This window comes from Erithacus rubecula (assembly GCF_903797595.1).
Source record: "Erithacus rubecula genome assembly, chromosome: 4".
NCBI lineage: Eukaryota > Metazoa > Chordata > Aves > Passeriformes > Muscicapidae > Erithacus > Erithacus rubecula.
Genome location: NC_136686.1, coordinates 40,457,589 through 40,518,536, shown reverse-complemented (window position 1 = coordinate 40,518,536; position 60,948 = coordinate 40,457,589). Strand labels below are relative to the sequence as shown.

Here is a 60,948-nt window from a genome sequence, read left to right as displayed (position 1 = left end):
TCAGTTTCTACAGTCTGCCAAAGAGAAGGCTCAGGGGAGACAAGATCACAGAATACAAATACCTTCAAAGGAAGAGGATTATTTGCATTACCAGAATATGACAAAACAAAGAACAGGAGCTTCAAACTAGAGAACACAAAGTGCAGAGGAGTAATTAAGCACTGAATGAAGCATGATGCCAGTGAAGAAAGGGCTGAGAGGGAGGAACAAGGTCAGAAGAGAAGACTTAAACTGACAGAGGCGGAGAGGATTACAGGTGTAATTAATTAGTTCAGTGTATGGAAGCTGGGGGATTAGGAGTAGGCAAAAGCTATATCCTTCCTTCCTCCACAGAAGAGCTCTGTGGCCTGCTGCATATTGGCCACCAAGGCAAGATGTCCTTGTCTTCAGTGACCTTGTTTGTGCAGGTACCACTTGCCCAGGAAAAGCCCACCTACCTAAGCAGGGTTGTCACAAACCCACACACTGCACCAACTTTGATCAAGTCTGTACCTCACCTACTCAACTTCCCAAAGGTGGAGAAAGTTCTTGGCCTGATCTGATCATCCCAGAGCTCAGGTTTTGCTATACACTTCTCTTCCATCACTTACAACATATTTTCCAGGGAAATGCAATTGAGTTTTTTCCTTCAACTGCCCAATCCTTTACAAGAGCTAAAGGTTTTTTATTAAAAGATGATAAATTAATAGTATATTCTTAGCTAACATTTATAATATCTTACAACACCTTAAGATTCCTGTGATTTATTTCCCTTTATGGAGAACTCCAAATATGCAAAAATGAATGCCCATTTTAAAGGAAGAAGGAAGCAGGTTTTGAAGCAAATAATAAAGACAGAAAAGCCATTGCTTGAAAAAACAAGAATGTCTAAATCATTGACAGTACAGTGTCAAAAACAGTTGCATCCCTGCAATGGCCACATATCCTGACTGAAGCACTGTCAAAGGTGAAGATGAGTTCATTATAATATAATCTTAAAAAAAAAAAAATTGATTATGCTTATTGGAAAACCACTATGCTCAAACAACCAAACATCTTTGGAATATCAGAACATGGGTTCACACAAGAGAATATACCTTCAGATACATACTAAAATGGCTTTTTTGTTCAGGTTTTTTTTTAGTTAAGTCATTGGTTCTAAAGCAGACATAAGTTTAAAGTATTACTATGAAGTAAAATATGCACTTGTGTTTTGGCTAAATAAATAAAATTTCAGAAGATGGCAAATTATCATAGTCAAGAACTATTTCTGGAAATGCAGTGCCTGATTACTCTATATTTTAATTAAGTAAACAGAGGACAAGCAATTCTATAAATAATATTGGGGTTTATGTGAGTAAGAATTAGCAGGATGCAATCTTTATAGACTCAGTTGTTTTCAGATTAATTGGAATACATAATGAAAGTAATTACACTCTGATATTTTGGAGCATGTCTCAGTGTACATTGGAAGGAGTCCAGTAAGTTGTCTGTCTATATCTGATTTATAGAATAATGATTTATCATTTTAAATTGCTCCTTATGAGCAATAAGCATGGAGTACTTGTATAAATAGCACATGTCTCTTGATTTTTACCTTTCTATGCCCCCAAAAAGATGTCAGGAATAAAATACCAAAAACAACCCTGAGAGATTTACTAAAAAGAAGACCCTTTTGAAGCTAAAAAGTGAAAATTGGCTCATTATTCAACAGGTCTGTGAATACTGCAGACCACTCAGGCTGCTCCCCATGACAGGCTGTGCTCCCTGTGCCCAGGGGGATGTGAGGGATGTCACTGGCAGTGTCCTGGCTCACTGCCAGTGTCACTGTCAGGCTGCACAGCTGGGCTCCAAACCTGCTTGGGCTGCATTCTGCAGCAGCTCCAACTACGGGCACCATCAGAGCAGGACATAAAGTTTAATTCTCATTGGTCAGCATGATCATTTTCTATTTTTGTTATAGTTATGTTGAACTTGGCATTTTTAACTTGATCACATTTTTTTTATCTATCCCATGTACATTTATGTAGATGATTAGTTGTACAGATAAATATATATATATTTTATATATATTTATATATATATATATTTATATCAGGTAATAGAGATGGACATACTTCCTCATGATTATTTTGTCTTAAGATTTTTATAAGCAGTATTCAGATAAAAGATGGAACTAAATTTTTAAGTACACACAAAAAGAGTCCGTTAAAATCACTTCTACAGGTAAAATAAGACCCCTTATTGCTGTTTCATAAAAATAAAGCTTTTAGACTATGTTTTGCATTTAAAACTACATTATTATGCAAAAGAAATATTAATTGTAGTTAGTGAAATAACATATTGATTCTGGTTATCATGGGCCTTACTTATAAAGGTATTTGCTGCCTAATAAAGCAGTTCATTTCCTTGTGGGAATTAAGAATTACTGCAGTAGGCCAGCTGCTTTTTCCCCATCCAAATCAGTGCCATTAAGATGCTGAGGCACTTCTGAAATGCAGCCATAAATGCAAGAATATTGTCACAAATATGTCTATATATTCTTTAGTTTTCAGATTAAATTGATGTTTTTCTTGTCCATTTGGGAGTTTGTTTATAAATTGAGAGACAGAAACTTCTTTTTCTGTTTTTTTAACTCAATCTATAAGCTTTAGATGAAATAACACAAATGAAGAAAATATTGTGTTTGCAACTTGCAACTAAAAATTCCACTGGAATTAATTCAGGAAAACTTCAACCAATAACAGCAGAAACTGAAAAAGCTCCAAAGTTTTAAAAAACCAACAAATCATGACACTTCAAATAAACCCTCTTTTCTGAAAGACTTATACAATGTGAAGATTTATTAGGCAAAATGCACTTTTGAACTCATTATTATCTGAGAACAGTAAGAGCAAAATTAGACCTTAGAACAGACTGTCATTGCCATGACTATAAATAGCATTTTAAAAGAAAATTTTGTTTATTTTAAACAGGCACCTTTCAATTTAAAGAAAAAAGGATGGCTTTTATGTTGCTAAGCATGAGCATAAACTCTTATGTTTATGGGTTGTACCACAAGACTATAAATATTTTAATCACAAGGGATAATATCTACAAATATAAGATGTACCCAGTTCCATACTGCCTGAGTAGATGATGTTGTGTAGTTATAGGTACATGTACAGTGACAACAGCACTAGTATAGGAGCACCAGCAATTATTATCTTAAGCAACACAGGACAGGACAACAGAAGCAGTGAGATAGACTTTAGTATTCAGATACACAAGCTACCCAATATCATTCATGTAATGTGTTGAGGCTGAGTGTAAGTGATAATAAAATAACGTGGACTCATTATGATGACTCAGAGAAACAATATTGTATTTTCAAGTAATATGTTTCTGCTCAGAGCAGATGTGGTCTTGCTAAGAAAAATAGGACCTTTGAAAGTTGTTCCTTTGGGCTAAAAAAGCTGCTTGAATTATTGAAGATAAAGATTACTGAAATGTCATGTGAAGACATCTGAAAGACTTAAAACTGAAGAAGGGGAAAGCAAAGTAGAGGTTTCTTTTTAATATGCAAGTGACTTTATTGTTTTTCTATTATAAAAACCTTGTTACCATCAAAGTTTGGGACAACAGGTTGGAGTGGGAGATCTGAACAATCCAAGTATGTAAAAACACAAGTACAACTTGGAACAGGTCAGACAGGAGCTTTATCAACTGTAATCACAGTGAGATAACGTGGACAGTATCACCCTCACTGCTCCTCTATGCTCTGCTAAGTGACTGCAGCCTGTAATCACTGTAATGCAGGCTGCATCAGGGAATAAAAAATAAAATAAAATAAAATACATGAGAAAAAAAGGTCATTGTGGTGTTAACAAATTACGGTATCCATGTCCAACAGGGACAGACTTCTTCAGTAGCTTGCCAGCTGCCAATGCTCCAAGAAGGACTCACACAGTAGATAAGGATGTGGAGCCTTTATTATCAGGTATACCCTGTATTGCCTTCAATTAGCAGTGGGGAGGGGAAACAGACTGCAAGCTCCTAGTTGAAAGGACTGTTCTTTTACTCAAGATGAACTTGTTAGTCAGAACTCTCAAATATCAATATGCTGAAATATCAATAATTTTACCACCACACCGGTAAAACATGACTCAGGATGTTGACTCTTACGGTATGTCAAATCAATTCTGCTCTGTCAATCACAAAAATCTGGCTTTTCTACCATCCCCTGACATCTGCAGCTGGGGGATGACTGTGCTCATAATGAAAATCTTTTTTCTGCAATGTGCTGGCATGAACTTGCTAGTCACAAGAAGGTTCACTGGCTCATGTCTTGCAAGTATAAGGAAAAACACTTCCTTGCTGCTGCTCTTCGTCACCCCCTCCCAAATACACACATCAAATATTCTAATGAATATCTCAATACATGGTAATGCCTTCCATGCTGTATTTTCCAGCTTTTATTGACAGGTTATAACTGGAATATGTCTGTGAAATAAGCAGGTACAAAATGACTGACAATTCCCAAAGATGTAAAAATAAGCCCATTCTAGCCCCATGCTGTTAAAATAGATCCTGCATGGATTGAAGCTAAAGAAACACTTCAAAGGTGAGGCCCTTTTGCTTTCTTTTTAAGCCCAGGCTACCAGAATCATAAACTTACTAAAAAAGTAACAGCATTGTTGCACTTGGTATTGGTATTTCTACGAGCAAAGTAAAAAAAAAAAAAACAAAAAAACCCAAAAAAACCCCAAAAAACATCCAAAAGCATTTGTATCATGATCATACATACTCCTTTGTATATGTTCTTTATAACTTGTTTGTCCTGACAAGTACACAGTGGTTTTTTTACTTGTGGCAGGACTCATGTTAACCTAAGTCTGCATCTTTCTCACATTAAATTCATACGACTAAAATCAAACCAAACCAAAACTGTAAACACACTGATTCTACAGCTGAAAGTTATCAACTATGCAAATAACAGATAACACTATTCTTACTCATTCCAGAAAGATTAATAAACCAAAAAACTTCATTACAGGCATCGTGTACCTTTTATATACAAATAACTTCTGCTTCTTAATTTGTACCCAAATACTTCCAATATATGCTTCTAGTAGTGAAGTCTTCATACAAATACTATATACTAGAGCTACTCAACCTCTCTATCCCCATGATCTAAGTAAAAATAATTAAAACTTCTGTGTTCCTTTCTTACCAGGGACTGTAACTCTGGCAAGAATTAGGGGTGGAGGTGATTTGCAACTCACAATTTGGGAGAAACAACTGCAGACTGAATGGTGAAGGCTCTTTGTAGTTAATGCTGCCAAACTCTTCTCATTAGAAACCCTTCATTTCAGTTGTTAAAAACTCTTCCAGAATTTAACTGTTGGGCCTGAAATGTTCCATGTCTGATTCCCAAAACAGTGTTAGCATAAATTGTCCAGTTGTTTCCAATAATAAAATCAACAGAAAAGATACTATTTGCCAATCATGCTATTTACCAGTGATTACTTCAATAGTTTTGTAAATAATTTCTGGTATGATGTCTTGAGGCAAGGAAGTGAAATTTGGCATTAAATAGTCTTCATGTGATGGATAAGTTTTTTATTGTGCATCTACATGTACGGATGGGTAAAACATATAAATATAGCCAAGTTATAAATAATAGAGAAAATATCTGATTGCAAATGCTCAGTAGCAGTTGATAAACAGCATTTCCAAGGATTCTGTCCATGATAAGCCTATTCTCTTTCTGACCCCAGGATAAAGGAGGCTAAGCCCAGACTGTCTCTACAATTGCCTTTCCCAGCTGTGCTGTGCCAGAAGCATAAACCAAACTAAGGTGGAGGTTGCATCAATGATTCCATTCCACTCCCTGCGGTTGGTAAGGGACAGGCATGGGTCTCCTTTCTAGACCTTACAGCTAGCTAACCTCACAAAGCCATTCCCCAAAGCATCCTTCCTCAGCCCCTTTAGCTGGGCAGCAGCTTGAGCAGAAGACAATGGTGGTCTTGCAAAAGTGTGGGGTTCTCACACCCACACTTGACATTGGGGATGGTTGTACTGAGAACTAATAAAGTCTGAAGACTAGTTGTCTATTATTTTCTTACTCAGTGTCCAAAATTTTTAGTTAAGGTTATTATTCATATTTGTCTGCTTCAGTTTATAATCTGAAAAATGGCACTAATAATACTCTTTTTATTGCAGCAAACAAGTATGGCAAGAAGTTCATTACTGCTTGTGAAACAGCTGAGTACACTAATGATGAACATGAAAGAAATGGTCATAAGGAAACAAATAATTCTGCATTACATGAGCCTTGCACAATGTGAAATGAATCAGCACTGGATCCTCCTTGAAGACAAGGGTAAAATCAAATATTGAGTTCATCAATGGACTATCTATATGAAACATGCTTCCATGCCAGGTGTCTGACATTAAAGTGTTCCAGTAGAAGAGGCTCATTGACAAAAAACAAAAAAAGCGTGTGTTCTTTTATTAAAGACTGATCACAGGCAATAAATACAAAGGAAGCTAGTCAAAGTTACACAGATTACTTCCAGAAAGAAAGAGAACTATGTTGTACTGCTTGATTTTCTAAACTTCCCGTCCTTTTAATATTTTTAAAAATTCATAATGTTAACACATGCAAAAAGTAACAAAATGCAGAATGACTACAGTGGAAACTATACTCTTATGATTTGAAGTGCTGAAATACTTTCCTAGGAGAACCATTTAGACCAGGTGATTTTACAATACAGAAACATACAAAAAATCACAAAACCAAGACCTGATTTAGTACCTAACAATATATTCCTGAAACCTAGCACAGACCAAGAATAAGATCAAAATTCTTGCAGAATCAGAGCTTTAATGTAATTCTTTAATTTAAAGAATTTCAACTAAACTTGGGATGATGGCAGCTATATGTTTTCCATTTTTCCTGATAGCTCTATAGAGTTGATGTGATTTAATACTCAAATACAATCCAATGACAAACGGTAAAAATCTGTCTTTGATGTGATTTCACAAAGCAGTCCTATTTTAACAGCAGCTTTTCCATGAACAAAAGGAAAAAAACAGCTGAAAAAAACTCAGGCCAAACTTAAGACTTAGGTTGAGAGACTCTTACCTGGTAAATAAGAGGGCCAAGGTTCCAGGCTGGAGATCACCCGCACTATTTAATGGTTCCAGTATCCCCCATCAATACCTCCATCAGACATGGCCTCCACCATTGCCCCAGAAGACTGGCCACCCTTGGACAGCCTCTCTGCACCATGCCATGGCCCTGGGAACCCAAGATGCAACTTCAGCTTTACAGCAAGGCAACAGCATCATTTCAGACAGCAGCAGTGAACTGGGGTCATGGGAATGCCACTGGGCAGCTGGAAGAGATGTAGAGCCAAGTGTAGGGTGGGCAGAGGCAGCCTATGCCCAGTGGTCAAAAGGTGGAGCACCTTCTGTGGTCTCACTTTGTTTAGCAGTGCAGGGGTAGCCCAAGGACACTGTGCCAAGGGACCAGACTGATAATAGGGGCTAAGGGCTTCCCCAGTTCATGCCTCTCACTGGGGAAGCTGGTAGCCAGTTTCCATTCTTCACTCAAACCATCAGTAGCTGATTATGGACACAAGCTCCAAAGGCTTTTATCCTTCTTACCATCACAGCCTTTAACAAAATGGAGGTTCCTGGCAGATTTCCCTCTGTCCTTTGTAATCGAGATTCCCAGGCACTCGTCAGCCATGTGTGCCTACCCTTGAAGAGTCTGAACTTGGAACAGGGATTTGAAGCCCATGCTTAATAAATTAATCCAGTGACTTACAATAAGAAGATTTCAAACACTCCTGCTAGACTTCTTTGAAAAATTTCCTTACCATATATTAGCAAGAAATGATAAATATGTTCTGTGACATGCAAATGATGTGCACTGCACTGTGCTTGGGACAGTGACTTGTGCATGTCACACGCCCTCCTGTCACATGCACTTTAAGCTGCATGTGCAAGATAACCTGGTTATCTCAAAAGCTGTAGTTAGACTTTCCAGTGAACTCAAGAGCCATTTATAATCATGAGTAAAATTAAACTACCAAATATTTCTGCCTTCAATAATGGCAAATGAGTGTTAATCATTGTACTACATTTTGTCATCGCTTAGATTTTTTTTTCCAGAATATCTGGAGAACTTTTTGAATATTGCATTTTCTAGCACAATTGATTTTAATGCATCAGTCATATATTTTTCCTCTTCTAAATTACACTTGCTGAAGAAACAGAAACATGTTAAGCAAGAAAAGAAAATCTATGCAAGAAAAGTAGTCTAGGTTTTGAAGATGCAATGAATTGCTGGTTTTAATCTACTAATAAAATATTTCTAATTATTCTCAGGTTAAACATACTTCATTGCCTGAGGTCCCAGGAATGTGCAATCACCCCTGATTACTCTTATCTCAGTCCTGTGAGGTACTAAACAACTTTGACTTTCATTTCAGTAGTAGCCAAAAGTGTTTTGCCTTTCTTAGGAATAAGCACATGAACAATCCTTCTCTAAATTAGCTGAAAAACAACTTCATGCAAAATTTTACATTTGTTTTTAATGACAAAAGTTAATTCCAACAGAATAGGAGACTATGCCAAGAGAACATTTGACCCACCAATTTCAGAATTTCCTTCAGTTTCTGAGCAATCTCCCACACCAACAGTCTGACTTCTTGTATGTACACTGTCCAATTTCATATCAGAAGTTTTTGTTCTAAGTGCTCACAAAGGCACTATAAAATGTTTTAAGTATACTATCTGCAAACAACTAGCATAACTTTTTTATATAAAATTTTTTGACATTTTCATCAATGAAACAAAGAGAATTGCTATTCATAATCTGCAAGTGATCCACTAAATTAGATCTGTCAGTGTGAACTCAGAACACGAGTAGCTCTATAAAGGAAAAATCCATTACACTACACATGACATTAATATTGCAAAGGCATTCCAATTTTCTCCTTTTTTTCCCCATTTTTGCTTCTTCTCAGTTGAAAAGTGCTTTTCTTTAAGGGTTTTGTTCACATTCTTGGTCAGCAGGAGTTACCTGAACTTCAGACCCTGCGTGAGTGCCTCTGCCTTCCCCGTCCAACACCAGACACATTTTCAACAATGGACTTTGCTGAAATAGTGATAATCAACACAGGCTGCCTCTCATCTTCAGGGCCTACACAGTGGCCATGCTGGACAGAGTAATCTGACTGCACTTGTCAAAAGAGTTGTTGCTGTTGGTAGAAGTAAAATTTTTGCATCAGTGTAAGTTAACCAAATACTTATATTATCAAAAAGTTAACCAGGTCCAGTGGAGGTAGACTTTATTAGAACAAAAGATGACAAATGTCACAGCAGAGAGGAAAGGCATTTTATTTAGCCCTTCCACAAATAAGACTTCTGAAATTCTTTCAGCTCTTCAATTTTTTGAAGCACATTTTTCATATGAAAATTGGTTCTAGAGTTTTGTAGATGTTTTTAAGACCTAAACTTCCATAAATTTTGGCATTTTTAGTTGCCAGCATTTCAGCAATCATGTTCTGAGCACTAGAAGCACTCTTTAGTATAGGTCATGGAGGTATAAGTACAACATCTTAGTTCTTTCTGTGTTAAAACTAAACTAATTTTGTAAGATATACGTTGACTTTTTTTAACCTCAAAAATGTATTTTAAAAACCCAAAAACCGAAATAAAACTCAACCTAAACCTTTTAATTAGTGTCCCAATGTATTATTCAAAGCTTATTTGATGTAAGCATTCAGACTACATGCTTAGTTTGTTCTATTTCTTTCTCAATATTTGTCTTTAAATTCAGCCAATCAAGAGTATCTGTTCACCTAAGGAACAAAAATTATGAATGCTCTTTCTGCTTGTCGTCGATTGCTGTTATTTCAACTCAGCAGAGAGCTGTTGAACATGAGAGGATAAACTAAATGTCAAGTCTGACTTGCACAAAGTAGACATGCTGTCTGTTTTACTGCCCTGCTAGTTCACACAAGGTGAAGAATATAACCTAGATTTGGCAGGGGAAAGAGGAGGAAGAGGATTAGTCCTGCAGCACCCATTCATACACTCAGCAAATCTACCATCTGCTTGAATAAAAGGTGGGATGAGCTGCAGCATTTCACAAGCATAGTAGGAAAAACTGCATTGTAATCTGATCACTGTAATCACTGCAATTACCCAGCTCTGTAGCAGCACCAGGGAAGTGGTCAATAAGTTCCTCTAGCTGTTGAAGAGCACAGTGTACTCACAAACAGGAGAAGGACAGAACAAGTTGTGCCTTGCCTCCTGCTTCATGCTGTACCTGCCTGACACTGCTACCAGGAACAGGTGGCTCAGAGACCAAATGTTTCCTATCACAAGGCCTGCAGCTCCCATGGACACAGGCTGCTCTGCCCCAGTAGCCACAATATGAATAACAATGAGTTTGTTATGAATCTGGAGGTAATTGCCAACACTCAGTTGCCATCCTCTGAATTTCTGTTACAACATAATGTGCAATTTCCCTTTACAGTGACATTATGGTTCAGATAATTTCAGAAGCATTTTGTTTGGTGGAGTATTTACATGTAGTATCCATCTTTACTCAATCAGAAGATAGCTAATTTCTTTGCTGTGCTAATTATGTCAGAGCAAAACACGTGTTTATGCTTGTTCTTGTCAGCCACTTGGAGAGAGTGATTCCCTTTGAGTGACTCTATCACCTAGTTTCTGATATTCTGTTTGTGGACTAGCTAATGATCTATTCCTAAATTTCTCTGGAGTTGTGCATGCAGTGACATGCAGGCAGTGCAAATATAGTCCACAGAGGGCTGGGTATTGTTCACAGCAGCCCATACATATCCAAACTGCAGAGTAAGCTATAATAGTATCAGTGCCTGGTATCTACTCATACTCCACATGCCTGTGGTTACATGTGTAGACTTGCAGCCTGAGTCACATAATGATGGGTTACAACTGACGTACACTATCATATAAGCATGGAACAACAGGATTGGGAAGCATATATAAATATACATATAGCAACACACCCAAATTAGTTTTATGGAAGCTATTATCTGACACAGCTGCTCACTGTAGATGAGAAGTGGGCTTCTTGTTCCAGAAGGTCCTCTGAGTTGTATAATATTAAAATTGAAAATTAAGTTTTCTTTGAAACAATGGAATTCCTTTTACAATTGAAGTACGGAATTAAAAATTTGGGTCAGCTATCAGAACAGACACATAAACACCTAGAAATTACAGAAGTCCTGAGTAAATATAAGAACCTTTACTGGCATTAAGGCAGTATGACCACATTTCTCCCAGATCTTACTTTTGGTCTTGCTTTGGCATTCTCTCACATTTTTATCATTTAACAGGATAGAAATAATAGGGGAGAAATACAATCACATTGCTACCTGCATGGCTGAATATTCTGTCTCAGAAACCAAGTTTCCTGAGCTAGCCAAGAAACTGATAGTAGGTTTGTCAATCCCACAAGCCATGGAACAGAGCCACTCTGGCAGGGTCCTGTGCTGCTCAGAAGAGTTCTACTATGAAAACCACATCTGCACATCACAAGGGGGAGCCTGGATGTGCCTGCAAGGGCAGCAACAACTTCAGAGAGCAAAGAGGAAGCAATGCAGAATTCTCAGCCATGCACACGTCTGGTAGGGATGTGGGAGGGGGTTTAGTTTTGTTTTTTATGAGAGAAGTGAAGGTAGGAAGATCAGATAGGAAGGAAAAACAGATAACTCAGGAATGTCAAGAGTTAAACTGTCCTTAAAACTAGTTCTCCCACTGAGATGAAAGGAGCAGCTTGCACGTGGCCTCAGCAGTGCAGCTGCACACTCAGGTTTCCCCTCCACCAGGGATTTCATCATCTACAGCTTTTCAAGCTCAGTCCAACTTTAAATGAATGTAAATATTATCTACATGATGTGCACAATTCTATTTCTTCCACAAGGCACAGCTCTACCAGACATTCTGCTTCTACCCAAAATTTTTCTCTAACATTTTGTATGCAGGAGCTAAAGAGTAACGTGGAGAGAAAGTGCCAGAGGTGCACAAGACTTAAAGCACCCAAAGGCTTTGTCAAATCAGTGTCCAAATCTGAGGGGATGCCACTGCACTCCTAAAGATGCAGGGCTCTATCCCTGTGTTTCACAGGCTTTAAAATGAAATCCTATGCCAGCAAATCAATCTGAGATATTGGCAAATAGAGTCTGTAACCAAGGTATCACAGTCCTATTTTGAAAAAAAAAACCCAAAAAACCAAAACTAAACAAAAGTAAAAAAAGTACCAGTAAAAGTGATTAAAATGTTTGTGTTTACAAGTAGGGTTTAATTCTGCTTGATTTGCATTATCAACATGCAGTCATTTTTCATGCTGTCTGCTGACAGCATTTGATGCATTTTTCCTCCTGTGCTTATTTTTAGTTGCCATAGGAACTTTCTTATTTCCTGTCAGCTGATGTCCTTATTTAGTACTACTAATTGTATAAAAAGGTGTTGATTCTGGTACTCCAGATGCTAAAAAAAACCCTGTACTTTACAAAGACAGAATACACATTTCAGTTTACTCCGACTTTTATTCATTTATTTCTATCAATATTTAATTCAAAAAGCTGGGTACTGTAATAGCAGCTGTTATTACATCAGGGGAATCTGGAGCAGATCCTCTCCAGTCTTTTCTTCTTGTTTGATCTAAGTTTCCCTCCTACTACCATAAATACACTTATGTGAAATACTATCTTTTGGCTGTATAGCTTATTCTTTCTCACTTCCCACATATCTAATTCTCTTTTTTTTCCCGACAAAAAAATCCCAAACTGCTGTTAAAATCCATAGGAGTGAAAAGAAAGTTTTCCAACATATGAAGAAACATAGTCCGGAAAAATACAGGGACCTTTTAGGAGGTCCTTTCACCCAAAAAAAGAGGGGTTCTTTTTGGCAAATACCAGTTATTCTTCTCTTACATAACAAGATATTTTCTAAAATATTTCTTTCTATTAAATTTATTGTGTGGCCAGAAAACAATAAAGAATGACTGGAATTGACTGAGAACTACAACAGCTTAAACTGGCACTTTCTTTATCTACATCAATTATGAAATTTCCACAGTTCTTTCAATGAACTGATCATATATTTGGAGAAAAACACATATATTTGCATCAGAGTTAGTACTATATAAAATTCCAATGCAAGCTTATTCTAATCCTCTGGGAAAACTTAGGAAAATAGCAGAAATGTACACAAAGTCTTTAAAAACATATTCCTTTTTTCCAGTTCACACCATTGCTCCTCATAAGATGAAGGAAACAAGTAGCTTGGAATAAAGAAACTGGCAAATAAGCAAGCATTTGAAACTTTGGAAAATATTTCCTATGGTGTAACTTAAATTATGCAAACTCTATCTAAGTTTTTATTCAAGCATCCTGAAGACAACTTGAATCTCCTCACTGACTTAAGGGGCTGCTGGATTAGTCCCAGTGAATGGGTAACTGGGGCATTAATGAGCTTGCTGTGGCACTAGGAGGATAATACTCTGCTTGGGAATGCTCCCAAAGCATATGGTATATGCTCTGCTGAGACAAGTGTTTGAGTTGCTGTAACTCAATGGACATCTGAGCCAAAAGATTTCCAACCTCATCCTGGAAGCTCCTGCACAAAAAGTCCGTTTTGCAGAAGTCCTTCCCAGCCTCCTCAGTCCAGCCCCATCACCAGCAAAACTGTCATCAATTGACCCTAGCACAAGCTGTCCTGCAAATGGCAATGCTGATTTCATTTAGGCCTTGCTAAATTAAGGAAAAATATTTATTCAGCAGCTTTTACCATTTAGCAAAAGAAGAATGTACCAAGCAACTGTCTTTTCTTCTAAACAGGAAGAACAGAAGGTTTTAGGAATTGGAAAGTTATTCCTCTAACCAGTTTTTTCTTTTAAAAATTGTTTTAAACAGCACCTTCTTTTGTAAAAGAAAGTGTATATGTAGGTAGAAGTTGTTTTTATTTATTAGTGAGAATCAGAGAAAATAATTATGTTGATTTCCTTGCTGTAGGAGATTGTTTGGGAAATTTAATGACCCAGAATATTAATTTATATATCCAGATGTTGACATTTAAAACTAACCTCAGAAAAAAAATTCTTAACCAGAAATTGCCCATAATGCCTTTTCCCAAAACAAGTCTCCTAGCTGAACCATGAGTCTAATAGTTACCATTATATAACAACGCTAAATTAAATAAATATTAATGGTAAATAACTATATTTAATTTAAGTTATCATTATATAATAATGGTAAATTAAATTAACTGTAAATTAAAGAAAATAATTTGTTGCCCCTAACAATTGGCAATTTTCTATTTATTTTCATGAATAGGTTACCAGCTTGATCTATTTTAAAATATGGGAGGGATGTGGACTAATCTGTAAGGGCAGACATGCCAAGTTAAAAAGAAAATCCCAGTTTGCTGTTACTAATATGCAGTTTTGCATATTAGTAACATTGAATTGTATTGCACTACTAATGTCATTTATAACATTACATTAAATTTGAAGGAAACTGCAAAGGTATCCAGCTTACTTGGAAAAACTGTGGCTCAAGATCTGGGAAGAAAATCCCAACTGAATTGGATGTTGAGTTTCCATCTCCATTCCATAGAACCAGATGGGTCAGCCAGTACAGAGGGAAGTGCTCAGAGGTTGTGATGGTCTGGGCAGTGCTCCGTGAGGAAGCCTGGGTGGTCCCTGGGGGAGCCAGGGGAGGTGGAGTGTCAGGAGGTTCCAGGGTCAATTGACAGAGGACTGGGACATTGAATCGGTTATGCTGGGGGTGCCCACCCAAACCACATCCCACTGGAAGGAAGGAAGAAAAGGAAGGAAGGGAAGGAGGCAGGCAGGCAGGCAGGAAAGAAAGCAGAAAGGAAAGAGGGACAGACAAAGCTAGGTTCACATGTGACAGCAGTGGGAGAAAGGTGAGCAGGAGAACGAGCCCAAAGCATCCCATGGAGTCAAATACCACAAAGACCAAAATCACATCTAGAAACTAAACTGGAGTATTGCTCTTCCCCCTTTTTGCAGAGGGGACAGGAAAGGATTGTATTCGCACCACCTTGCTGTGGGGTTGGCACTGAGCTTGAGAGCTTGTTTGCTCTCTCCACTGAGCAAACGCTGGCCCAGTAGTGCCTCTGTAAGATTTGCCAAAGGACGAAGGAAGTTATGAGAACCACGCCACTAAGACTGAGACACTAATAACGTTACAGGGACATCTGAGGATACTGCTGTACTTACCAAAGTATGAGAAGCAACATCACCCTCTCTAAGTTACAAATTAAAGGAGGTTATTTAATGTCCATCCAGTTTTGCTCAAGAGACAGTAAATTATTCCTCAAATGTCTGCTGAACACTTTAAGAGCTGCCCGACAAAAGGATTTTTCCTAGCCTACAGATGTCACCTTTCACATCATCTGAGATCAAAATGACTCATTCCCACTTTTTATACCTCTTTCTTTAAGGCAGTGTGACTGCTTGTTTATAGAACATGGATACTAGTATAGCTCAGGGAACAAAGAATTAACAGGCACTATCCAGCAGAGGGAGCACAGTAACACAAAAACCCCTAGGCTGTAAGGAGAGGAAATTTTCTATTAAAACCCACAATAACTGGAAATCTGAGTTTAATGTTTTAGCACACGGCATGGAAAAGGCAGAATTTAAACAAAAATAGAGATATGTGAGAGAGGAATATCAAACAAATGCAAGTAGTAAAAGAATTCATTTCCTGATATTTTCACTTGTAATAAGGCAAATGTAACTTAACTGCTGGAAAAATTAAAGTTTAAAAGAAGAGATCAAGGATTACCTTGAGAAGAGTAATAACATTTATTTTTAAATGCTGATTATAATTTAAAAAACTGGCTTTTTTAGCTGAAAGACTCAAGTATTGCTTTCAGTTTGATGGTGTACTTCCTGTTGTTCCTAGTGAAGTCATATATCACAAAAATAACTGATGCACCCATTCATATGTGCAATTTTTAGAGCGCGATATGACAGAAATCTTTCTAGAAGGTTCTGTCTTCTGTGCCTGTTACACTTTTTAGTCTAATCAAGCTCAAATATTTGTGTATTAAAAAAAGAAACAAGAGCTAATAAATTATCATAAACCACAGAACAAATCCATCACACTTTGATGTGACTTACATGAACTACAGTAATTAAAGAAACAATGTAATATCTTAAAATTGTTGCCATCTTAAATGCAAACATTTCTCAGGGTGCATTTCATTAATATATTTATACCACAGGATTTTTTAATTAGTGCATCTAAATTCTAAGCTGTGCCACTGACTGTTATTTGACCTTTGGCAATTCACAGTCTTTCTAAGAGAGTTTCTGTTATCTTTGTAATGAAAATCATATTGATTTCACAGCTGGGTACAGTGTAACAGCAGCTTTGCCTGCTGCTAGAAAGTGGTTGAAATAAAAACATAATTTTAAAAGGAAAGAGAGAAGAAAGAACTGGATGTTCTGATCAGAAATGCTAACTCGAGAGAACTTGAGATAGAATATTTTCAGTTTAACTCTTATTTGTTTTCCAAAGAAATAGCCAAGCATGATGAAGATTGGTTAGCTATACTTCCTGATAAGCCAACTTAACTTCTCTCCACAAACTAGCAGTAAGATTAACAACTGAAAGAAAACATCTATACTGATAAATGTTGAAGATGTCCCCATCAAGCAGATGTTTTATTTTGCTGTATTACATCCTAAGGAAATGAGGGTTATGCAGGTGCATTATCCATTCACTCAACTATTACCCCAATTTCCTTGGTAATTTTTCAACCTCTTGGGCAGTTTCAACCAAATCTAGAACAACAGTGGAAGCCATAGAGATGTTAAAGACTTTTGACCACCAGATCCAACTGAGATTGTATGAAGTTTAATTGACACTTGATACATTTGCCAGTCGCACCTGTCCCTGCTCACTAAAAATAACTCCAGAAGTAGACTGGAGTAGGGCATTGCAAGAGGTTTCTCATCCCCATTTGTCCTGGTTCTGGCAAGGGACAGGGCTACTTGTTGCAGTAACCAAGAGGGACATGGGCAGGACCCAGAGGTTATTCTGTTCCACCTCACATGATTCCCAGGGGCAGGGAAAGGAATCCCTTCTATGTCAGGTAGTGCAGTAGAGGCAGGTTGGATGTTGTTGAAGAAGTATGGTGAGCATTCATGTCTGATATTGTTACTATTACAGTTCATTGTAGCAATTTTTTTTTAAATTTCATTGCTGTTTCCAGTAAATTGTTCTTATCTCAATCTGTGATGTTTACTTTTTGTGCTTCCAATTCTCCTCTCCATCCCACCACAGGGGAAGGAGAGGGGAACAGAGGAATGAGTGAGCAGCACATGGTTTAGAGTGTTTCAGTGGGAACACTAAACTAGGAAATGCCATTCCTAAACCACAACAGCAATAATGGTTTAAAGGCACAGCATCTTTACACTGAGAGGACAAGCTGATCCACAGAAAGCAAAGGTGTCATCTTGGGAAAAATCTGAAGAATTATTTCTTGAACATACTAGAAGTGAAACTGTCTTGCTTATATACTTGTGTATTCCACTGCTCTTTGAGAATATTTTATTTCATCAATCTAACATGAATTCATTTCTTTTTACCTGCCCAGACACACTTCTGTGCAACCTGCTCCAGGTGAACCTGCTCTGACAGGAGGGTTGGACTAGAGGATCTGAAGAGATTCTTTCCAACTCCAACCATTATGTAGTTCTGAGAAATGTCTGTGAGATAAGAAAGAGCTTCAAAGTGGTTGGAAGAGTCTGGGACTCACCAGCTCCACCGCCAATAAATTACCTGTTTCGTCTAATGCAGATTTCCCCAGAGCTATGTAGAAAACAAACCCCAGATTGGAGGACAATTTGAAATCCACAAACTGTAATACTTATGAAGTTCTGAACATCACTGGGGGAGGTGAGAAGGCATTGTGACCACCGACATGGGGAACAACAGACCTTTCATGTTTTTTTTCTGTGAAGACTGCATATAAGGCAGATAATAGAGAATCAAATGTCCCTCTGCCTGTCCCACACATTAAGCAAGATTAGGTTTGGTATTGTATTGCCCCATCATTGGGAAGAAGAACTGCACCAATACAGTTCATCACAGGTGTCTTACAGAAGTCTGCACATGAGCCACTGGATTTGCAGGAGTACAAGATACCACTACAACACACAACAAAATACAAACCAAAGTTCTGGGAAAGGCAACTGCTGGCTGTTGAAATTTGTTTCATACTCCTAGGAGTTACTGCTATACAAATACATTGGTGATAGCATACACATCCAGTCTAAGAGCTACTAGTCTCATACTCAAGTAAATCATGAGCCCTAGATTGCACACCATGCTGACACAATGCTCTCTAAGAGTAGGGGGTGTGAGCTACTTATGCCAAACTTGGGCCACTCTGAGAGGTGGTGTCCTTTCCTCCAAGATGTACTGTCTTCCTCTAACAGCAAGTGCCATGTCTGCATCAGAAGCCTCAGCCAACACAACTGGTCTGGTGCAAAGATATCTGTGGCTCTGGGAAACACAGCACCTCAGCTCTGACCCTTTCATCCCAGTTCTGTACCTCCCACAACATTTGGGTTCTGCTCTTCCCAAGGCTTTGTGTCAGCTCCATCATCAGGTATTGCAGTGGATTCATCCTCTACCATGCCTTTAATAGTATTTTGTCTCACAGAAGAGCTATGACATGCCCCAGCAGCATAGAGGGATTTAATAATAAAACCAGCAAATGAAAACACCTTTCTAAATTTCAATGAGTATAGTAACAAACATTTTTAAAATCTCTGCTATTTAGGAATATCTGTTTAGCAGCTATCAAGACATATATTAAATTTCTAAAATTTCTGATTACCTGATAGGATATACTATGGCTACTACAATTCAGAGAAAAAAATATTTTTGTGATAAATGTTTTTACCATAAAGCTCTCTGATACATTTTTTTTTTTCCCTGAATGCAAGAATTCACATGAACCTACTTTGTAAAACAAAGTGTAGGGGAAAAAAACAGAGCCAAAACCAAAACTGAAAAAGTCCCTCTTGAGAAGGGACTCAGATGAAGAAAAAGAAATTCTTACCCACAGACGACTATGGACCACTAAGGCTGTGCCAAACTGTGATACTCACTTATTTAGGTAAATGGTCATAATGAGCCATCTGTTGCTATGAAACAGTTTAAAATCTATTGTGTCTATTGAATGCAAGGAAATGTACCTGTAAAACCAATTTGAACACGTGCCTGAGCTCCATTAGAGAACAGGAATGCCCAGAATAGAGATACCGATTTTAAAGATACAACAAAAATCTTTGAAGTCTACACCTGAAAAACCCAAGGAAACAGTGTTTCCCATGAGTCGAGACCCAAGAGCCAGATGAGCATGGTTCCAGTGGCACCAAGTTTGTTGCTCAGCTCTGATGGTTGGTGTCTTCCCCAGGATCAAGATTTGCTGAGGTCTAAGCAGCTGAAAGAGAAAGAAACAGAACAGTTAAGTCAAATTTCTGTGACATTCTGCAGTAGAAATGCTATGTCCCAGTCATATCACAGGCAATGTAAAGAAACTGTGTTCAAATTCTAACCTGAAAAATAAAGAATGCCCAGAATTAAACAAAAAATCATTTTTAAACTTTGTGTCAGGAGTACGTGTTTGAGAATCGTGATTTACAAGTCTCAGTCAGCCATCCTGGCCCAACCATTTTATTCTGGAAGACTCAACTGCAAATATAGTAATGAGGACTTTTAAAGTTATATCTGAAGTGTCTATATTTATCCTTTTAGATTTTTAATGGATTTCACAGGATACATACAATTTTTGAGAACTGAAGTGCTACTTCCAATATTTCCAGTTAAATGAATTTTTAAAATAGAAGGAATGATACAATAAAAATCTAAATTTATATTTAGCATTCTGAATGTAATTAGGGTATTGAATTGATTTCTGAAGTTCCCACATGAGTGATCTACAGTGATATCATTCAGTACAACAGTAACAGGTGCTGAAAAAGTAATTTTAAACAAATGATTCTTATCACGTTATCTGTTTTTCCCTATTACAGCCAACTTTCCAAATACTTCTGTGCAATTATCTAAAAGAAGGTGTATCAAAAAGTACTTTATTCCAAGATGTATTTCCATTTTTCATCACAGGATCACTGAAGCATTGTTTACTCTCTTTTCTACAGAAGGATTTTATCACTGCTTGAAGACACGAAGAAGATACTGTAAGAAGTGTACATGAATCCTATCTTTTAAACTACAGTTTTACTACAAGAATAAAATATACAGAACTAGAAGGGACCTCCAGATGACACCTAATACATCTTCCTGCCTGCAGGAAGCAGTTTTTCAAGTACTCTGATCTTACAGATCTCCAATTGAGATGGAAACTCCAAAGGCTTGCCAAGCAATTTACTCCCTATCCTCACTATTAAAGTTTTCTGTAATTTTAAAAATAAATCTTCCCTGCTGTAATTTAGCCTATTACTTCTTGTTCCATCAAACAGAGGCAAAGGAAGTAGATTGTTCTTTTCCTCCTTGGAGCAACATCTTGTATTATAGTGTCTTCATTCTATCTTTTCTGCCAGACTAAATGAACATAATTTTTTTTTTTTTCTTTTAGGTTATAATTTCTACACTTCTGTCTTTTTTTTCACTCTCCATTGGACCGTTTCCAGTTGATTGTCATCTTTCCTCAAGTCTGATGTCTAAAACTGGACATGGTGTTATAATTCAGTAAGAAATTAAGATTTGTTAGTCCTAGATTTCATCTGATTATTTAACTAATGAAGCTAATCATCTCCCAGGAGAAGGATACCAAAGCTCTCATTCTAGTAATTGTCCTGCAGGAAACCAAAGTCAAAAGTTAGATTAATTAAAGAACAGTTCAGTGAAAATCAATTGAACAGAGTATGTTTTCCTTTTGGATTTGTGTCTTAAGTCTGACTGACCAAACATCTAACAAAACACAAACTCTGGTTCAAGTTCTTTTGCATCACACTATTTCTATGAGCTCTCCACTAAGAAAGTGTCCACTAAGAGTGAAACTCCTATGAAGTCTTTCCCTCAGTGCTGTTTATCTGCCTGTAAGAGCATATTTCCAGGTTCATGAAAACACAAACATAAAAGATGCCCAGGAATGAGCCTCTGGGATAACAGCTGGAGTAGATGGAGGAAGAAGAAGCAGGAGGTGACAGCAACTGGACCAAAACCAGCTGGTGCAGGTTTTAATAGCTGATTCAGGATTAGGCTGTGATTTTACAGCTAGTTCTGTTGATTCTGACAAAGTAGCCCCTACCATAAGCCCACCTCACCAGCTATTCTGAACAACAACATGATTTCCTAAGCCCTACTTCTCAAAGCGACTACATGGCTTCCTTGCAAAAGTTGTGAGCTTTATTAACAATGCCTAATTACACCCTATCTTGTTCTACAGATTTTAGATCTCCTGTTGTATTGAAGCATTTTAAAGTTTTAAATGAGACATGCATGTGAGAACATCTATTGCCTTTCTTTGTTCTTATCTGTCCTCCTTCATTTAATTGCTCTACTTTTCTCCCAAGAGAAAAGTATCCATGCTTTTGAGAGCAGAATCCCAACATTCAACATGCTGTAATTTATTTTGTTCTTACAGTACTTTTAGTAATAAATTCTGTTGTATATAGGTGGTGGCACTCAAGGTTTACATAAGATATTCATTATGTGAGACAACAGGTCAGCCTATTTATTCATTCCTGGAGGACTAAGGAATGAATGCTTCTATCACCAATTATGATATCAGTTCCACTGTTAAGAGTTATGATTGTGACTCTAGGATTTTGGTCACAAATAAGTAAGATGGTAGTGGTATTTCTATTTGCATAAATTTGAAAAATTTCTGTAGAAGACAGCATTTTATATGATCACTATTTTTAAATGTGTTTGATATTTCAGGTTACATGAATACTGGGTTTTTCAGGAACAATGCCATGAAACTTGAACAGTACATCAGCCTTAAGAAGATGCTTCAACCTATTGAGGAATTGTCACATTTGCTTATAGTTACCCCAATAGCTTTGATATTAAGGACTACACACGCTGTTAATTTCAAGAAGCTGTCTTGATATTATGAATCACCTCTTCAAAGGCATCTACCTTCTCTCCTAGTGATTATAGAGGAGCTTTGGAGGTTATTCCTGTCATCAACTACCCAACATTAGGTACTTAACATGGCCTCCCTTTTTTTTTTTTCTTTGCCAGAGTTAAGACACTTCAAATACAGTACATAATGTGATCAGTGAAAGGTGGGAGCCAGGAGACCAAATGGGAGAGGATGTAAAATCTCAATGAAAGATTCTACACAGCAAGCAATGACTGACTTGACAAATAAATCAGAGCAAGACCAAAGACAAAACAGGCTGATGAATGGAGAAGGCAGAAAGAAATAAATAGGATAGTGAAAGAGAAAATCAGTTTGTCTTGACTATGTAAGAACAGAGATAAGGACTAGGATATTACTGGAGGAACTGGAAGTGATTGGCAAAACAACTGGAGCCTTGAGCTGCTAGGTCAAGGTTTTACTAAATAAAAAGATGTTAAACAGAAGCCCAGATTAAAAACTTTATAAAATAAATTAGGAGAATCGGAGCAAGACACAGGGACTGGTATTAGAGCAGACTGGCAGAAGCTGGGGAGACAGTGGCAGACTAATACAAGGCAGTGGAAAAAGGCAAAAAGGTGTCTCAGCCTCAAGTTTTATTTGTTGCTAGAAAATGTGTGTTTCATCACCACTGAAGTTGGCCACATGAGAAAAGTAAACTACTAATGAGTTATCACATCCAGCTAGCATCACATCCAGAGGTAGATAAAGGTGCCAGGTTATCTACTTTAGGCTCACATCTACAGAAACACCAGACCTTCTCTCAGTAATGACTGCAACATTTATGTCTGAGTTCTTATTTGAAGATGGATACAGGATTGGTGGTTACACTATTTAAAACTTCCACAGCATTCCTATCTGAATTTGACTTTACTTTTGAAACACTGGCACTTCACACATCTTTTTTTTCTATGCATGTAACCATTTTGTTCTACCCATAAAATTATTTGATGCAAGCAAACTTCTGCCTTCATAACAATTCCATAAAGATATTTACACAATAAAGAACCAAGCCCACAATTCCTACCATTTTTTGCTTTCTTTCAAATTTCCTCCTGGGGATAGGGAAAATTTCTAAAGCAGACAAGATTGTGGACAAAGAACTCATAAAGTTCTGCTTAAACCACAGTAACAAATTGTTTTGATATTGTTTAATCTTTAAATACATTGAATGCATATAATGTAACTAAATAAAATGTGGGATGAATTTGCAGAAATTTCAATATTTGGGTTTTACTGGATGTTACCATGTAAACAGGATGTAATGTTAACTTACTATGAAGCCCATGTTAAGGACATTGTAAAACAGCGTTTTTCAAATTGCATTTAATTAAAGACTAGGGAAAAGGCAAGTAGCTCACCAGCTTCTTACAGGTGCAAAACCAGCCTACTGAATTCATGCAGTGAAAAAATATTCCTGCAAGTGTACAACCTGCTTTAACCTGTGAATTTGGAACAAGGCAGAGATACAAGACTTTTTTACTTTTCACCATTTCTTGGAAGGTTCAAAAGTACTGCAGAATTTCACCATCTCCAGTGAGGCACTTGTTGGTAGTTACTCACATTTCTATGAACCTAAACTTTTGCTACAAGGCAAGGAATCTTAGCCTTATTATTTTGACAGCCCTTGAAATCTGCTAGCTCACCTCTTAAGTCTAAATGAGATTCCCAATACAGGAAACTCCCACCCTGCCTCACCTGCAGGCTGAAACACAACCCCTCCATCAAGAGCTTGGAAATAGGTAGCTGTAGACAAGAGCACTTGGCACAAGCCAGGATATGCTACTCAGCATGCCCCAGTAGCACAGCAAGTAGGAAACTCCCCTGGAATGCAGCTATTCCCCACTAGCTTGCTTGGGCAGCTTCCTGATCAGAGGTTTCTGTGAAATCCACTCCCACTTCTCCTCCCACACTGCTAAGGAAGCCTCTGAACCTTGAGCTGGGCTGTGACTTCCTCCAGGCAAAGGGCATCTAGAATTACACAGTATGATGCAGAGCAGAGGAACAAATAATCTGTCTCCACCATTTCAACCATAGAGTGAGGGTGGAAGCATTCCTATCAAGACCTGCCTGTTGACACAACTCCAGAGGAAAGAGTAGTTCCCATCCCAATTCATGCTGCTTGGGATAATTAAAGAAAAAAAAAAAAACAAACCAAAAAAACAACAAAACAAAAAACCAACACAACAGACAACCAAAGAGGATATAAATTCCTTACATTTAATGCCTCTGCTAATTTATTCTCTAATCTTCATCTGCAAGGTAAAGCCTTCAAGGGCCACTCCATCTGTGCCAAAACATGGAGCTAGTGGTTGCTATAAGGACCCACAACTGCTTGCCATTGCTTTGGGCCATTCAAGTTTTTGTCTTTTTCACCTACCTGCCAACGAGACAGTAAGGAAAACATGGAATTGGGCATTAGACAAACAACCCAACTGTGATGAGGGACAGAGATAGAAAATGGCACAATATTTGGAGAAAGCAACATGGTTTAGAAGTTTCAGGTCATTTGCCCCTTCCCTGTAAAAGTTGATTCATCAGACTTATTTTTCTTCTCTCTGTCTAACACATTTGCAGCTTCAACCCAATGTTTTCAAGATTTTCTCTGTTCCTGAGAAGGGACATAGTGGTAGGAGGTCCAGAATAAGGTTGTTCCTCCATTCACAAGCCAGTAAACAAATTCACAGACAGAACTTAGCATGCCTTATATAACAACATGCAGTCCAAATATGTACCCAATATGGATTTGGTACAACACTTGAAAAACTGTTTAGAATCTGTCAGCCAACTTAATCTAAAAGTTCTGGAGCTATTTGAAAAGCAAGCTTGCTAATATGGCTCTCATTAGAGCCATTTTTCAGTAAGAACACTGAAGGCACTTATTGCATTTAAATGCTGAATGCACCACTGACTCACGTATTGACCATGACCAGTTCATATATAGTAGAGTCCCCACACACAGCTGACATTACCAAGCTGGTAACTTGCAGCTAACTCAGCAAGGCTGAGAGTTGCTCCCCAATTGCAAATGCAATGCAAACTATACTGCAAACTTCTTTTTAAGTGCTTCAATTCACTCTCAAACAAGTGAGGAGAAATATCAAGGGAATGTGAGGGTGGAATCCATCTCATCCACCTTGACATACCTACATCAATGAAGTTTTAGAGAGTGATTCATCTGACTAAAAGTAGATGCCTGCTTTAAAATGAGTTGACTCACTTTATGGATAATATTGACTGTTTTGACTAGATCCCCATTGACCATGACTTCAGGCCTATCAGCTGCCTCTGCACACTCTAAAACAGGAGAGAAATTCAATGAGTTTGACTGAAGGCAGGGATATTCCAGGACATGATCAAGTAAACTAGTAGCTAATATACAGTCTTCCAGTTCTCATTTTAGAGGAAATATCAATGATTCTACAGAGACATCACCACAGCAGAAATTACACCAAGATAATATAGATAGTCATTAAATAGGCATTAATTAAAAATTAGGGGGAAAAAAGAGGTAGAAAGAAGTTATTTATTTTTAAAATCTTCCATAAGTATAAAGCTGTGTTTTTAATGCTATTTTATACTGTGCATATGCATACCAACCATATATACACCATTTGTGAATATTCACTAAGAACCAACAAAGTGTTTTTATGTAATCAGTCCTGGCACATTAGGAAGACTGTATGTTTGATAGTTTTCAGATTATATCATAGGCTTTAAACTATTGCTTATAAAAAGATTCCTATCTTGAAATTTCAAAGCTCTTCAGATAGAAATTATTTTCTTTACTGTAGGGAAGAAGACTTATAAGTGACAACTTTTTTTTTATAGAACCACATTCTTGTGACCAGCATGTGAGTGATACTTTTAGTATATGCACTGAATATGGTATGTTCTTTTGATCATAGAATCTCTCCTAAAACAATTGAAGAGCCACATATTTTTTTCTTACAGAGCATGATATAATTTAATCCAAGGATTGTAATCTGATAAGTAATTTTTCCTTCTCCATTCGGTAAATCTTATTTCCCCTTCCCCATAACTCTAATAAAGTATAAACCAGCATGTTGATTCGTTAACATACCACTGAGGAAAGGAAGAAGGTCTACATTCTAACTGTTTTATCATAGAGAGAGGCATTAGCAAACTAATGATGAAATGCTGTATTTAAGGCAAAATACAAGAAATATTTTCAAGTTATCAAAAGTTAAAAATAAGATTTTTTTTTTAAATATAAGGATTACGATTATCCATTTGCTATATTTGTCCTATTACCTATACTGTGGAAGCTGCTACAAAACTGTGAACGACTACACTAGAAGGAAAAATCATATATTCCACAAAAGAATGTATCATGTTTATTAATAAAAATTTTTGATAAAAAGTTTTCTTATAAAATGTATAGACTTTGATCAGTCATGAAGAGATAATGGCTTTTTTCCCAACCACTATGTGTAGAATGAGCACTACTAGCTATAAGTATGTGTTAACTATTAGCAGATGGGAAACTCACAAAGGAAAACAACAATTTAAAGTCCTAAAAACAATAGAGCCACTCCAAAACATCTTCCTACAACCTTCCTACAGCCACTTCCTACAACCTCCAATCTCATTTTAGGACAACAGGAAAGAAAATGTCCCTCAAAGCAATCCTGATCAATCATCCTCTTACGGCTTTTATGTCTTCAGGAGAGAAGCCTCAGCTCTTTGAAAACAGATGCATTCTTTTTTAAGTTGACTATTAAGAACCAGATTTAAAAATATATTCAGACTTTAGGGTTCTTAGTTGAACCTGCAGTTCTCGAATGAAAACTCAGCTGCCATCTTGCAGTGTTGAGATGTGTAGGTGCCTCATCTTTGGCATTAGAGCTCTCTGACGACAAGGGTTTAAGCAGGTCTGCAGTGGTAAATCATTGCCATTTGCTGGTCTTTGTTTCTCTTCTCTGATTTTTAATCACACTGCTTGCACTTCATGAGCTCAGAAACTGTTTCCAGGAGGAGAAATCCTCCAGGAGGCTGAGGTTAGAGTTCTTAGCTTTAGTTCCCTTTCTCAGCCTTTAATTCTCTTTCTCAGCCTTCTTGAAGATGGGTATGACCTTTGCCTCTTCTGTCCATCATGGACCTCTCCAGTCACCACACAAAGTTGATGGGCAGAACACCCATGCTGCCATTGGCTAGATTTCACATCTTCAGTCAGTCTAGAGTGTTCTCTTCATCCATATTGGGCTTGCACCATCTTTGCTTACCTTTCTTGACTTGGAAAGGATCAGTTCTGCATTTTGAGAAGGTTGTTCTTGAAGGTCAGTTAGCTGTGCCAGAGTAACTGACTGCCTCTTATGTGATCCTGTCCAGCAGATCCCCAAAAAAAGTTGAAATTTGCCCTTTTGAAATCAAGACTGGCAATTTTATCATTTTTTCTTGTTTATCTCAGGATTTTAAACTATACAAACTCAGAGTTGCAGCCAAAACTACCTTCAATCTCTACATCCTCAGACAGACTGTTCATGAGTTAAGTCCAGCCAGGTCTTCTCCTCCAGTTACCTCACCAATCACCTATGTCAGGAAATTGTCATTGAATTTTCTGCACTTAATCCATGCTTCAAGTGCTAACATGTTTGGAACCTGGTGCTCATAGAACAAGGAATTGCACTTTCACTGTTTTGACAGCAGAGATCTCACTTCACCTTCAAAAACTGAATATCCTTAGCACCTGCCACAGGGGGAATCTTGGGGAGAAGGTTCCTCTAGCAAAACTGTAGTGCTGAGGAATACTGTGGCTCTGGTGCAAAGGGCTAGTAACATATTCCAAGGATAAATGTGATAAGGAGGTTAGAAATGTGGTGCCAAGGCCTCTTGTGACAGGTGCTACCTTCATCACCTCTACTGAGGCCACGAGTGGACAAGGAGACTAAGGGAACATTCTCAGGTTGTTGGTGCTGGCTTGCAGAGCAGCCCTAGTCGTGTTGACTCCTATCCATTCACCAGTCCAAGGAACACACAGCACACAAAACTCAACAGTGCCAAGTGGTATGGCTGCAGTCACTTCATGTAGGCTTTCACCAGGTGCAACAGTACCGGATATGACTCCCTGTTGCCATACTTCACTTGTCAATGAGCTTCCTTTATAATTTCATGTGCCCAAGAAGTCTTGACATAGTATTAGAGCTGCTTCCTTGAGGGAAGGATCCTTAGGAGAATGGCCCCATGTTGATTCAGCAATGAAGGGTTTTGTCAGTTCACAGCTCCTGCTATTTAATGTGGTCGTAGAATTCTGAATTTAATGATGTCTTCATAACTTTCCAAGTCTGTAATTCTGCTATTCAAGCTCCTGAACTCTTCTTCTTCTAAAATAATGATGAACATTTATCAGAAATACATGACCTTCTGACTACTTAAGGCTCCTGGTTTGCACAGGAGGTGACAGGACCTAGAGTTTTTAAGCCATGCTGAGTGAAAAGTTGGCTTTGGAGTAAACTTGTATAGGCACATCCATATCTTTAATGTCTAATAAACACAAAGCAATTCTCTCCCTGTCTAATACTCACTCACCTCAGCACTGTCCCCATGAGAAACCTGTGTGGAGTGTTCCTTGAATGTTCCACAAAAGGGAGAAGAGTCTCTAAGCTTTGTAATGTAATGGGAGTAATGGGAAAGAAATAGCTGGTCCTAAAGGTAACAGTCTCTACCAGGAAGCATTTACATTCTTAACCCAAGCTCATTCAGTTACCTCCATGCACAACTTTATACATTAAAAATCCCATCACGTTATTGAAGATTTCACAAATACGCAGTTGTTTTTAGATTACAGGAAAGTTCTCTTGAAATAGAAAAATACTCTGTGTGAAAACAGTGTTTGGTGTCAGTTGAAGAGTCATGTTTAGTACATCCATTTTTAATAATTAGCTGTTTGTGATTTTTTTTTTCTACCATTTAAAACAAATAAAACTTCAAATAGCTATTTGGAAAAACAAGATTAAAAGGATTTGAAGGACTTTAAATGAAATTAAAAACTTTAATGGATGCTAACTGTATGTGAAACACCAATGACTACAGTTAAAGGAAAATTGTGATGTTGCCCTCTCAATTCAGTCTTGGCAGTTCTGAAGTACCTTGCTCCTTTTATTTTATATGAAATGAGGAACTAGAACCCGGTTTAGAAGGAAACTTCAGTAAAGTGAGAGAGAAATTCTACTGCAACAGCAAGTGCTTTATATAGTGTTTCTCAGTTGCATGTGAAGCGCAACAGCTGGGCTAGAAAAGCATGGACTTTTACCTAAAATATGGCACTTTTGCTTTTAAAGAGGGAAAAGAAAGTTATCCTGTTTCTTCATTTCCATTCCTGACTTCCCATATCCTCTGCCTAACTCACATAATAAATGCAAATTCTTTTTTATAACGTCTTATGGTAAAAAAATATTTTTCATTGAATAACATTTTCATTGAATAACATGAGTTTATTTAACTTTGACTACTCTGAGCTTGTCTCAAGGTCTAGACTGCACATTTCTTCTTCATTCATATGCAGAGGCATTTGGCTTATCCTTCTGGAGCTTTCCAGGGCTTTCAAGAAATTTAAAGGTCATACCTGTACTGGGACTCTTACACTGGATTGCATTCTGCAGAAACCCAGCCATTAGCTATTGAAGATAGAAGAGGTGTGAGGATGATGATGATGCACTATTGTGGGCCCCAGACAAACCCTTTTGTATCACGGGAATGATAAAATTTCCACTGTGAGCTGTTAGAAGAGCTACCTCTCCCCATTTTTCTTAAGCATGGCATGGATTAATATAATTGCATGAGGAGGGGGAGGAGTTCTAATTGAAAATCAACAGTTAAAAGCCTGTACATATTTTTCAGTTGCTTAACTTTACTGTTTGCAAAATAAAATTATAATCTGGGACTAATTGTAATTTCATTCGCCCCTCCACCCTTATGGGGGGGTGTCATGAATCTCCAGACAGATGTTCTGTAGCTCCAGTGGCAAAGTGTGGGTGAGAGGAGGTTGAGGAAGTGGAAGATAGAAAGAACTGTAAAATGATGATGAGAATTACTAAGGGTTAAAACCAAGAGGTCTATGGGAGGGCAGCAGCAGACAAGGCAGTGTTTTGGTACTTCAGCATTCAGGTTTAATATTGACTGAAAACATTAATCTTACCAAAATCAAGTCTATGATGGATGTCCTCTGTCCCTCTTATCTACATGAAAAAAATGTAGGAAGCATACCATTCTTACAACATCCCTTACTTACAAGACTTTACATGTGGAATTTATTTCATAAATGCATTTATTTTAAAACATAAATGGGGGGAAAAAAGTATATAGGTAAAGAAAATCTAAATATACATGTACCATGGTCCAAAAGGCCCTATATTAAGATTCTTCAAAAGTGGAGGAGAGAAATTTATTTCCAAATCTCAGTCCTGAAAATATCAAGCAGTATCTCTTTAGGCTGGATTCCCCTCCATCAACCCCATTTCCTCAGCTTTCTCCAAGGCCTGCAGACTCCAAATTTTAGGTCTTTGGATACAGTGCAAAGTTTGGAGGCAAACAGACTGAAAGCTGGCAACAGAAGGAAAATATAACATGATTGTTATCAGCCAAAAAGCCTTTTCTAACTCATTTTTGTATTATCTGTATCATCCCACATGAACACGCTGCACATAAAACAAAAGTTTGTTTTCTGTTCCCTTTTTGTTAAAAAGGCCACAAGATGACAGTCGCATCCCACCTCCCCTGAAATAGAAATAAGAGCACAGTTAACAATTCAGCCAGGTGCACTCCTTTCAAAATGCCTCTAATAACTGGGCTAAGCAAACTAGAGGAAATATTTATCAAAAGAGGCACCACTTTATCATCCTTTTAAGGAGCAACAAGGAAGTGCTAGCAGCACCTAATTGCCTTGACTTCAGATTTCTTCTACTCCCTCACCAATGATAACAAGGGGGACAATGTTCTCTCCTGCTGTTGTTACCTGAATAGTGTGGATGCTGGAGCCTTTGAAGGAGGACTGGAGGAAGAAGGATTCCTGGTTTTCTTGGATTCTTATTTTTACATTCTCGTGCACTGATGCTGCCCTTCACACAGTGGTAGCAAGTCCATTTAAAAGACAATTTTTTGTCCTGTAAATTTTCAACTGAATTAATCTTTAACTATGTCGCAGTACAGATGTGTGAAACGCTAATGCCAAGAGGAATGAAGGAAGAAGAGAATGAGGATGTATGACGTGCTTCTTTTTGGAGGCAGCACCTAGTTTAAGCTATTAAGAAATTGTGGAACAACTTGTTGTTACCTAACTACTAGGAGTGGTTCAGAACTTGCCATCAGTTTTGAGTATTTAGTGCATAACTGTAGAAAGCCACACTGATGAGGGAAAAGCTATCACTAACATTCAGAAGCTGGCTACTCCGACTACAGATGCTACACATTCATGAGCTACTAGATTAGCAAGTCAACTACTACATTAAGTTAGCAACATCATTATTTATATTATTTAACTGAAGGTTTTCAGCACCAGATTCATCCAAAATCTCAGTTACTCCTATAAGGAAATAGCAGCATGAGAGACCCATGTTGGTCAAGAGGAGATGTGGATACTCTGCTCGTGTATTTTCATGTCTCAGAGGTGAAACAACTGCCTCTTTAGCTATATTACATTCCATATTTTGAGGTGATGTGACTTTTATATCAAAACTTGTCCAATAAAAGTTAGGAGTTGTCTGTTAAGATTTTTCTTCCCCAGAGGTTTTAAGGGACTCTTAAAGAACATGGAATATTTGTCCCCAAATAATTTTATGTATGAGGAATCTTAAGTTAATACATAATCTGGCACACAATTCAAGAGTTACTTCCTGTAGTAGCTAGTTTGTGGTAATGACATGTCATTTCTGTAGATTGTGTAAACTGCTGGCTGTTTTCACACTTCAATAAAATCTGTTTGCAGAGCTTGTACTTCTCCTTTCATTACAATCAGGCAGAAGTTCAAACAACAAAACTTTATTGTTCATGTCTGTAAGTTAAATAACAACTGCAAAGTATAAAATGTTTTAAACCAATATAACAATGTGTAAAACACTTCTAAGTTCTGCTGAAATTGCAGTGCACTTTCATAAATGACTGATGTGCAAAGGAGTCACACAAGCACTGTGTGTTTGCAAGTGTCCCATCTCCTCTCCACACACCCCTTATTTCTTGTCTAAGCGGTTCATCAGAGAGTATACGAGAAAGAGCTTAATATGGCTGAGCTCTGGGATCAAACACTACAATTATGTATACATTCAAAATGCTTTGTATCTTATATTCAGACCAAAAATTGTTAACAATCTATTTCTCTCTTCCAACTTTACAAAAATGCTGAAAACTCATTTTTTATAGATCAAGATATAAGAAGTTCTTTAAAGTTGTAAATCCTTACTAAAAGTTAATTGGCAACACTGCTGCAGAATATGAACTCAACTGGTGAGTTTCTTTGCAAGTATCTTTACTTATCATCTTTGAGCAGTGAACTGGCAGCAGTTTTGTCCAATTAGTTTTGACATGAATGAAAGATGATAAAGCAAACTGTTTAATCAGTACTTAAATCCTGACTACTTTTAAACATCCATAAGACATTACACAGAATACTACTACTCCAGTTTTAAGAAGTGATCCAACACTTTCTGAGAAACAATGCTCAACTCCTGGCCTCCAGTTTCAACAGTTATACCTGTATATACAAACCCCTTTTAGGTAGTTGAGTTCAGGTCTTGGAAGCAACGCTGGGAGCTGTGACTTACAGAGCTCCTGTTCTCTGGCTGATAGGTGGGGGCACCAGCACAAAGAACAGCACACAAGTGAGGCTGGTACAGTGCTGCATTTGATAGTTTGTGCTCCAAATGTGCCACCCAAGATAGCTGGCCTGCAGTGGCCTCTCCTCCTGACACACCCAGGCTCCTGCACATGCCTATTTACTACTTCCTTTCCAAATAAGTTCCCATAACTTTATTTGCATTTACAAAGCTGTGGGTGTTAATATTTACAGCTACTTCATATTAAAGATCAGCAAGCTTTACTAAGGCAATAACAACCCAATTAGATGATCAGTGGCTTTGCTTTAGCTAATTTTAAAATTTGTTCCTAAAATCCAATGCACAGTTCGCTGGTGTGGCAATGGACAAAACTCCATCACACAGCCACCCACATTCAAAACACCTAGAAAGCTGCAGTGTTTCAAAGGCTGGTGACTGCACAGCATATGTTTTCTGGTGGAGTTTTGTCATTTACTAAGTCAGAGAAAGATGTGCTGAGCTACCTAAAAGGCCATATAAAATCCTGCCTGCCAATTTTTCCTTCAAAAATTTGCTAACATCACATCCTCTCACTTTCCATGAAAATATGGTGGCGGATATTGAAGCTGCTTCAACGATTTGTTTGATAAGTGCCTGTTTCTCTCCAGCCATTAATGAACCAGTTGTAGGCATATAAAAGTCACCTTCACTGACCTCTATACTTAGGAACCACAACTGGCCATTGAAACCAGCAAGAACAAACAAAAAGCATCTCTTTCTTTCTGCCTCTTCCTCAGAGCATGAAGAGCACCAAAAAGTAGACCTCCAGTGGCTCTTCACTACAACAGATGTTCAGTATATCATCCAAACACCCAGTGGAGTATTTAATAAAAAATGTTTTTTACATTTTTTAACAGTGTTATTGAATTCAAGCCATAAACCTCTTATTCTGTAGTAATTGTGCTTATGAAGATCATATACTGAAACTGGAAACTCTTCCCTCTCCCCAACTACAGGTTTGGTTTGTGATGGTTTTTCTGGGGGGTGGGTTTTTGGTGGTGGTGGTGTTCTTTTTGTTTGTTTGTTTGGTTTGTTTTTTTTGAGGGTTTTTTTTTTTTTTGTCTTTTCCCTCCCCTCAAGAAAGAGGCATGTGACAATCGAGTAGCCATTGGTGTTCTAATCACAGGATCTGTCTCAAACATTTTGTGACTGAGACATGAAGGGGGTAAGGAGAAATAAAGCAAGCAGCTGTGTAAAGCTCTTCTATCATTCTCAGACCTAAGTGAAGCCAGTAGTACCAAAGTGAGAACAAAAACCCCCTTCAACATTATAAACGCTAACCATTCATCAGTCAGTCCTTTCTTAAAACTTAAACAAATAAATAAAAATTTAAAAGGCAGACAGTACTTAGGAGGTTAAACCTTTGCTAACAATGAAGCCACCAGAACCTCTTGAGCAGAGATTAGCAAACTAAGTAACCTTTTGGGAATTCTCCCATGCCATTCAGCTAGTAAACAAAGCTATTCCATTCCTTGAGTGATGGTCCTTGCAGAGTTCCTCCTACCTGAGGCAGCAGCAGGGACATTCAGGCTGGGGTTCTGCTGTGTTCCGTGCTCCCTCTTCTGGCACCCAGGACCCGCCAAAAGCCAACAGCAGCCTCGGGGGGAGGGAGGGATAGGGGATGCTGGGAGGCTACCGCAAATGCATCCTGTTGGCTACACACCACTTCTATTTCTGACTTTATCAGGGATTTACAGAGTTTCTTGTATCAAACTGGTGGCCTCTAACGAAGTGCTTCCCATTTTCTGAGCTCTAAATTCAAGCTGCTGAAAAATAAATGCAGAAATATCAAGGAGAATCTACTACATGCATACAGCCTTCTCAGCACTGCAAACCCTCTGAGGAACAGAGCATCCCAATAACGCTACACCAGGAAAAGCCCTAATAATGCAGACAGGACCACAGCATGTACTTACAAGTTCAAGAAAAAAGCCTATTGCTGAATTTAACACAGCTCTAAAATTATGGCTAGAACTCCTACTGCTGAACAACCTCTACCCTCAAATAACCTGTACATTATATTCAGTGAAACTGTGCTCTGATTAAATGAAAACCAACTCAATTTAGCAGCCATTCTTTTACTGAATCCCTCTATGCCTTAGCTTTCTCAGCAATATAGTGATGATAATGCTACTAGTTCAGAATTTTGGGAACTCATTAGTATGAGCATTCAGATACTCTCCTAATGATTACTCTAGAAAAGCCTGCAGGAAAATAAAAGGAAAAAAAAAAATCTGTGCTCAGGTAAACACTTAACATCATGCAGATATAGAGAAATAACTTTTCTGATTTTATATTGAGAAGTTTCCATCTCAAACTGAAGTACTATGCATGCATTAAAAAATGATCATATAATTAAGGATTATCATGATATACATGCATGACATCACAGATGGAAAACTTCAGCAATGAGCATTGAATTCTTCAACTTAATTTTCATATATGTTAAGGTTTGCATGCAATTATACATAATTTTATGTTCAGATGCAAACAGAAACTATTAGACTTGCATTTAATTCAAGAACACTCTGGCAGATAAAATATTAGTAAACTGAATGTCTATGTGTTTTCTTCTATAAATACATAAATTGATCCTGAGATTAAGTTGGCTGCAGCTAGTTACCCAAATATTAAAAAAAAAAAAAATTAAAAACATCTTTGAACATTTAATTAGCATATTTTGGCAAAAGGAGATGATTCCTCAGAACAAAAATTAGATGACATGGGGAAATCCACATTATCAAGCCCATACTATAATTTCTGTATATTACTGCAAACATGACACAAACACCTGGCTTAAGGATACACAACTTCATTTTCGTAACTTCTAAGCACAATTAATTCCAATGGAACATCATGGAGGCTCTGTAATAGCCTGGCAACAGCTCAAAGAAAAAACTGTGACATTATTTAATTTTCATAAAGCAAAATGAAGAATGAGCCTGGACTTATTAAAATAGAGGTAACAGATAAAACACAATATTGTCAGGGTTTCATTCACAGATAGGCTTACTTCACTTTTATTGTCTTATAAATCTTGTCAAACTTGTAGCAGTAAAGAAAAAAATAATCTATTTTGACTTTGTAAAGAATCACTAGAGTAGCTTTGTGAAGGGTGAAAAAAGACAGGAAGAAGTTTCATTCTCAGAGACCACTCTGTAACTTCAGGCCACTCCTGTTTATGCTGGGGAATTTACTACAAGCAGTCTGTGGTGCAGCATGTGACTCAAGCCACTGGGAAGTTCATGTTCAACAAACTGGAATAAAATACTCAGAACAATAAAGAAGTCTCGTTTCTTGATCTGTAAAAAAGTGTGAATACTATTTAAAATTCCCGAATCAGCAAAAGATAGAAACAAACTTTAGGGCAAATGCACCTAAGGAGATCTGCAGTCACCTGTGACACTGCTTGAAAAACACACAGAGAGGGAGTTGTCCCACTCAAAATTATCAGATTTTCCTCACTCTCTTGCTCAGGTCCCCATTTTCTTTCATCTCCCTTTTTTGTTCTTGAGCAGGACTGTTAGAATTTTTCCAGCTTCTTGACTGTTTTCTGTTACCTGCGAGGGAATTTCATGGAGGGAGGAGACCTTTCCCCAGTGTGCCGTTTCCCCACTCTGCACACAAGCTAGATAAGGACAAGGCTAAGCAGACTGGCTTGCGTAACACGTTTGAACACTGCTACACCCCAAATACCCACACTGCACTTCTGCCTCTTGCTAAAGGGTTAGGGGACTATGCTCACTCTTCTCTGAACACTACATAAAGACCCTGAGAGTCTCAGAAGCCCCAAAATCAAGAACTGATAGAAGATACAGGAGCATGTATATGCACACCATTTCTGCATTTCCCTTTGTAAAGAGAGTTTGCAGCAAGGTTCTGGGTAAGACATCTCACATTAAGGTTCAAAATTCAGAAGTAGTAGCAGCTCAGCCTAATAAACATTTTTATAATATCTGGAGATTAACAGTCATAGATTCCCCTAAGAGCTTTAAATGCTATCCTATTTCTGCAAGCAACAGGAACTGATACTCAACTACATTTGATAACTCTTTGTAGTAAACAACTTCAGAAACTATTTTTCATTAGCTTTTTACCCTAGTTATATTAGACATTACTGTAGGTAAAAATTAAGTCCTATGTTTTTTAAAGAGTGATTTTCAAATGAGTTATCATAGCAGCATTTGACCAACGCATTAAGTTTGAGGGGATTTGTTTTCCAGTTATTCTGAAAAGAAAAATACTTCCTTTTATCTGGGCAACACAACAGCATTCAATGCAATGCATTTACCTATCAGCAGTCTGTAGCCAAATCTAGATTAAGCATACACCAACAGATACACTGAGAATCATAATTAAACAACAACAAATTTCCTTCTTTTAAATTACATCTGTGGGTATTCATGTGTTTTCACTGCTTTAAGTTCTTGATTTGCTTGGGCAATTTTAATAGATTACTTAGCTTATATGTTATTTGGCCAGTATTTCTTTTATTTACTATTTAAGTTTTCTGAAGTGTTCTTCTAGCATATATATTGAAATGCATAAATTGTCACATGTATTGTCTGTCCACATATTCACAGTTGCACAAATTACTTCCCTTTTCATTTATGCCCATATAAAAGTTAGGTAAGGCAACTGCTTACTCAGAGAAATTTCAACATAATTTTAGTTACTGTTGACTGTCATTTGAATTGGTTAAAATATAAAGATGAGACAGTGCTACGTGACAAGGAAATATTGCTGGCAAATCTGCAATACTGAGAACTCTCCTGCTAGTAGAATTTCACCACTTTTACTTATAACAAACATCATGAAGTTATTAGGTTTGTTTATGCTTTAAGTTAACTGGACCTTCCCCATGCAAATATGACATGGTAATTCTTAATCTACAAAAACCCTTTGACAAATTTAATCTGATCGTTTCTGTATTTCTGAGCATGGTTCCTTTTTAACATTCAGAAGAACTCTCTCAGTTTTGCATCTCAATCAAACTTTCACACATTCAACCAGAAACATGAATCACACTAGTGCTATTTCAGGGAACAGTGTACAGCTATAGTGGCAGGGGGAAGTGTGCCATCTACCAGATCATACTGACACAGAGGTCATCATAAAGTAATGTGTGAGATTAAAGGTAATTTACTAAGACCAAATACCTATTTTTTTAAAGAAAAACCCTGCACCTGTTTGCAGTCAGGACATTCATGACTTCCGTGCCACACACCAATACTTCCTAGAACATAAAAATATTTTTGTCATTGAGGCCCTAATCTGCATTACAGTTATGATAACTTAAAGCAGCAATTTTTTTTTTTTTTGCCTGCAAGAAAACGATATGAATTTGACAATCTTTCTAAATTTACTGCTGAATTATTGCCAGCCCAGAGTGTTCAGAACACCTAAGTCAGGACCCACAAAAGAATTAGGATTTCAAAGATATGACAGTTTTTGAAATCAAGTGGGAATGCATTTACGTATTTATTTCTACTTCTACTTCAGTTGCATTTAGGGTTTTCCTGCTTTGTGTTTCATACTTCATTGCACAACTGAAAAACCATCGACTCTGAAGTGCTTATAATTTAAGAGTTTAGATGACCATAAAATTCACTAATTCCAAAAGGTGGACCTTTGTGATGAAGAGCAAGTATTAAACAATTACAATAATACAGATAACATTTTTAAAGTGTTTAATCAATTTGGTTGGATATTTTTCAACAGTGCTTAGGTAGCCAAAATTTCCCTGTTTTATTTCCTGAGTGTTAATACCATAAAGTTGAAATGAGGAAGGTGCACATCCTGTTGGAAGATTTAGGAGGGTGTCATAAATTACTTAAATAAACAGCTTAAGAAGGTGGGTCTTTTCAATGTAAAAGTGTTACTAATTTTTTTTTTTTAAGATTATCTAACCCAAGCCTCCTGAGGTAGTTAAGTTCCAGTAACTGCACTGAAAATTGTGCAGAATAAGTGTGCAGAAGTAGCCTGTAATGTTAGATGTCCACTTTTCCACCTTTGCTATGCTGTTTAGCATTTAATTTCATGCATAAGACCTTTCACTTATGATTTAACGATGTACTATTGAAGAATAGTCACTTATGGTCTATAGTAAGCAGCAGAACCCTTAAAAAGAAACTAGCACACTAAAATATAATAAGGAATTTTAAAGTATTATTCAGTAAGAAGGGGTAGGGCTTACTGAGTAAACACCCCTTGTTCATGTGCACAAGCCACAGCTATTTAAGCAGTGAAGTCTTTAGCCCAGCATATGCAGTCACTCCAACACTTTAACATTTTTTATTAAATATGGTTGAGCTGCATGTTACTAAAATTTGCCAATTCTGCCTTTCCAACCCTCTCCTTTACCAGAGGTTAATCCTGTAATTCTTGTGCTTATTTTTACATTGCACCTCTATTATTTGCTGTCTGCAGTCTTAAGAGGGAATTTACTGGATTCTTTACTCCATCTAACAGGCTGCATTTTCAAAAACCATATATATAGCACATGCACAACACAAATAAAATTAACTTCTATTTTTAAGAATTTACAGTTTACTGTTTAATACAAGTAGCATATAGCTAGTGATACTAGTTACACTCATCAGAATATAATGTTACCACAATTCAAGAGCAGCACAAGCAAAAATGGAAATGAGCAAGAATATTTCACCCACCAGAAAGCAGAGTTTGTGACACACTGACAAGAGCAACTGTGACCTGCTCTCTGTAAAGCAGCAATAATGCAAATTGGGAGTAAGCACAAAATTTAGTATAAAAGATATTAAAAAAATTAAAAATTGAAACTGTAACACAGGATACAGCTGCCAGAACATTCACTTAACATAGCTGAACTCAAAAAAACCCCAGCCAACAGAGACAGAGGCCAAAAACCCACGCAAGCAGCACTGAATAGTGACAATTCAGGTACTGGACCTATCCTGTCTGTCTGCAAGAATTGCGTAACATTTATACACTGAAATTCACTGTATACGATAATATTTAAAATCAGTACAGGTTTTATTTTACAAATAAACTCAAATTGTACTGACAAATACTATACAGAGATGAATAAAAGGATCTTTTTATACACAGCAAGATTTTTTCATTTTCCCTACTTTTGATCTTTGACTTTTTAGTATACAACAAGACATTTCATAATTCCTTAATATTAAGGTAATTTTGGTACATTTAAAAATTATAACTTCCACCAGAAATATGTAATTTCCTTTATTTAATACCATTAAAAAGCATGCAAATTAAGACAAATATATCAGAAAAAAAAAAAAAAAAAAAAGGTCTTAAGCCCCTTCTCTACCTCTAAAAACGGTGGAACCCCGTTTACAAACATGAAACAAACAAACCCGGTGGTGTCATACTAGAATCAGCTTCACGACCTTATCGTAAGGGATCTCCAACTGTTTCAGCTATAAGCCGAATAACCAAGCTATAAGAACCAAGACATCGTTAACGTAAAATAGTAATTATTACCAAGCTGGCATCGCAAGATCAGAGTCCAATACAGACATTTTGTACCTTGGTGCTGGATAATGTTACTTGAAGCATCAGCCTAATAGCCGGTTTATTCATAAGGCACGCACTAAAATGAAACAAACAGTAATTAAGTGCTGACAGTGACCTAGTTAGCTACACAAGGAGCTAGATCGTCCTGCCATTCATTGCAGGTTCGCCGGAATCCGACAGGCACGGTCCCGTCCGGCCGGGCAGCGCGGGCGCGGGGCGCAGCGCCCCCCGTGCGGGCAGCCCCGGGCTCCGGCCCGGCGTCGCCAGCCGCGCCTGCAGCCGCCGCTCTGCGCAGCCCCCGGGTCTCCGGGAGCTACGCCCTGGCGAGGGCAGCGCCAAGGCCGCCTGCCTTGGCCTTCGCCTTCCCCTCCCCCGCGCCGCAGCTCCGGCAGCTCCGCGCTGGGATAACGCAGCCTCTGACTCGCTCGCTGCTCGCGTCCTCCTTCACCTCCCTCTCCTCCCTCCCCCAACGCGCGCGCTCGAGAGTCTCCGCTCGGCGGCGGGAGGGCGGTGAAATCCTCCGCTCTCCTCCCTCCGCGCTCCGTAACGCGAACGAGCCGCCGCCTTCTGTTCCTCAGCCTCGGCCAAGTCGGCGTTTGTTGACAGGCTCTGCCGGGCACAAAATGGGGCTGCCGCTTCCATGGGCGCCGCCATTTTGTGAGAAGCCGCCGCGCTCCCTTGCAGCAGCCGCAGCCTCAGCCGCGGCAGCCCAGGCGCGCCGGAGCGGCGGCCGGGGTCTGTGTAATGGTTGAATAAAGTGACCCCGTCTAGGGAATCCCCGGCTGACAGTTACGTAAGGGACCGTGCGCAATTGCTGTGCTTAGCATGGAAACCCACCTAGCCCTGCTACGCAACTTGCCTGTCCTCCCCTCTGCCTCCCGCTCCCCTCACAGAGCGCCCGGGCGAGCGGTGACTCACCTCTGCCGACCGCCCCTCGCGGAGGGGAGACCCCCTGCTTTTAAGGAATTTTTAAGGCATGATTAAAAACCACCGCCCTCCAGTGAAGGGAGGTTTGACTGTGTGTCTAAAACAGCGATCTAGCCCCCCAGTCGCTTGTTTTAAACCTTTCTGATTTGTATTATCCTGGCTTTGCCAGTCTTACGCATACTGTAGCTGAAATAGCAGAAGCTCAGAGTGTCAGAGACAGGAGCTGCAGACCAAGAGCTGAAGGTCTAATTTTAGGGGAAGGGGAGGGGGGAAGGCTCTTAATGCTACAGTGAATAAGACACTGTGCATTTCATATTCTGCAATCCACACACCACCAACTTTTGTTACAGAGTATTAATTCGAAACTCAGGTATTTCTCTGTCCTTCCCCCCAATCATGAACCCAGGGCAAATCTTACCAAGCATTATTCTATCTGTCTATATTCGAGCTGAAACAGCACTCAAGTCAAAAGGGGAAAAAAAAAATCTTTGGAAAAAAAATTTGTTTTCTGAAGTTGGTACATAGAGTAGAAAGGAATTGCAGATTTCCTTCAAGTGCTCACTGGAGGCCATAATGTGCCACTGATCCTAAAACAGAGCTCCTTACTGACTTTATTGAGTTCTGCTTAAAAAAACCCAACCCTGCAGGCCTGATCTAGCTTTGGATTTCAATATAGGGTTGTGAGGGGCAAATGTTCCTTCAGAGTCATTTAAACTGGAGCAAGCACTCACCTGTGGCTGTTTGCATGCCAGGGAAGGACAAATGCCCACGGGAGCACCACTTGCTTTACCTGAGCAGAGGAGGTTTGATGGAAGGCACACTTCACCCCATGGGCCCCTTCCTGTTTAGCCCAAGAGGCACCAAGCTCCACCATGGTCAGCGTGCAGGTGTTCTCCTGGTTTCCCATTGGAAAACACGTCAGGAGGTCAGTGTTTACAAACACTGCGCACACCACAGGCAGAGGGGAAGCAGTGCCACTGGGGGCTGCTGCCCATCCGGAGGGCCAAGACCTTCCTCCTCCATTAATTGTGCTGCATGTTCCATTTGTCAATGTACAGAAAGATATGAGCTGCTTATATTGTACACAGCAGTCTTTAGGCACTTAGATTACAGGCCACAGGATCTCCAGAGAAAGAAAGAAAAAGAAATATTCATGGAGTGGCCCTGAACCTCTTCGGGACACCTCCCCTACTCGGGGGAGCACTCGGCAATCTCCTTTGGGGAGATTTAAAGCCCTCATGCCTCGAAATGAGGGGTTCCTGCTGCCCTCCCCGCCCCCGCCGTGCCATCCGGGGCGACTTCCTGCCCTTGGAAACACCTCGGCCTGGGGGACTCGGAAAGTTTTCCGAAAGTCCACAATCCCACCAGTGCCCCCTTCGGTTGTTGTTTTCTCTCCCCTTGAACTCAGGGCGTTGGGTTTAGTCCAATTAAAAAATTCGTCCCCGCTTTCCAAATCCACCTTTCCCGCCCCCCCGCCCCCCCCACCCCTCCACCCCCCCCCCCCCCCCCCCCCCCCCGCCGGCAGCCAGCGGAGAGAGGCCGGTCGGCGCGAGCCTGGCACGGGAGGGCCCCGCACCGGCCCCGCGCCCCGGAACAGCCGGTAGTAGCCGTTTTTTTCCTCCCTCTTCTCCCTCTCCCTCGTCTCTTTCCGCCCGGCTTTGTGTGAAGTTTGCGGCACATTGCAGATGAGCCCTTAGCGGCGAGAGGAGCCTATTGTTCCCCGCCAGGAACTGCTTGCTGGGGCTGTGCTGGCTTTTGCCTTTGGAGCTGCCTCCTGCAGTACCGGAACCGGCCTCCGGGGCCCGCTGTGTCGCGCTCTCGTCCAGGCAGAAGCACGGCGGCCTCAGATCTTTTTGTCTGAGCGAGAAGAGAAGTGAATCCCGCTGCCGCCGCCACCGCCGCCGCCGCCGTAGCTGTACAGTGTGTGTGTGTAAGGGAGCGAGCGAGGGAGCGAGCGAGCGAGGGAGGGAGATCGCATGGAGCCGCGGCTGTAACACACACACACTGTCAATACCTCACTCCGGCTCCCCCCCCGCCCCACCACAACAGTAACCCAATTCATTGTGTGATCCAGCAGCACCATGTTGAGTCTCATGTGCAGGCTGGATCGGCTGGGTTTGTGGTGCTGAGAGAGGCAGCAGCCGCGGGAGGAGGAATTACTGAGAGGTGCCCCTCTCCCTCCCTGCCTCTTCGCCCGTGTGTTGTGTGGAGACAGGACTCGCAATTACCACACTCGCGGGGCTCCCTTATTCCTTTTAAACTTTTTTTTAAACAAGCCCCTCTCCATGGCTGATCCCCGGCCGAGCACGGGCACCTGGGTCTCTTAAAGACAAGGAGGAGCCGGGGATTGTTGTTGTTGTTGTCGGCCGTTTTTTTTTTTTTTTTTTTTTAAATTGGATTTTTTTTTTTTACGAGAACCTTTTTTATTACAAAAATGGCAAATTCGACGGGTAAAAACCACGCAGACCAGCGGAGAAAGGGACTCGCTTTCCTGGACGAGCTGCGGCAGTTTCACCACAGCAGAGGGTGAGGAAAATGGGGAGATGGAACGGGAGGGGGGGAGGCTTTTAAATCGACCAGATCCAACTTCCAGCCCCTTCCCTGAAGGACACGGCAGCCCCAGCGAGGGGAGAAAAGGGGGCAGAGCTGACAAGTTGTGGTGTTTTGTGTGTATCTCCTTTGGCAGGTCTCCTTTTAAGAAGATCCCCGTGGTGGGTGGGAAGGAGCTGGATCTTCACGCTCTCTATACCAGAGTCACCACTTTAGGCGGATTTGGGAAGGTGAGTGGAAGTTTTAATTTGGGTTTCCCTCCCACTAACCTCTTCCCAAAAGTCTCCTCTGACCCCCGGGGGTGGCGGGGGGAGCCGGGGTGGCCGGGAACCGTCCTATTTAAAGCCGGTTAGCGAAGGTGGGGGGTGGAAGGAGGAAGCTAGCAGATAGGCAGGTTGGTGGCTCGGCCTTGTCGGCGGAGCGATGGAGGGGGACCCGGGGGTACGGCGCGCACCCCACTCCTGCCTCCTCCGCCTCCGCAGGACCCGTTCGCCCATGCCCCCCTCCCGCGGGAAGGCGAGGGGGGAGCAGGGAGCTGCTGGGCGGCGAGAGCAGGCTTCTTTCGGCTGTGGTGGCAGCTCTGTGCGTCTCTCTTGCAGAGGGAGAGACAGAGAGGAGAGAGTCTGAGTGCAGTTTTAGTGCAACTCAAAATTAGCGGGCATGTTTAACATCGATAATCGGCACGGAGCATGGGCTAGGGAACGATCCTCGCAGCCGGGGGGGGGGCCGGGCGCTGCCCTCCGAGCCTTTCCCGGGGAAAAATAACAAAAGGGGCACCCAAGACGGTGTGTAATCAAATAGCCATCTTTAGGCTTCAAGGCTGGGGACAGAAATGTAGGCCTCAAAAGAAAGGCCTCTCTGTGTCTGTGGATCTGTGTTGGGGGGACCCCCCGGGCCGGGGCCCCCGCGCCCCGCAGCCCAGGGGGCGCCCCCCGCCAGCACTTCCCTGCATTATTTTAAACTTCTTTGGGTTTTTAACGGACCGCGTTAGGATTTAAAAGGGGGCGACAGAGGGACTCCCGATTGGTTATTGTCCAGGCAGTAAAAACAAAAACAAACAAACCCCAAAACAATACCACCACTCCCGGCCGTTCTCCCCGAAAAAATTAATGTGTATGTTAAAAAATAAATGTAGTAGAAGACCCCTGAGAAGCGGGATTATTCCCGGAAGGGGAACACTACCGACTGTCAGTAAAATACATAATCCTAAATCCCATATACATTATTGTTTGTTTCTTTTTATATATTTATCTATTTGCTTCATGGCAGCCTGTGGATTTTATGTGATGTTCGCTGTCAGCAGCATGTTTACGTGTACGTTGTGTATCTCGGCTTGTGTGTTGTTTTTGACAGGTATCAGAGAAGAATCAGTGGGGAGAAATTGTAGAAGAGTTTAACTTTCCCAGAAGTTGTTCTAACGCTGCCTTCGCTTTAAAACAGTATTACTTGCGGTGAGTGTTATCAAGCTGTTGCTGTAGTATTTTTGAGTGCAGGGTTATATTTAGTTTTCAGTGTGTGCAATAATAAAAATATCTCTACTCTTTTAAAATGCTATAAAATAAAGCAGAAAAAAACTTGTAATTCCTTTCTCGTCTGGTCTAATGATCACTTAAAGGTGATTCTGTTCTGTAGTTATTTTTATTTTACATCTGCAAGCCTTAAACTTTGAAGGGATCCCAAGTACACAAACAATATATGTCAGAGGCCATTTTTTTGATTGTTGTAGAATGACGGTACTAAAGGACTGTTACTAAGAGCTCATGTTATTGTAGTTATAGAAACTTACGTTAATATTTGGAGCACTGAAATGTGCTGATATATGTAAATTTGTTTACTGCTTAGTGGGGTCAGACGTTGGATAAAAATGCATCTGCAGGAAGGTAGACTGTTTTGCACAAATTATATTGTTATCAGTTACTAGAAACATGTATTATTTTTTTCCTTTTTAGGGTACAAAGAGCTAAATAATATTTTTATTACTTGTAAAATAGTAATTTTTTTCAGGCTTTAAAAATAAGATTACATTACTAGGAAACAGTACATATTATTTTTTTGTGATACAGGTTATTTTTCATTGTAGGATGGAGTTCATGTTGAATATTTTAAATTATTATGTATGGCACTATTCATCTACTAGATTACTTTTTAAAAATTAATTTTTATTAAGTTTGGGTGATGATTCTTGGTGGAAAAGATTTTTAAATGCTTGTGTATGTAGTTGGTTTAGATGCTATATATATGGATACTTATATTTCTTTTAGAATGTGTCTGCTTGTTAGGAAATGTAATTTTCTCTTTCTGAATTATAAATATGATATTTTTTCATTGCAGTTAATGATAACATAGATGTGCAGTATGTACAAAATAAGTATGAGCTTTTGTATTTCTGTTTTGGTGAGCTGAGTACACACAAGCTTTACTGTCTCTGGTTTGGCCTTCTGAATTAGGAAATGCAGTAATTGTACAGGTGCACTTTCTATTGGTTGTCCTAGATTGACTTCCAGCTTGAAGCTGTAGAGTTCAGAGCACAGTGGAGCAGTTATTGAGTTACAGTGATGTCAGATATTTGTAGTTACTGAAATTTTGGATTTTTTTTTTTTTTTTTTTTTTTGGTGATGGCATATGATTGCTTTAAGATCCAGGTTAAGAAAAGAAACTACCATTGTTAATAGCTTTAGTAGAGTTTTTGATTGGTGGCAGGCCAAGAAATTAACTGGGAAGCTTGCTTTAGGATATCCTTCCCTTTTTTTTTTTTTTTTTTTTTTTTCCCCCTCCCTCCTCTCCTACATAGTATTGAGATAGTGTTGCTGAAGATTTGTCACATCATGGAAGGCAGATTTTTGCTTCTTGAGTTTTTATTTTGGGCCATGTAATTTGTTAGTTGACTAGATTTTACATATAATTTTCCAAACTGATAGTTTTTTTTGTTTTTACCCTTTTATGTCTATTTCCATATTTTGTAAGTGTTTCAATGGCCTAACTTTTTGCAGTAGAAGATTGTGTGTGATTTCTGTTTTCATGTGTATTTCAAAAGCCATTATATGCTGTGACAGTTAACACAATTAATGTTAATTTAGCCTTCTAATGACTATTAATTTTTAATAAGGTATTATTTTTTAAATTGGAATCAGACATACAAAAATGTTATTTTTATTATTGATATACTGGTATTGACATTATTTAAAATATAGTTGTTGAATACATATATAACTGCATACAAATAATTTGAAGTGTTTTTGTTTATTTGGTATTCAGGAGAAAAGTTGATAAATGATTAAGATGAAGGATCTATAAAATGTCTGAGATCATAATCTCTCTGATTAAGCCATTCTGAAATAAACTATCAAGGCTGTTGATTTTGGGGTAAATTATTTTTAGTGATCATTTTGGTTTTTGTTTGGTTTTGTTTCTTCTGAATTGCTGCTTTACTCAGTTGCTTTTCACAACAAGTTGGATGTGAACTGTCTCCCAGCTGAGTTCACCTTCATCCATGTGCAGCAATAAAACTATATACATGTCTCTGTGTTAGGTTAACATTCATTTAGCTTTAAACCTAGAAGGTGTAAGGGGGACAGTATTTGGTTCTAGGGAAAGGAAAAAAATGCTCTAATGATAAATTTGTTAAAAGGGTCTAGGTTGTCTGTGTTGAAGAACATAATCTGAGGTCTCTTACAAGGCTAGATTTGCATGAACTGCTGAACAATTAGCCTTGGAAAACAAAAAGTGTGTCTTGTGAACCTCAAGTATGACTATAATCTTGGCCTCACTACTGTAATGACTTTCCAAGCAAAGCCAGACAAATTGAGGCCTATCAACTTTTATTTAAATTTTTATCTAATTGTATGTCATGTGTACAGTAAAGTGAGGGATCTGCATGGCAGATGGAGACCCTGTTGAATTCAGAGGGATTCAGTGGTGTGCACCTACATGAATATGTTTGCAGATTTGGATTTGGGATGGTTTGTGTTGAAAGTTGTTTCTTTCTATGGAACATCTGGCATAGTGTCTTGACTGAGATAAGATCTCAAGCGGACCACTTGCTCATTTTGCTGTGTTGCCACTAATAATGCTGCTATTTTTACTTAAAGTTACTATGTAACCAAATTAGAAAATTGATTTTTTTTTTTTTTGTGTGAGGTCAGTAGTCCTGTTGGCTTGATCAAATTGAATGTTTTGCAAAACAGTCATTGGGTTATGGTATTTCTTGAGGCAGTTCTTGAGGTGTGTATTTTTGGTTAAATAACTTTTCAGTTTGACTGTCCTGGAATTTTGCTGTGTGTCTTTGGGAATCTATGTTAGGTTTCATTAAAGAAGTGAATTGTTAAAACTTGTGATGCAATTCCTATATATTTTATGATAGGTGATAGTTGAATACATGATAACCTGTCTACCCCTTCTACCTTGCACTGCCCTTTCTCTTCACTCACTGGAAGTATTTTATAATAGGGAAAGTCTGAACCATTCAAACTTAGTGCCTCTGTTGCTTTGAGCTGTTTGACAGGTGAAGTAATTTATGCACTGTGGTTCTTAGTGAGCAGTCAAAAGCCACAGTGCCGATAACCATTGATAGACTGTACTTGTTAATGTAGTTCTGTAAGACTTTACAGCAACAGAGAGTGTAATTCCCTTGGATGTAGTGCAAATTGGATGTTTCATTTCAATTGAGGTGAATTAGTAAAGCATTTTCTCAATGCTTCTTGAAAAATTATTTTATAATGTTAATGAAAATATTTTAGTATGGGGTAATGCATGTGAAAATCAGTAATGTGGATGTACATTTATGTTTTTGTTGATAAACACCCAGTAGGGAAAAAGAAAGCTAATGTGGAATATGGTCTGTTCTTTATCTTATTGGTTGATTACATTACAGTCCTACAAAAAATTGGGCTGATGTGACCTCATGTGTTGGTATAAGTTTCTGCTGGTTTTTGTGTGAGTGCAAGTGATACATTTATTTCTGTTGTGGATCTTCATCTATTTTGAGGGAGTGAGAGACCTTGTAAGCTTAAATGTGTGAATGAAGTATGCCTAACTGAACTGAAAATCATTTTGCTTTTCAAAGTTATTTACCTACATTAAGATCAATTATATGAAAGAATCAGTTGTAAAATAAAATAAGTTTGTCTTAGTTCTGCAGAGCATTCCTGAAAGGTGGACAGCACGTGCATATTGTAAGCTTTTGGCAAAGGCAGTAGTAGTTAGCTAGTAATAGTTTAAGGTGAATAAAAATTTGCTTTTGTAAATATTGGGGAAGTAAGGGGAAGTTAGATAGAGAGGAAAGTGGTCAGTTCATAAATGAGAAGTTGCATAAAGTTATTAAGCTATTATGCTGAATTTCCTGAAATTCCATATATAGTAGGATGAAAATCAGTGAGCAGTTAAAAATCAGAACCATATGAAGTAGTTATTGATGACAAATAGAGGGGATTCTTGAAAGATCTGAAGATATTTATAAGTCATTTGATCTTTAAGATGCCTCTAAGAAATTAAACAATAGTACTGATTTTTTAATAAAAAATAAAATAAAGGGGAAAAGAAAAAAAGCACAAGCTTAAGAACTAGATGAAAGGGATTCTGTTCTTAGTAATATAATAGCAAAAATATCAGGGAAACAATAATAAGAAGCCTGGAATTTTTCTAAGCAAAAATTACTGAAATAGAGTTTTTTTGTTATTCATGCTTAGTGTTTAAAATTAGGATCTGATACTGCAACAGCATCTGCACACAGTTCAGTGAGTATGGAGAAGTACAGGATTGGCTTGTTTGCCAGATCTGATTGCAGGTTCAAGGCCCCAGTAAATGAATAGAAAGTTGTAGCTATAGTAAAATTTTGCATATTTTTTGAAATTCAAATACATCTCAAAATCTCTTGTTAAGAAATTATGTATGTATATGGATAGTCATCTTAATGAAAGATTGGATGAAGGACCATGAACAAGAATAGATGTGGTGAGTCACAGCAGTTTTAGGTGCTAAAAGAGTATCATCAGTGCTTACATATGCACGTAGTAATACAAGTTTAGCCATTTTAGGTATATTTAGTGTCTGCTTTGCTTAACTTTAGGAGAGGTTGAATACTACACTTGCAGAATTAGCAGGCAATGATGGAAGACAAGAAGATAAACACGAGTCAGGGCAGGAAAGAAAAGGTAAACTAAAGAAATTAGGCACATTGTTGGAAGGTACAAATGAGATTTAGTTTGAAAAATGCAAGCTAAAACAGTCGAGGGCCCATAATTCAAAACAGGTATTCATTGGGAGGGAATAACCTGGAAAGCAGTATTTGCTGAAAAAGGGATAGGACTGATACCATGGGCCTGATAATCCTGTCAGTTGTGTGAACCCAACTCCCTTTCATATGAAAGGGATTTGTGCATGCTTCTGACAGGAAGGACAGGCCCCAGTTTGCAATATGATATATAGGCTTTGTAAAATTCAGAACAAGTTTAGGTTTCTTCCACAGTGGCATTGAGCAAACATTAGACAAATGGGAGATGGATTTTTGTACAAGATAATGGGTCTGTGTTTGGAGTACTGTTTTGCTTCAGAGCCTTTGCAACAGGTAAGGTAACTTAAGAGAAACTTAGAGAAGAGCAACAAAATATTAAGAAAACTGAAGGGACTAATTGATTAAAAAAATAAATTTGATCAATAAATATATTTTGATTGGCTCAATTAAGAGTTTGTGTGAGAAGGGGAAATTATATCTTCCAAGCATTTTGAAGTGTCTAAACAGTTAAAAGGGAGGTAATTTTAAATGAAAGAAGAGTTTGTATTATTGTGTAAGCTCAGATAACACCGAAGGAGAAAATTCAGAGCAGACAGCAGCACAAACCCCCCCCAAGATATACCTGAATACCTTCTGGTATGGATGATGTGCCAAGCAGAGTATGGGGGAGCCCACACTGGGCACCAGGATACCAATACATGTGCAACAGGTAATGAGCCAGGAATGGCATAGAGAAAGAGACCAGCTGACCTTACAGGTTTTGTCCATCCTTGAGTAATACCATAATGAAGGCGTTCATCTTGCATACCTATGGACTTGACTTTGTGGAATCTGTTGCACTTAATTTTGTCCCAAATCCTGCAGTCACTGGAAAGACAGGAAACAAATACATAGATGACATTTTTATGATTCCTTCTTAAAATTTACTTTTTCCTCCTCGAGACAAAAATTGTAATGCACGTTTCAGTCAGGTGTTTAAGGCCTTTCTTTTAAAGTTCTGAAGTGAATATTTTACATAGTTGAGGGGGGAATTTTGTTTTAGTTGTACTGAATCATACAGCAAACAGAAATCAAGACTAGTTACTGTTCATGCAATAAAGCTTTATTTAGAGAAATTAAATATGTTGGTTGTTAAAATCTCAGAATGTCTCTCAATAGAAGTTACTTATTTGGATGGATGTGGTCTTGTCAGGGTTGCTGGGAATCCACTGAAAGGAAAACAGAAGTTTTGTTTTATAAGACATTTGCATTAGGGCTCATCTGGGGGGGGGGGGGGGCAAGCAACAGGTGAAAGGGGACATAGCTGCCTTAAAATTGCTTTTTGTTAGAATTACATTGTGATACCAGTTTACTGTGCAGATGAGTTTGGCCTCTATCAAAGTTTCTTAGATTTTCCTTCAGAGGGTAAACTCCTTTTTACTGCTGGGAAATGTAGTGAAAATTAGTGCAATGAACATTAACATATCTTCTTGATTATTTTTTGCAAGCTTTTTGTAGAAATTGCCTAAGTTGCTGCTGTTACACTGAGGTACATTGATTTATTTGGGGAGGGGTGAATGTTGTTCTTCAGTTCTAGTTCAGAATCCTGATTGTTTAACTTGAAAGCTTATCTGGGCATATGTCAGAACTAATAATCTACAAAGAGCAAGTTTCTGGCAACACTGTAATAACTGTGGTGACTTTTAGGACCTGCTAAATCTTTTAAGAATGGGTGGAAACTTCTTTAAGACCCTTTTCTATTCTTTAACTGAAACAGTATTTAAATGAATTTATACCTTAAAATTTTTAGTGTCTGTTGTAATGTCTTAAGTTTGAATGAATGCTAACCTAATTACATTATTATCAAGAATACATGTGGAATGCAAGGGTGTTACTTCTTCCCTTGTGAGATGGAATAAGCCTGGACTAAGAAAAGTTGTTTGGTTTTAGTTGGTTTTTTTTTTGTTTGTTTGTTTGTTTGTTTAATTTTATTCTGGAGCTAGTAGGCTTTAATTACATTGCTTATTTGCAGTTAAACCTCAATAGATAAGACTTTTATACTAATTTTTTTCTTTCTTTCTTAACCCTTTCCCCACTTTTCCCAGTAGTGACACAGAGAAATACAATTTGTTAGTTTTTACAGATGAGGTACCAGAGGTACACAGATATTCAGGTTTTGACTTTGAGAGTGCATGTCAAATAAGATAAAACTCAAATACCTTAAAGGCAATTGTTTTTATAATAATCCAGTTTTAATTTTTAATAATTGTTTCTATAGAATCCAGTTCTGACAGGAAAATTTTTTTCATTTTGAGCCTTAGTAATAGTAGTCTTTTTTTATGGGTCTTTTAAAATTCCTCTTTAATCAATAGCTGAGAAATCCTGTTTTATTTTTCCAACAGTGCTAATGTTATGTTCTGTGAATTGGAGAACTGAGAACTAAATATGTAAGATCATGAGAATGAGCTGTTTGTGTTTTGTTTTCTTGTGTTTTGTTTTAAAATGCTTGTTCTGAGTGTTGGAGTGGTGTTTACAGCTTACATGGGGCTGCTTGGAGTTACTGTAGTATCAGGCCACATTATTACAGGTCAACACGGTTCACAGAGGGAATTGGGTATAGGCTGGAGATCCCATCACATGATCTTGTTTCTGGTTACCAGTCTGATACATATTGATTCTATGGCCTTAGTTAAATCATTTGCTATCTCTTTATTCATATTTATAAAGTGGCTGTACTGGTGTTTGTTTACCTATGTCAAAGAGAAGTGTGAGGCTGTAAGCTCTTTAATGCAGATTTGTGCCTCTTCATGCTTCTATGTCATATCTTAAATATTTGAAAATGAATATAAATTAGGAACATATGAGAAAGGTAAAACTATTCTTAAGGTTGTTTGCCCTCTACAGTGTTGAGAAGCAGAAAATACAGCACAGATGAGAGGAAGAACAATCTTTATTCCTTAGGGAATAAATAAACTTGGGATACCTAAGCAGAGAAATATTGAAACGGTTGAAAGAAAGCAGCTTATCTTGAGGAAGGATAATAAAACAGCAAGATGGTACCCAGAATAGTGATCTTAGGCTTTGCCTGAAGTACTAGATTAGTGAGCTAGGTATCACATTTCAAATACTGTTGCTTTGGAGCAACAAGTTCAAATCTTAACCAGGCCTGAATTACATTTTAAGCAGTAAGATAGTGAAGCTGAGTACTCCACTTTTTGTTTTCCTACCTTTAAACTGAATGTGCATGCATTTATTTTAACTGCAGATAAATTGTAGCAAGGCAGCTATGCTACAAGAGGGATCGTATGTAATAAAGTTATAATAGAATGTAGTTTTGTTGAATGATGCATTGGAGCATGTTTGTAAGAGTGAACAGTCTTCATACTCTTTGTTGTTGGTGTGGGAGGAGCAACTGTTGAGATTATTAGTCTGTCAGAATAATTTACAGTGTTACTTGTCAATCTATAGCTGCTTAAGATACACAAAAATCTTGTAAAGTAAGGCAGTCGTTCTGTTTCAGAGACCTTCTGAAAGGTGGACTTCTGACATGGCTGCATAAGTTTAGATGGATCATACTTACGGCTGCATGTGTTTCTTCCTTGTTACGTGCTGTGACGTCTGCTGGTTGGCCTCTGCCTCCCAGTCCAAGGGTTGCTATGTTTCCGTGATAAACCATGTGCAGAGATTCTCAGGTCCGTAGATCACCAAATTGTATGACTAACTTAGTTCTGTTCAGTAATAGTGCAGTAACAACCTGTATTACTGGAGCATAATGTGTTGGGGGAACTTTCTGTTTGGGGTACATCCCAGGGGCTTAATTAAGCTAAATCAAAATAGTTTACTCTGGAGATAAATCTAGCGTGTTTTGAGTATAGTAATAATTATTATGGTGCAGGATAGATGTAGGACTATGTGTGTGCATTTGTTTGCTTTTCAAATCTATGTACTAGAAGAAAACTTGTGGAAATGCTCTTAGGAACAGTTATTTCGTTACCTGGAGTATCCGTTCCATTTCCTTATCAGGAGTATCCGTTTTCTAGTGACCTCCATGAAATGATGTAGAATCCAGGCACTGGCCAGGTAAACAGTGCCACGTTACAGATGTCTTTTGTAATTTTGGGGTGATAGTATAGCTCTGAAATGTTGCAGGTTACAGAGCTGTTTCTTGGCTGCTTTTTACTCCCTAATACCATCTATGAAACCCCAGGAAAATTGAAATTTATAACAGTACATGTTCATATAATGCTACAGTTATACAGTAAATACCTGAAAAAATCAGGAATTGCCTCAATTAAGTATGAATGTGCAATTGTTTCCAGAGCATATTCTTTACAGTAGAGCTTTGTGCTCCCTGTGAGAAATGGGAATAAACTCCATGGCAGTATTAATCTGTTGTATCAATGTACACATAATTCTGACTCATCATTCAATGTGGTAATTGATTAATCTTAATATTAGTTATTTCTAAAGAGGTTTTGAGTTTGCTTTCTGGGCATCTGTTCTCCACTGTCTTACCTTCCAAGCTGTTACCCATGTGGGCCAATTGAGAAATTGTTTTCCTTTGCTTGTGGACTGAGGGGGGCTCACTGTTGAGATACTGTTTATCCTGGCTGTGTAGCTCTTTCTGTCTTTCTGTCTCTCATTCTCTTCTAATGATCATCATCTCAATCTTTTGACTACAGGCCATAATTCATTCTCTGTTCCTTATCCCCTTGATGCCTGTACCCACTGTCTGCACATAGGATATTTATTGTAATCAAACGAATTTCTAATTGTAAGAAAATTGAAGGAAAAAAAGGATGTATGCAAGTAAAAGGGCAGGAGGACAAAGCATTAAATGTCAGGTGCCTAGCAACAGTAAAATACTGAATTTTACAGCAAAACACTAATAGATTCTGTGGTACCTGAAAAACAAATTCTGCAGCTGTGGGCATGCTGCATTCACAGGATCCAGATGAATGTATAAAGGGTATTTCACACACCTGAAAAATGTGTTTTCAGGTACTCTGCAGGACCTAGTCAGGCATTGCAGCATTGGGCACATTCTGTTTGTTCTTTCAAGGTCATTTTTGTAATTCTAAGGCATAGAAGTACAATTTTTAATTTTTTTTTTTTTAGAAAAAATACCGTTTCTGAGCCGAGGTATGTGCAAAGGCTAACCTCTGTAGTGAAATACTGTGTATAGTTGGATTTGAAGAATATACAGGGCCCTAACTACCATATAGCTTAGAATACTTTTAGTAAGTTGGGTTTTTGGGTATTTTTTTCCCTCAAAATGCTTCAAATTATTGTATTTCCTTACAACTTTACTGAATTTGTTATTCTTTTTAATGCCATGTGCTTCTCTGTTTATGTAGCATGAACTTATTTATTACAAAGGTGTTATGTTAGTCAATGCATATGCTATCGTATAAAAACATAAAAGGTTAGAAAATCAAAATACAATACTTGGTGCCAATGATTTAATCATGTTTAGTGTTGCTTCATTAACATGTCCTGTAGTCAATATGCTGATGTTAGTGAAATATAGTTGCATTCCTATGAAAGTTAGGTTTTGTGGCAGAGAAATACAATGTTTTTTCCTACTTAGAATTTTATATTACCAGTATACAAATCTCATTTTTCTTTAATAGCATTCATTCTCCTAATAAGCAGTTTAATTCTATTGTAAGTAGGATTAGTCCAGCTGTTGAAGAAAGTGCTTCTTAAGATCAAAGAAAAAGGTGCCTTTAAAATGATATACTGTTCTGCACATAACACTAAACAAACACCCAGTTTTCCTATGTGTACTGATACTTCTGTATGGCTATTTCTGTGCCACAAATTTATGGCCTCTTAGAAAGCAAAAATATTTTCCTAGTTTTATGGTGATTTGATATTTCTTAGGTTTGCTGTAAGAGCTGTGTTTGTAGACTTTTGACCATGTTGAATTGCCTCTAGATTTGCTTAGGTAGAATTTGTGCCTCTTTGGAGTTGGGCTGAAATTGGTGGCATCCTGTGTCAGTCCTGCAGTGCATTTGTAATAAAGATTACGTGTGTTACATCTGGACCATGTATATTAACACAGAATGTGCCTGCCTTAGCAAGGGTAGAAAGTAAACCAGTGAAGTCAATAAAGGTAACATTCAAAATTTAGGCTGCTGAAATTGGTGTAAATGCTGTTTATTGGTTGTTTTCAGGAGGTCTTTCCATAGGAGGAAAAGTTGCAACTTTGACACTTGTTACCATTATAAAGGGTTTATGAAAGTTACAGGTTTTGTTCTTTATATGCATAAACTAATAGAAGCTTGTTTTCCTTGGTGGGGAAAGTGAGCTGCATACCTTAAGAAAAACAAATGGCTATTTTCATTATTTCTAGTTTCCAGAAACTTACTGAAGAGTTTACTTATTTTTTTTGTTTTCACTGGTATAGTGTAATCCCTAGTATTGCTGATTTCTGGTATCCACAGTATCAAAATAAATATGACTAAAACATTTTTTATATTGTGGAAATAATTGTGGAAAGTTACAGTGTAATGGACACAAGATAAATATCATTGTTCACATATCGTATAACATACAGTAACTGTATAAATACGTGGGATTGTGGACCTGATTGACTTACTGAATGAGTCTTTAAAAGGTGCTCAATACAAGATTCTACTGTAGCAGGGCACCAGGGGGAAGTGACCCCCTTGTCTTTTCCTCAAGGCTTTTTTTGGCTCAGATGGTATGTGTTTGTGGCTTCAGAGACTTCATGTATTTCTTGACTTAAGAGCTGCCCATTGCAAAGACACACATGTCCTGAGCAGGCAGCCAGCTGATGCAGATGTGCAGCTTGGAGGATGTGAGGTGCACAGGTACTGCAGGGTGGCTGGCCTCACAGGAGACACTTGTACTCTGAATAGTCGGGTACCCAGCTGAGGCACATGCCTACCCTGCCGTCAGCTGGGCCAGATAAAACACTGCTGCTTCTCAGTCACCTGCAGGCCAAGAGAGAGGAAAGACAAGCTGTTTGGAGGTATTTTAATGACAGCAGGAGAGGAGACCTTTTGTGCATAGGTAGTTGAATAGCAAATGGAAGAAATATGAATGTTGAGTGAGCTGGGTGCATTCATGCACTGGGTCACGAGACAGGAATGGGAATTTTGGAGAGAACACTGTTTGGAAGGGTGGATGGGGTAGATATTATCGAAGGAAAAGGAGGAGTTATGTAATCAAATGCTGATAAGTTAGTCTTTAATAGCCAACTCCCTCGCTTAAATTGTACACTGGATATTAACTGACTTGTTGCCCAGATGCTGGGTTGCTGCTGAGTGAAGACTGTCATTTGTAAAGTACTGAGTTGCACCACTTGCTTTCCTGCAGTGAGGTTCTGATTTACTGATACCTTAGAGTGGTTCTGCATCTTTGCTTGTACTACCAGTGCTGCATGTGCAGAATTCATTTCAGTTCTGTTAGTTTATATTTTTTCATTAACACTAAATTTACCTTTTTCATTTTGGGTTTAAAAAAATCTACCATCATCACAATTACTGTTACTTCTATCCTTATATTAAAATGTCATAAAGGCATAAAGTCACATATAATCAAATAAAGGATTTTATCTTTTCCTTAAATAGCTTGCAAGGAGAAAAGTCTCTTCTTGGAAGATAGTTTTTCATGGATATTGCTGCACTTAAGAAAACTAAGAAAATTACTGTTGTGGAACAGCGAGAATTTCTTCAAATGCCATTGTCACTTTGAGAAAATTAGTAATGTCTATGTATACTTCATTTCATATATTGATTATATAAGAAGTGGATATGTTTTATTGCATATGTGTATAGAGAGAGCATGTATGAGTCTGGATGTCAGCTTAAGTTTGGGATAGATCACATCGATTTCCTGTCCCACTTCTAATGCTGCATATATGTTAAGAATTAATTTTCAACAAGAAAAGGAGATTTAATGGTGCAAATATTCCAAAACTCTAATAATATTTTTATACCTACCAACACAAAGGTTTAGAGACCAAGTTTGGATCTCACAGGTGGAAGTAGGTGCAAAGTGCTGTTTCTTTATGACATTTCCTGATAATAAGCGATACAAAACTGTTGCCTATCCTGGGCCTTAAGACTTAAGCAATTTGGAAAGACAGCTTTTGAACTCAACCATCTCTAAGCAAAATATTTTAAATGTCTGTTGTTTTAAACTACTCCAAGTTATGGAATGTAGGTTGCTCTGATCAAAACAGTAAGTGAATAGAGGGCAGGTGAATTAATCAAAGGTGTAGACAAACTATTCTTGATGCAAGTCTGCGATTTCTACTATATTAGACAGATACTATCGTGCAACTGCATAGATTTTGATTCTGCTATGATTGGAATTTCTTTGGAATTGGGTTGGAATAGCTATTAATTGCTATATTTTTGCCAAAGATAATGTAAATTTGTGTTTGCAACAGTGCTTATTGCCACTCTGTTTTGAGCTATCAGTGACATTAATATTTCCAGAGAATAAAACCAACACATTGTTTGAAAAGAGTACATAATCTCCTTTTTTTACCCCTTGTCCTACCTCAGTGCATAGAGGAGGGTAAAAAGAGCATAGGTCATCATTCTTGTTTGCTTATGTACATCAGAAATTATTGCTGTTATCTTAAATAGCAGCTTGTGGTATCCCTTTTCAAGCAGACAGTCGTGCTGTCGCTTGAGTGGCTGCTGTGCTGCTGGCGTTGGCTCCCAGTAGTGATATGGCTATGGCTAGTGATAAAAGCTCTGCTTTTAGGGTTGTGGTAGTGGTGAGGACTGGTGGTGTTTTACTAGAGATCTACTTTTATGGAGACCTGCATCAGGGTTTCATTGCTGCTAGAGAGACAAGCTAGCAGATTCTAGTCTTGCATTGCTTATTACTGCTGTTGCTTATTTATTTGTTTACTTTTAATCAAGTTTCGTAAGTTATTTATGTGGCCTTGTGGTTAATCTTTTGTGAAGAAAGGGGTTTTTTGTTTGCTGCCTTTTAAATTTCTGAAGGCTGCCACTCTTGTGTAGGGAAGTCCCATTACAGACTAAACAGGAAGAACAACACAGAATATAGAGGAAAGGACTCCATATATTTATACATGTATTAATAAAATATCTATTCTTCACACCATTTTAACTAGTTTTTACTGAAGGAGATCTGGTCTTGTCACTTAAGTAACTTCCAGAGCTTAGCAGTTTTGTTGTCTCCTTGGATGTTTTTTATGAATGGAGATAAATAGGGGATTTGGCATCAGTGTGATGAGAATGATTGATTAAATTAGTAAAACCTTCAGAAAACATCATAGTATGTATGTATGTGGATACTAAATGAGGAAGAGAGAGAAAGATCAGAGGAACTTAGTGAGTTTTAAAATGGAGTTACATGACGACAGAGCTTGTTATTTCTCTGGTATTTTCAAGAAAGCTGAGTAGGAACATTTTGTTGGGACTGGTCCTAGAATTTGTAGTCATTAGCTTTTGTAGTCACAGGTTGTCCCATAGAGTATTGTGTGTGTATATAGATTTTATATGCAAAAAGCATAATAATTGAGAGAATATTATGTACCGGTGATCAAGGAGACAAGGATAGATTATAGTAGGAAAGTAAAATAGTAGAGTTCATCAATGAAAGGGTGTCTCCAAAAGTTGCAGATGGGGAGATGGGTAGGTTTATGGAGTAGGGTGAGTGCAGAAGAGAGTGAATTATGCTTGAAAACATCATCCTTGACTGTGAGAAATTCTTGTGTAATCAAGGCACATAATCTAAGAAAATTATTTTAGTAGCATGGCGGTATTTGATAAAAAGAATACAAATAGCATTGTGTTAATAATAATTACACTAGAGTTGTGTAGGTTATTATGAGCAATATAAAATATAAAACAGCTAAGTTTGAAGATGCAGTGTAAGAAATAAAGTGTAAAATGTGGAATTGTTAGGGAATTTTGTCATGTACCATTAGTAAGGGAATCTCCTAGTTTGAGACAATAGCAGACCATACAATCGCCCTGGGACAGGGAAGGGGAGAATCTTTAGTAAAGTTTTGGACCTTTTGTCAGAGAGGAAATAGAGAAGCATTTGAAAGCAAATACTGTTCAATTAGATGCTGCCAAGGCTCAAATCCTTGATAGGTGGATCTCTCTTACTGTGGGAACTGAAGTGCCAAAAAAGAAAATGATAAATTCCAGGAGCCATTTAGCATGATATTTGAGGCATTATTTATGTATTGTTTCATATTTATTTCCTTGTAACCAAGTTAGTTAGATTTCTGGGATTTGTTTTGTTCGTTGGTTATTTTGGTGTATTGAGATTGTTTTAAGCAGTTCAAATGGTATTTAAAAAAATGAGTGTGTCAGAGGATGTATCAGAGTTTCTGTTCATTCTTTTGACTTTTAAAATGTAATGTATTACTCTCATGGACCTCTGTTAAGTGCTGCTCAGTTCAAAGACCACAGCTGTAGCACTTGGCAATAATCCAGCTTATGCTATACAAGGTAAGAACATCTTCCCTTAGAGGGAAAAGATCCCATGGAAGTACACTTGCTGCAGGATCATGCCAATGAACAACAGTACTTGCTGGATGTGACTGACATTGTGGCTTTATTTTTTTTTAATCTTCTATCTCAGTCATCATGTGTTTTCCTCATATTCAAGTGTCTGCATGGCTATTAATTGAGGAATCAAAAATTATGCAGACTTCATCATAAAAAATAACTAAAGAGAGAGAGCTAAATGTTGATCTAAGTG

The 60,948-nt window shown here is 38.3% G+C and overlaps 2 protein-coding genes across 2 annotated transcripts in view; one reads left to right on the top strand and one right to left on the bottom strand.

The window, feature by feature from the left end:
• Nucleotides 1-19,308: 19,308 nt before the first annotated feature.
• LOC306800754 (uncharacterized protein) lies at nt 19,309-41,641 on the bottom strand (the record flags this gene model as incomplete). Its single annotated transcript, XM_079303082.1, has 4 exons — nt 19,309-19,521; nt 40,548-40,611; nt 40,695-41,229; nt 41,638-41,641. 4 exons carry the CDS (start codon nt 41,639-41,641, stop codon nt 19,309-19,311), a joined length of 816 nt encoding a protein of 271 aa, XP_079159208.1.
• A 1,685-nt stretch (nt 41,642-43,326) lies between these two features.
• Nucleotides 43,327-60,948, top strand: part of ARID2 (AT-rich interaction domain 2) — a 92,639-nt gene continuing 75,017 nt past the window's right edge. The window contains exons 1-3 of the mRNA XM_079303696.1: nt 43,327-43,988; nt 44,149-44,242; nt 45,366-45,463. Coding sequence (XP_079159822.1) covers nt 43,897-43,988; nt 44,149-44,242; nt 45,366-45,463 — 284 coding nt within the window. The 5' untranslated portion in view covers nt 43,327-43,896. The remainder of the gene's footprint in view (nt 43,989-44,148; nt 44,243-45,365; nt 45,464-60,948) is intronic.